At 36.1% G+C, this 72,089-nt stretch overlaps 4 protein-coding genes, 1 long non-coding RNA gene and 2 pseudogenes across 6 annotated transcripts; 5 read left to right on the top strand and 2 right to left on the bottom strand.

The window, feature by feature from the left end:
* Positions 1–4,359: 4,359 nt before the first annotated feature.
* On the top strand, positions 4,360–4,985 carry LOC148565834 (uncharacterized). The gene is made up of 2 exons (XM_088487252.1): positions 4,360–4,449; positions 4,527–4,985. Exons 1-2 carry the CDS (start codon positions 4,360–4,362, stop codon positions 4,983–4,985), a joined length of 549 nt encoding a protein of 182 aa, XP_088343378.1.
* Positions 4,986–15,372: 10,387 nt separating this feature from the next.
* Positions 15,373–24,142, top strand: LOC107643992 (alpha-dioxygenase PIOX-like). Its single transcript, XM_088488612.1, has 9 exons — positions 15,373–15,586; positions 15,788–16,054; positions 16,860–17,009; positions 20,066–20,199; positions 21,405–21,618; positions 22,668–22,813; positions 22,930–23,157; positions 23,306–23,508; positions 23,585–24,142. Exons 1-9 carry the CDS (start codon positions 15,464–15,466, stop codon positions 24,052–24,054), a joined length of 1,935 nt encoding a protein of 644 aa, XP_088344738.1. The 5' UTR covers positions 15,373–15,463; the 3' UTR covers positions 24,055–24,142.
* Positions 24,143–24,290: 148 nt separating this feature from the next.
* Positions 24,291–29,337, top strand: LOC107641012 (uncharacterized). The gene is made up of 2 exons (XM_016344520.2): positions 24,291–25,769; positions 25,858–29,337. Exons 1-2 carry the CDS (start codon positions 24,736–24,738, stop codon positions 26,957–26,959), a joined length of 2,136 nt encoding a protein of 711 aa, XP_016200006.2. The 5' UTR covers positions 24,291–24,735; the 3' UTR covers positions 26,960–29,337.
* LOC107641011 (uncharacterized) lies at positions 26,985–27,455 on the top strand. Its single transcript, XM_016344519.1, has one exon. It carries the CDS (start codon positions 26,985–26,987, stop codon positions 27,453–27,455), a length of 471 nt encoding a protein of 156 aa, XP_016200005.1.
* A 365-nt stretch (positions 29,338–29,702) lies between the features above and the next one.
* LOC110272099 (uncharacterized) lies at positions 29,703–43,690 on the top strand. Of its 2 annotated transcripts, XR_015883630.1 has the most exons (5): positions 29,703–32,298; positions 32,868–33,029; positions 33,735–33,811; positions 42,521–42,580; positions 43,214–43,690. It is a non-coding gene; the product is annotated as an uncharacterized LOC110272099 (long non-coding RNA). The 2 variants fall into 2 exon arrangements; XR_015883629.1 differs by lacking the exon at positions 29,703–32,298 and having other exon boundaries at positions 32,324–33,029.
* A 2,230-nt stretch (positions 43,691–45,920) lies between these two features.
* On the bottom strand, positions 45,921–46,358 carry LOC148565833 (cationic amino acid transporter 8, vacuolar pseudogene; annotated as a pseudogene).
* A 19,254-nt stretch (positions 46,359–65,612) lies between these two features.
* Positions 65,613–67,403, bottom strand: LOC148565832 (uncharacterized; annotated as a pseudogene).
* Between the last annotated feature and the right edge of the window lie 4,686 nt (positions 67,404–72,089).

Genomic DNA, 72,089 nt, shown 5'->3' with positions numbered 1-72,089 from the left:
TTATTTTGTTTTAATTTTATTCCAAAAGTTTTCGATTTGTATCAAATATACTCCTAACAGCTAATTTTTCAAAAAATTTAAGACCGATTCAACAATAATTTCATAGGAACAACCCTCAACACAAATAAATCAAGCATAATTTTCATGCATTATTATTAGATTGGTCTTAGATTTTTTGAAAATTTAGCCGTCAAGGGTATATTTGATGCAAATCGAAAACTTTTGGGACAAAATTGAAACAAAATAAAACTTAGGGGTATTTTTGAAACTTTTGCCAAACTTAAGGGACAAAAAGTATACTTTACCCTTTTTGTTATTATATTTTTCATCTCAAATTTTTTGAATGAAAAAAATGAGAATAAATTGGATTTTCATAATTTGTTCTAGTTTATCACCATACAAAATACAAGAACATAAAATTTTGTGTCTTTGTCCTTTATGTCTTGTTTTCAGTGTCTTGTCTTATCCTATTCTCAAAAACAAACGCATCCTATATTTCTATAATTTTAGTAGTTAATTGTTTTGATCAAAAAAATATATAAATATGTACAAATACATATAATGACTAATTTTTTAATGTTTATAGAATATTTTTTGTTCAAGATTAATAAAAAAAAATACACTCTATCATCTAAAGTAAGCAGTTAGAGTAATATTCTATCTAAATTGTTTTCAACCATTTTTGTATTGGACAAACTACTTGTTAACAATAAAATTTTATAAATTGATATCTGAATTTTTAGGATATTAGATAAATTAATTTAAAAAAAAATTAATTTAATCTTTTAATTTTTTAAATTTTAGAAAAATTAATCCTTTAATCATATTTAAAAAAAAAATAATTTATCATACTTTTAAAAATGTTACGGACTAATTTATTCTTTTATTTTATCGATGATTACTATTTTAAAGGCTGAGAATTGATTTACCAAAAATTTTTATTTGGGCTAATTTATATGACACAAAAATTATTAAAGACGACCTATTCATAGTATTATTCAATTTATATAGCTCTACTCACTCCTTGTTCGCAAAGATATCATCAGTGTAACTACGATGCTTGTACATCTGATCTTATAAACATTAGGGACCGTTATAATTTTTTTTATTATTTAATTATCAATTTAATTTTTTTCATCTATTATTTTTAGTATAATAATTCAACAATAAATTTTATTTTAAATTCTTAAACATTTTGATAATTGACTAATGGCCAAAAATAATAAATTTTGATTTACCTACTCTAGTATTCTTTCAAAACAAATACATTGAAAGTTTATATTTTTTATATTATATATATATATAAAAGGTTCAGTCCCAGTTCCGCTATACATACAAATTTTTTGAGAAAATGACAAATAGGTCTCTGACCTTTTATCTCGCGGACATTTTCATCTCTAACTATTAAAAAATACTTTTAAGTCTCCGACCTTCACACAACTTAGACGGATTAGTCCATTTGTCCAAATGTCTCCATCAGACCCAACGGAAAATGCTTGTCATGCGTACGCGTCGCCTGACAAACTTCCCTCTCACGCCTACGTGTGACACGAGTATGCTTTGTCTGAAAAACTTCCTTCTCACGCGTACGCGTCGCCATGAATTTAACAAATCCTCATTTCTTCCTGAATTCTCCATTTTGCATGCTTTTTTCCATTTCTTTCAAGTCATTCTTGCCCTCAAAACTTTAAATCACTCAAACGAACATATCAAAACATCGAATGATAGAAAATTAATTTAAATTTAGCAATTTAGGATGTGTTTGGCTTAGCGTTTGAAGCATCAAACATGTGTTTAGTTTTTTTTTTTAAGTTTCACTTTTTAGTTTGGCTATTTTTTCTTCTTCTAAACGTAAACGTGATTCTGCTCTTCAACCTAAGTTTAGCCAAAGTTAAAAAAGATAGCTTTTGCGTTTACATTTTTACGTTAGATTGAAATTTATTTTCTATCTCCCAATTTTGTACTTCATTGTTCATATGATTAATTTTATTGTTTTTTTATAATATTTTTTCTTTAGTACTCTCTCATGGATATTATTATTCTTTATTCTTATTTTTTTTGTTTATATATATTTTTTACCTATTATTTTTTTGTATAGAATAATAATAATAAAATTATAGCGTACTAAAAAAGAATATTAAGAGTAGTAAAAATATCTATATAAAAATATCATAAAAAACTTTTAAATTTATTTCCATCATTATCAAGATAAATATTTAATTTTTATTATATTTAGTACTGTTCTTGTATGGATACCTGGAGGGAGAACTCGGTCTCTGGGAGTCGACGCCGAGCTATTTAAGTTTCGGTGCCGACCTTTAAGCCTTATGATAATCCGAGCTTTACTCCAAGAGGGTGTCCAATCGCGTAGAGCTTTGAGCAAGAAACAGGGGGGAGTGTACCTGCAAAAGCACTTCGAAACTTAAGTTAGTATTAAGAATTCAATGTATCCTTAAAATAGAAGATCATACCTTTTTATAGGTGATAATGTATAAATCGGTTATGTTCCTGTTTTATTGTCTGTATTAAAGAGCAATAATAAGGGTAAATGTCAGGTTGGACGTTTCATATTTGTGAAGCAGTCCGTTAAGCTGATTTGTAACGTCACTTTTCAATAAATGAAATTGATTGTCGATTAGTAACTGTAATGCCGATTTAATGACTGTAATGCCGAACTGTAACGCTGATTTTCTGAGTAATGATGTGAATAATGCCGAGTTATGAATGGTAAAGCCGATTTATGATATTGGATTTATAATGGCCGGACCACAGCCCCTAAGGTTGACCTGGGAAAATGTTTAATGAAGCAGGTTGAGCTTTTAATGATGTATGAATTGGTTACTGAACAGTTCGGCGTGTGGTTTAACCTTGTAGCCCCCAGGTCAAGGTGCTTTATTGAACAGTTACTAAGACTATAGGCATTCATGATTAGGAAAGAGAAATAATTAAATGAAGGTATTAATGAGTTTGCGTGTTTCCAATGTGGGTTTATTGGGTTTTGACGCGACTGATTTGATGGGAAGGGAAATTTTGGGTTAAAGTGGGTGAATTTAAAGTTTTGGGAGTTCTGAAGGGTTGCATGCTTGCTGTTTTATTTTCCTCAAGTGTTATCAACCAAACAATGAGTAAAAGAGGTGAGTTACTCTTGGTTATTTTTGGTTTTTCTGCTTAACCGTTTTCTCTTCTTCTCCTTTTCTACTTTTGATTTTTCAATGGGTTATGAGAAAGAAACGAAAGGGGAGGTATATTGGTCTTATGACTGGGTGAATGATGATGTAAGGGATTGTGTCTCTTTGTTTCTGGATGTTGGTGCTGTGAATGAGATAGATAAGTTGAAGGTTGTTAGGGTTAATTCTGGGGTTCGATTGGAACTGTTACCATGTGTTGTGGATGATAGGGTTTTTCATAGAGGGGAGGGTTTTGAGCATTTCTTTATGTATAGCTATATTTTGGAGGAACTGAGGGTGAGAATCTCTTTCAGTGATTTTGAGTGTAAAGTTCTGAGGTAGTTAAACTGTGCGCCTTCACAACTTCACCCCAATGGTGGGCTTTCCTTCGGGCATTTGAGATTCTTATGGAGTTTTTGGAGAAAAATCCATCAGTGGAGCTGTTCTTCTCACTTTTTTAGGCGAAGGGTGTTTGGAAGGGTGGATGGGTAAATTTGAACAGCTCTCCAGGTTTTGCTGTGTTCAAGCTATACAAATCATCTTTTAAGAACTTTAAGGAAATGTACCTTAAGGTAAGTAGCTGCGAAGATGACTTTCCGTTTTATGTGGATGAGCATTTGGGGGAAAGATTTCCTCTTTGGTGGTGTTCAGAGCCTCAGAATATTTTAGGGCCTGAATCTATAAGTCCGAAGGATGAGTGCGTGATCGAGTTTTTGACCGAGTTTGTTGATCGACAGGAATTGATTTCTGTTTATGATCTGCTGCAATGGGAGGAAAATAAGGCTGCTGTTGTGGAATATTTGGGCAAGATTTTGAATTGTGGTTGTTGTATTATATCTGAGGTTTTTTTTATCAGGTTTTTTTTTAGTGTTTTTTAGGTGGGAAGTACCCAGGTGTATATGCCGCTTGTTTGAGGTCTCGAGTGAAGAGCAAGGGTTTGGATAAAGAGGTATCCTCGTCCAAGGCAGAGAAGGTTGGTGTTGGCGAGGTTGATCAACCGACGCGGGGGAGGAGGAAAGTTATTGCTAAGAAGAGAAAGGGTGATGTGGTGGATTTGTCCGATGTTTCTGGTGATGAGAAGGATGATGTTCCGATGGAAGAGGTTCATAGGTTTTGTGAAAACTAGAAAAAGTTGCATGGTTTTGTTGAGCGGAGTGAGGGGTCGTCGCTCTGGGGGAAAGATCATCCTTTCATGATCACTGCGGATGAGGTATGCCAGACCCCGTCTGATGTTAGTTTGGCGGAAGAGGTGGGAGATGTGGCAATTGACCAATATATGCAGGTAATTTTTGTTTTTGAGGTAAAAAGTTTTGTGTGTTTGTTTTGGGGAAAAGTAATGTGTTAATGTTTGATCTTCAGGTGGTGGGTTTGCGGCTGGCAAGTTTGGGATGGAATCATGAAAAGATTCATCGGAAGTTGATTGAAAAGAAGGAGGATCCGAGTTTGAGGGAAGAGTTGGCTATAAAAGTTGCTAAGGTTTCCGAACTTGAGGTGAAGTTATTTGAGGTTGAGAAACATTTGAAAGAGGTGAAGGAGAGCTATGCCAAAGATGTGGAAGATTTAAAGAAGAAAGAAGCTGACTTATCTTCTTTGAGCACCCGTATGATCGAGGTTACTGCCCAGATGAAGGAGTTGGAGAAGAATAAGCAAGGAGAGATTCTGGATTCCTTCCTTGAAGGTTTTGAGAGGGCTGTTCTTCAGGCGAGGTTTCTGGCTCCCGAGGTTGATTTATCGGCAATGGATCCGGGCAAAATAGTGCAGGATGGTGTCATGGTTGAAGATGATGGTGATGCGGAGCAAGGAGATGAAAATGTTTAATTTGCGTGTTGTTTGTAGACTTATTTTGCTCCTGAGTTGAGCTTTTGACTTGTTAATGTGTAGACATTTTGGTTGGCTTTTGTTATTGTAGCTTATATGTTGCTACTGTTTTCTGGCAGAGAACAAACTTGGTTGTTTCTGTTTGCGTGTTATGATAATATAATGTTATTGCTGTATGATAAGTTGGTTTTTATCTGGTTGAAACCAGATTTTAGTGGTAAAAATTTGTTGTAATGGTGAATGGCCTTTAAAAAGGTGAGTAGGTCGAGTTTGGGATGCCGATTCATAGGCATGATAATAACTGTATTGTGTTTTGGTCATTTGGCAATGATTGTGAATTGAGATCAGCTGTTTGCTATGATTTTACCATAGTGTTGTGATTCTGACTACCATCGGGTATTTGATTGACTTCTTGGCAAAATTCAGCATTATTGGGTTCCGAGATGGGTTGGTCATGCTTTGGACTCCGAGTTAAATCGGGCTTTTTAGTGAATGGTCGAATTCCGAGCTAGATCCGATATATATTTGATTGAATGATCGGATTTCGAGTTAGATCGGATTGTTGTCTGATGAAATGATCGGGTTCCGAGTTAGATCGAATTGTTGTCTGTTGAAATGACCGGATTCCGAGTTAGATCGGATCGTTGTCTGATTAAATGATCGGATTCCGAGTTAGATCGGATTGTTGTCTGATGAAATGATCGAATTTCGAATTAGATCTGATTATTGTCTGATAAAATGATCTGATTCCGAGTTAAATCGGATATTTGTCTGATTAAATGATCTGATTCTGAGTTAGATCGGAAATTTGTCTGATTAAGATACCGTTTTAAGGTCTGCAGTCGGAATGACTGATTTTGTCTGGATGATCGGATTGATAATATAGATTAGTATTATATGTTTATGCATGAAGCGAGAAATGATTTGTTAAAAGAAAATATTTATTGAAGAGCCTTTGATTTCAAAGGCCCAGGTAGGCTAGCCTCGTTAAAACCTCTCCAAGCAAAACCCTTGTGGGAAAAATCTTGGTAGTAGAAAAAAGAGTACTTGCCTGTCCCTGGTATTAGCTGTAATATAACTTTAAGAAAGATACATTCCAAGTGTTAGGGAGATCTTTACCCTCTAATGTTTGTAGTCGATAAGCTCCATTGCCGATTACTTCTGTGACTCTGTAAGGGCCCTCCCAATTAGCTGCTAGTTTGCCATGTGCTGGTGGTTTCCTAGCTTGTTCTGTTTTTCTGAGCACAAGGTCGTGGACTTGGAAAGACCTTGGTTGAAGTCTTTGGTTATATCTGCGGGCAATGTGCTGTTGCATTGCTAATTGTTTGATTGCTGCGGATGATCGGAGTTCTTCAATGAGATCAAGCTCGGTTTGCCGAGCTAGGTCTTGTGTAGTCAGGTCGGCCAATTCTGTGCGTAGTGAGGATTGAGAGATCTCCACAGGTATCATTGCGTCTGAACCGTAGACCAAGCGGAAAGGTGTTTCCTTTGTGGTTGATTGAATTGTTGTATTGTACCCCGATATGATCTCTTGGATAAGCTCGGTCCATAGACCTTTTGCATCATCCAGTTTCTTCCTTAGAGCGTGTAATATTACTTTATTTGCGGCTTCAGCTAACCTATTTATTTGTGTGTGTTCTACTGATGAGAAGTGCTGTTTGGTTTTTAAGTTCTGCAAAAAAGATGTGAATTTTTGATCGGCAAACTGGCGACCATTATCAGTGATAATGTGCCGAGGAATGCCGAATCGACAAATAATGTATTTCCAAACAAAGGAAAGTATTTGTTGTGATGTAATCTTGGCTAGAGGTTGTGCCTCTATCCATTTGGAAAAATAATCAATTGCTACCACAAGGAATTTTCCCTGTCCTGCGGCTGTGGGGAAAGGTCCGAGGATATCAATTCCCCATTGGTTGAACGGCTAACTAACCTCGGAACAGTGTAGGAGTTCGGCCGGGAGATGTGTAATCGGACTGTGTTTTTGGCAATTGTTACAGCTTTTGACTTTCGCGTGACAATCTTGTTGGATCGTCGGCCAGTATAATCCAGCTCTGAGGATTTTTGAATACAGACTTCGGGCTTCGAGGTGTGTTCCACAGATCCCTTCATGTGCCTCAGCAAGTGCAAGCTCTGCTTCTGTTCTGCAAAGACATTTAAGCAGTGGACGAGAGAATCCTCGTCTATATAGGCAATTATTATAAATTGTAAAAAAGGAGGCTTGTCGGCAGAAGTGTCGAGTATTTTCGATGTCGCCTGGCAAGATCCCTGTTTGGAGATACTGTATGTATGGAGATCTCCAGTCTGCTTCCTGTGTCATACTTAAGACATGTGTTAGTTCAATGCTTGGCTTAAGTAGTGTTGACTGATAAAGTGAGGATCCATTTGGTTGAGTGCTGGCTAGTTTAGACAGAATGTTAGCTCAGCCATTACTCTCCCTTGGTATGTGCTATATCTCGTATTTAGAAAATTTTGAAAGTAAATTGTGTACGACATCCAGGTATTTAGAGAGCAAAGGGTCCTTTACTTGGTATAGGTTGTTTACCTGTTGGACGACAAATAAGGAGTCGCAGTATACCTTAAGTTCGGTGATGTTAAGGTCGGCAGCGAGTCTAAGCCCGGCAATTAATGCTTCATACTCACTTTGATTGTTGCTTGCTTTAAATGAGAAGTTAAGGAAATGTTCGATGACGTTGCCGTGGCCATCATCAAGTATAATACATGCGCCACACTCGTGTGGGTTGGAGGACCCGTCGACGTATAAAGACCATTCGATGTAATCTTCAGTTATATTTGGTACTGAGAACTCGGCAAGAAAGTCGGCCAAAAACTGTGATTTGATGGATGCTCGGCCTTCGTACTTGATATTGAATTCCGATAGTTTCACCGACTATTTTACTAGTCGGCCAGCCAGTTCAGGCTTCTGCAGCACTTGTCGCAAAGGTTGATTTGTTCTAACATGGATTTCATGGCTCTGAAAGTATGGTCGGAGTCTTCTGGCTGAGAAGACAAGCACGAGTGCCAGCTTCTCAATGTTCGGGTATCGAAGCTCGGCATTCTGTAAGGTCTTGCTGGTGAAATAGATCGGGAACTGTTTCTTCTCCCTTTCTGCAACAAGAGCAGAGCTTATAGCCCAGTTAGTGACAGACAAATATAAGAATAGTGGCTCCCCTTGTAGGGGTGTGTGTAAAATTGGTGGTTTTGAAAGAGTTTCTTTTAAAGTTGTAAATGCTTGTTCACATTCATCAGTCCATTGGAAAGCTTTTTTTGTTTTTAAAGTTTGGAAAAAACATGAAGATTTAGAAGCTAGGCAAGGTAAGAATCTAGAAAGTGCAGCAAGTCTCCCTGTTAGTCGCTGGACTTCCTTGATGGTTTGTGGGCTTGTCATGTCTAAAATAGCTCGGCATTTCTCAGGATTTGCCTCAATACCTCGGCTAGTGAGCATGAAGCCGAGGAATTTACCACTTTGAACCCCAAATGCGCACTTTTCGGGATTTAACCGCATGTTGTATTTTCTTAGTTGTCCGAGATTTCTGTGAGGTCATCAAGGTGGTTATTGCCGATCTTTGTCTTGGCGACCATATCGTCAACGTAGACTTCAATGTTCCTGCCGAGTTATTTGGCGAAGACTTTGTCCATCAGACGCTGATATGTCGCACCTGCATTCTTAAGGCCAAATGACATGACTTTATAACAATAGTTTCCATATTTAGTAATAAAGGCTATCTTATTTTGATCGAATGGGTGCATTTGGATCTAGTTATAGCCAGAATAGGCATCCATGAAGCTGAGTTTTTCAAAACCAGAGGCATTATCAACTAAACAATCAATGGAGGGTAAAGGGTATGAATCTTTGGGGCATGCTTTGTTGAGATCGGTGAAATCAACACACATGTGCCATTTACCGTTATGTTTTTTAACCATGACGACGTTCGCCAGCCATGTTGTGAATCTGATTTCTCGGATGAAGCCCGCATTGATGAGCTTTTTGGTTTCTTCTAGGGAAGCTTGCTTTCGGTCGTGGCCGAGATTTCTCTTTTTCTGTGCTACAGGTCGGATAGATGGATCTAATGCTAACTTGTGTGATATGATGGATGGATCGATGCCTGGCATATCAGCTGGGGTCCAAGCAAACAGGTCGGCATTTTGTTGTAAGAATGCTCGGAATGAGGATTTTTCTTCTGAAGATAATGTTGAGCCGACGTATGTGAACTTATCCGTGTTTTCTGTGAGGTAGATTTTATCTAGGTCTTCTGTTGGAGTCGGCCTTTCCAGTGTTCCTGCTCTAGGATCAAGGTCGGCCAGCATGTGTTGGTTGTTCATGTTGCCGATATTGTGGACCTGGGCTTTTATGTGACGGTGAGGTCTTTTAAGACTATTGTTGTAGCACTCCCTGACCTCTCGGGCATCACTGTCAATGGTTGCAATTGTGTTGTCCTGCAAAGAGAACTTAACACAAAGATGAATTGTAGATACTATAGCGTCGAACCTATTTAAGAAAGGTCGGCCAAGTATAATATTATAGGGACTGAAGCAATTAACAACTAAGTATTGAATGTCTAAAGTTTTTGACGAAGGGAACTTACCGAGTGTGGTTTGTAACCACACAGAGCCCATAACTGGGACTTGCTCACCTGAGAATCCTACCAAGTCACCAGTGGAAGGTCGGATGATGTTATCGCTCAGTTTCATTTTCTGGAAAGTCGAGTAAAAGAGAATGTCGGCGCTGCTGCCTGGGTCGAGCAACACCTTTTTAACTAGGAGATCTCCGAGCTGTAGGGAGATTATGACGGGATCATCCAGGTTTGCTACGCTGTTGTCATGGTCGGCTGTATGGAATATTATCTGTGGAGATGTCGGCGGCGCCTGCTGTTGACTTTGATCGGCGTTGATGGAAAGGATAGCTCGGTAAGATCTTTTCCTTGCCGAACTTGTGGCTCCTCCACCTGCAAAACCTCCGGAAATACAGTTAATTGTACGTGTTGGTAGTTCAGGATGGTGATTGTTCGGTCGGTCTCTATCTCGGATATGTTGTGTAGCCGAGCTTTGGTCTCCTGGAGGAGGTGCTCGCCGCTGAATGTGGCCGCTGATGAATTTGTCCAGATGACTTTGCCGAGCTAATCGCTCCAGCAGGTCTTTGGCGATGACGCAGTCGTCAGTATTGTGTCCGTGCTTCTGGTGGAAAGAGCAGTATTTTGATCGGTTAGTGCCTTTTGAATCTGGGTAATTGCCAGCTTTTCGTGGTGGCTTGATTAACTTCGAATTCAAGATCTCCTTGATGATGTCATCGCGCTTGGTGTTGAATTTGGTGTAGGTCTCATATCGTGGGATTGGTTTGAAATTCTTCTTGCTGTCCCGTGGCTTGTCGTCGTCTTTATAGTGAGGCTTTTTCTATTTTCCGAGCTTGTCGGAGCTCTTCGATGTCAATCTGTCCTTTAGCTTTTTCACGAAATTTGGCCATAGTTTTTGGTTTGGCCACAGCAATAGTTTCCTGGAACTTTCCTGGTTTTAGTCCACTTTTTATGGCGTGTAGTTCTACCTCGGGGTGGAGGTCGGGTATGCTTATGGCTACCTTTGTGAAGCACGTCATGTAGTCCTTGAGGCTTTCGTGCTGGCCTTGCTTGATTGTGTTCAGGTAATCGGAGTCGTGGAGGTAGATGGCTGATCCAGCAAAGTGCTCCTCAAAGGGCTTTGATATGTCTCAGAATCGAGAAATGGAACCTGCAGGCAAAGAATAAAACCAATCAAGTGCAGGACCGTCTAAATAAGATGGAAAACAACGACATAAAACTTTATCAGATGCACCGTTTACTATCATTATGGAGGTGAACTTTTTGATGTATTTCTTCGGATCACCTAACCCATCATAGGGAGTTAGGGTGGTCGGCAGAGTAAATGGTCCAGGGGAGCTTTCTTGATCGTCATTTTCGATGTTTTTCTGAGTGTTCTCATTATGTTCGGGATGCTCCTCTTCCTGTCGAGCAGTGTCTGAGACATGTGTTGGCCCTGACTGCTGCTCGGCTTCTTCTGTCCGTTCTTGTTGATCATTATTTTCGGTTCGAGTGTTATTCAAGTTAGCGATTTGATTTGCCATTCTTTGGTTCTCCTCAGCCACGACTTGCCGCAACTCGGTCACCATCCGGAGCAATTCGGATGGCGAGGGTAGAGGTTGTTTAGCCATGACTTCAAAACGGGAACCTCGAGGCCGATGATATAGAGAGAGGTTTATATTTTCGGCCCCACAGTGGACGCCAATTGTTCTTGTATGGATACCTGGAGGGAGAGCTCGGTCTCTGGGAGTCGACGCCGAGCTATTTAAGTTTCGGTGCCGACCTTTAAGCCTTATTATAATCCGAGCTTTACTCCAAGAGGGTGTCCAATCACGTAGAGGTTTGAGCAAGAAACAGGGGGGGAGTGTACCTGCAAAGGCACTCCGAAACTTAAGTTAGTATTAAGAATTCAATGTATCCTTAAAATAGAAGATCATACCTTTTTATAGGTGATAATGTATAAATCGGTTATGTTCCTGTTTTATTGTCTGTATTAAAGAGCAATAATAAGGGTAAATGTCATGTTGGACGTTTCATATTTGTGAAGCAGTCCGTTAAGCTGATTTGTAACATCACTTTTCAATAAATGAAATTGATTGTCGATTAGTAACTGTAATGCCGATTTAATGACTGTAATGCCGAACTGTAACGCTGATTTTCTGAGTAATGATGTGAATAATGCCGAGTTATGAATGGTAAAGCCGATTTATGATATTGGATTTATAATGGCCGGACCAAGTACTCTCTTTTATAATTATAATTTTCGTGTACTATATTTTAGTGTAATTTTTTTATAATATAAATTATGATCTTATTAAAAAAGACAAATTAAATAAAAAATTAATCATAGGTAATAATATAATCATAAACGTTGGATTCCAAAATAATATTAAGAATAAGATTATTGAGAATACTGGAATAAGAGTACGATGTAAAAGAATATTAAATTAACATTTTGATGTACAATGCAAGGCTATGATGATGCAAAAAATAAAAAAGAAAAAGAAAAAAACCGACAAAAAATGTTACTAACAGTGACTTTTAACTTTGAGAGCAGTTTCATTATTGTAACTTTCTTTAATCATGTAGAGGCTATATCATTTTTACTTTTCTCTCATTCGATGCCTTGTTTGTTTGAGTGATTTAAAATTTTGAAGGCAAAAGAATGGCTTGAAAAAAGTGGAAAAAAAAACATGCAAAATGGAGAATTCATGAAGAAATGAAGAGTTGTTGAATTCATAACGACGCGTACACGTGGGAGGGAAGTTTGCCAAGCTACGCGTACGCATGATACACGCGTACGCGTGAGAGGGAAGTTTGCGAGGTGACGCATAAGCGCGTGACCCACGCGTACGCGTGACAAGCATTTTTCATTGGGCCTGACGGAGGCATTTGGATGGAGGGACTGATCCGTCCAAATTTTGTGAAGGTCAGCGACTTAAAAATATTTTTCAATGGTCAGAAATTTAAAAGTATTTTTCTGATTGACCTACCTCTAGTATTCTTTCAAAACAAATACATTGAAAGTTTACATTTTTTTATATTTTTAATAATAAAATTTTATATAAACAAATTTTTTTATATCAATGCCTGCCTCGTTATACATACAAATTTTTTGATAAACAAGTTCATACAAGTTAACTATAACCTAATAAAATCCACTTACATAACGCGTGTAAAATCATGTCGTTCCTCCTCCAACGTTTGTATCTTGCGTCTTCCTCCTACTTTTTTTTTTGTGTTTTTTCTCCTTTTTTTTCCGCGTTCTTTCTTCACCTTCTTCGCGTATTTCATCTTCTTCGTCGTTATTTTTATTGCTGATGTTCTTCTTCTTATCAGTATAAATACATCAAAAATTCGTAATAATACACATAAATATCTTAGTTTGACACCGTAATTTATTTGCTACAAATACACAAAAATATTTTTTTAATATTGCATTTTTTCTTCTTATTTTTTTCTTCTTTCTTTCTTTTTTTAATTGAATGAATGTAGATTCATCCTCTTCTAAATAATTTTGTAGCATTATATACTTCTTCCTTTTTGTTTGATTTTTTTACTTTTTTTCTTGTTAAGAGAGTAAAACAAGAAGAAACTTGAGAAAGTAAAACAAAAAAAAGACGAATAAGAAAAAGAATGAGATGATGATGTTGAAAAGAAAAAGAAGAAGAAGCATCAGAAGATGAGAAGGAGGAGAAAGATGGAGAGTTTTAAATTATATAGAACTTATCAGTACAAATATACTGAAATTTTTTAACAATACACAAAAATGTCTTAGTTTTACACCAAAATTTGCTGTAAATACACAAAAATATTTTCTTCATCAATGCTGCAATTTTTTTTCTTTTTTATTTTCTTATTTTTTTCTTTCTTTCAGTTGAATGAATGTAGGTTCATCCTCTTTCAAGTAATTTTGTAGCATTATGTGTTTTTTCTTCTTCTTTGTTTGATTTTTTTGTTTTTATTCTTGTTAAGAGAGTAAAATAAGAATAAAACTTTAGAAGGTAAAACAAGAAGAAAAAGATGAATAAGAAAAAAAAGGAGATGATGATAATGAAAAAAAAGAAGAAATTGCAAAAGATGAGGTGGAGGAAGATGAAGAATTTTAAATTATATAGAATTTATCAGTACAAATACACCGAAAATTCTTAACAATAATACTATACACATAAATATTTATACCGTAATTTGCTACAAATACACAAAAATATTTCTTTTAATGCTGCATTTTTTCGTCTTCTTTTTTTTTTCTTATTTCTTTTTTTAGTTGAATGAATATAGGTTCATTCTTTTTCAAGTAATTTTATAGCATTATGTATTTCTTCTTTTTTATTTGATTTTTTTATTTTTATTCTTGTTAAGAGAGTAAAATAAGAAGAAACTTTAGAAAGTAAAATAAAAAGGAAAAGATGAATAAGAAAAAAAAGTATAAGTAGACAATGAAAATTCTAAACAATGTGAACAATGAATATATCGGATGTTCAATTTAATAGGTATGCAGATAATTATGTTCATTATTTTTAATTGGATGGTTATTTCTTTTGATTCGATTTACTCATGCACAGTTAATAATGACTGGATGTTTAATTCACTAGGTGTGTAGATGCTTATCCTAATGTTAAGGTTTAGGATTAGAGGTAATTTGGGGGTGGAATATTTTTTTACTTTATTGGGTCAATTCTAGAGCCCATTGTTCATATTATTTACAAAAGTCATTGTCTACCTAGTCAAACACAAAAAGAAACAGCAAAAGATGAGGAGGAGGAAGAGGAAGAGTTTTGAATTATGCAGAACTTATCAGTACAAATATACCGAAATTTCTTAACAATACACAAAAATATCTTAGTTTTACACCAAAATTTACTGCAAATAGATAAAAATATTTTCTTTAATACTATATTTTTTTTCTTTATTTTCTTATTTCTTTCTTTCTTTTAGTTGAATGAATGTATGTTCATTATCTTCTAAGTAATTTTGTAGCATTATATGTTTCTTCTTTTTTGTTTGATTTTTTTTCTTGTTAAGAGAGTAAAACAAGAAGAAACGTAAGAAAATTCTATGATAAAAATTTGGATCAGGCAATGTTATCAATGTGACAAAAATTCCACGATAACGATAACAATAACAATCCCACTACGTTACCAACAACATTTCTGCCAACTTCTACCAACTCTTACTTATAACTGTGTTTAATGGAAGTGTCTTTGTCGATGTGTCTAATAAAAATATCTTTTTTTATGGCAGTGTTTAATAGAAGTGTCTTTATAGATGTATTTTCTGAATGTACCTCTTTATATATGTGTTTAAAATATAATAATTAATTATTGTTGGCAATAAGTTGGTAGATAATATGTTGGTACCATATATTTTTCCTAACAATAATGACGATAACGATAACGATGATACGTATAAGAAGAAGACGACGATGACTATAACGATGATAATCATAATGATAAAAAGAAGGGGAGAAAAAAGTTCAATGAGAAAAGAAAGAGGAAAAGGAGGAGATAGTGTTGGTGATGATGACAACGAAACAAAAAAACAAAAAAAAGGAGATGAAGATGAAGAAGGAGTGAAGAAAAAGAAGAAGAACGAGTGGAGGCGCATGAATATAAATGATTTGTTGTATTTATGTGATTAAATGACTTATATGTAGAGAATAATTTAAAATATATGTATAAATAATGACATAATAACCACCAACATTTTTTTTAAATTAAGAATGAAAATCACTTGATAAACGTGGACTTTTCCCAAAAGGCCCTAGCAGTTGATAAAAAAAAGAAGAAAAATTTTCTTTCCCTTGCGAATTGCGATTATAAATACGACGTATTAGCTTTCCGAGAGATATACACAGATACATATTCATTGGTTCATCAAAGTTATTAGCAGTGCTGAGTAGTGTTAGCTAGTTAGTCCAACTGTTCAAGCATGTGGTCTATTGTAATGGATCCAATTAAAGTTCTAGCCACAAGATTCCAACACCAATTCATTCATAAAGACTTTCATAAAGCAATTGCTAAGATGACAATCATTGACTCTTTTCTCTTCATAGTAACAAAAAAACCTCCCATATTATTATTATTATTATTATTATTATTATTATTATTATTATTATTATTATTATTATTATTATTATCATCGATCATGTCATTATTCCATGCTGTATTATATATATGTGTGTGTGTGTGTGTGTGTGTATTTATGTTCTCTAATATGTTTGGTTAATTATTTTTTTTTCATGGATTAACACAGATTATACACTCAATGGACAAGTTAGGGATCAAATGGCACCGGTTACCGGTTTTATTAGGGTTACTATATCTGGGGATTAGGAGGCACCTTCACGAAGAATACAACCTCTTCAACGTTGGAACAACACCAAAGGGTGTTAGGTTTAATCCTTCTGATTTTCCATTCAGAACTTCTGACGGAAAATACAATGATCCCTTCAATGAAGTTGCTGGAAGCCAAGGCTCTTTCTTTGGTAGAAATGTTCTTCCTGTTGATCAGAAAAACAAGGTCCTCATCATAAAATAAAATAAAACTTCTTAATTAGATCAAAGACTAAATTTTCACTTTGATATACATGAGACTTATCGCATCAAGAAAATATCATCCTTTTTTATGAATTATTTTTTATTTTTATTTGAAGTCTCTAATTGTGAGACAAGACGACGAATTTATCTCGCACAACTCTATTATTATTGGATGAATTTGACCTTCAACCTTTAAAAAGAATTGACATATTTAATTCTCAAATATTATTAGTGAAAATTTTATTATTCAACTAGTAACAAATTCACTTTTAACATGCTTATCCTTTTATATTTTTGTTATAAGTTATACTTTTTATTATTGAAAAGCGGAGACATAATTAAGGCTTTATTTATTTTTTAAAAAGAACTTATAAAAATGATAATATCTATATTTAATAAATATAAATTTAAGAGTTAAATTTAAAAATTAATTAATATACAAGATTATATTATATTTGTTTTAGTTTTGATCACCACAAATTAATTTTTAAACAAATTTATTTTAGATATTTTCAAAAGTATTTGTATCTTTTAAAAACTACAAATATAAATACATATTTTTTTTTATTATTTATCAAATATAAAATAAAAGGATTGTACTTTTAAAAAGTATAAGTATCTTCTTAAAAAATTTTATCGAACAAAGTCTAATTCAAAATATATTGGAAGCTGAAAATAGAAAAGAATGAAAAGTAAATTTCTACTTATTTATAGTATTGATAATCATAAGTTCATAATTAATTAACTTCAAATGTTTCATTCAATAATGATGAGTTATTTGCAAGTAGTTACTGAAGCCGGATCCAAGTGTGGTAGCAACAAAACTTCTGGCGCGTAAAACGTATAAAGACACTGGCAAACAATTCAATGTGATTGCAGCTTCTTGGATTCAGTTTATGATACATGATTGGATCGATCATCTTGAGGACACCAACCAGGTACAACAAATACCAAGAAAAAAAAATGATAATTGATAATTCATATGATTATTCAAGCATCTTGCTAATAACTGTGCTAAATACATTAGTTAAAATTATTATATGTGAAGAAAAAGTTTAGATTAAAAACATGAGTTTTGCTAACATATATTTTGAGGACAAAATTATTAATTACAAAAATTCTTACAAATCTGTTTGAACTTTGAATTTTCAATATATTTATTGTGTAATTATTAAAAGAAAAATTAACACTTTCACTAATAATAATAATAATAATAATAATAATAATAAGACTATTAAAATACATGTTAATAACAGTATATTTTATCTAAACTCATCAAATTTAAATTAAATATTAAATTAAAATTTTCAGCCAAGTCTTTATTTAAATTTTATATTTCAAGTCATGTATAAAGAAAAGAAATAAAATACAAAAATTTGTATATTACTCTCTTTCTTATTTTTTTCTTTTAGTTATATACAATTATTAAGGGAATAATTAAATTTTATAAAAATTAAATATACAAATTTGAGAAAAAAAATAAGTCTAAAATAACCTTTATTATTTAAAGCATATTTTCTTTTTTTTTCCTCATAGTTATGATTTTCAGTAATAATTTCATTAATTTTTAATAAAATACTTAAAGAGTATAATAAATATAATAAATTAATGAGTTATTGAAATTTAAAAATAATAATTAATGTAATACAAATATAAAACTAAAAAGAGGTACTTAATACGAAAAGAGAATATTTTTTTAATAAAATTTGCTAATTAAGAATATGGATTAGAGTCTCAGTTTAGAAGGTTTATATTTAAGAATTTAAACATTTTTTTCAATGTATTTATTGTATATTTAATAAAAAAATTAATTTTTTTTAATCAAAGTACCTTAATCTTAACAAATCATTTTTCAATTATTTACACCAGAGTGCAGAATTCACATTTGTTTTTCTGTTTCATCACTCTTGGCTTCTATTTTGATGAAATAACTTCAGGAGCCAATAACTTATACTCCAACTTCCTAGTAGCTTTCCATATTTTCCAAAAGATAACATTAATGTCTATCATATCATATGTTTAATTACATTTAAATGGATAAGACAAAGACACAAAATGCAAAATTGATGAAATATATGCATATCAAAATTAATGCCAACAGCAGTGTTAAATGCATCCACATGTAATCCCCATTAAAAATCAACACCCACCCCACCTACCAATCGGATTTTTTATTATAAGTTTAGTTAATATTTATCCTAAGAGTACAAATTAAAGTTATTATAAATAAAAAAATTTAAATTTTTTATTTTAGTAAATACATAACAATTGTATTAAAAATTAAATTTTGCATAATTTTTTATTAATAATTTTTAACATATATTTTTAAAACACACATCAGTTAAACTTTTTTTATATTTATAAATAAAATAAATTGTTTATTTATCATTATATGTAATTTTTGAAATATATATACCGATTTAAAATCTGAACAATATCTCAAATGTAATAGGTAGAAGATAATTAAGCATATATTACGAATATATTATGGTCCATTTTGGATAGATCCAAAAATATATATTTTTTTTAATTTACGAAAAATTATAGTATTAATCTTTAGTACAAATTTTAAAGTTAAATTATAACTTTTTAAAAAATTATTTAAATATTCATGAAGAAGTTTAAAAAAATGACTTTTTTCATAATAATTTTTTTATCACTTTTGTTTTAAAATAAATACTTTTAAAACTAAAAAACTAAAAACAAAATAATTTATTTATAAATTACTGTTAATGTTTTAGCTTTTTTTTATAAAAAAAAGCTTAATTAAACTATTTATCCAAATTAAACTTATATCTGAGATATATAAAGAATTTAAATGCATTAATTTTGAGAGCTAGTGTACCCAAAATCTATTTAATAAATTGGATATATTTTGAATATACTGCATCTGAAATATATGTTATTAACTCATTTAGGAGTTCAACATCCTTAATATGTGTCAAATTTGTTTCATGAACTGTTATTAATATATAGAGAAAATTCCACTCCCCTCTCCTGCAAGATGCTAAAATGACACTCTCCTCCCTTCTATTTTAGAAATGTATATTTTCCTCCCTTTTAACTTTTAAAAAATCTCCTCTTTAATCCATTTTAAATTTTTTGTGTTAACTAATATTAACTTTATTTATTTTTTAAGAAAAAATAAATTATTTTTTGAAAAAATATCCATTAGTAAAAATTTTATTTTTTATCATTAAATTTTGCTTACCAAAATACCCTTTTAATAAATTATTATTTTTATTGATTAAATTATATTTTTATTAAAATGATTTTAAAAAATTAATAATTAAATTATTTTTTAAAGATACCTACTTTTCAATAATTTTTTAATTATTAAATTATGTTTTTACCAAAATTTTTGTTAACAATTATTTTTATATTTTATTATTAATTTTTTTATATCAATATATATTATTTTAACATTAAATAAAAAATCTTACCACTGTCAATATATATAACAATTAATATATATTGATATTGAAAAATAATCTTACTAAAATTTTTTATTTAATATTAAAATAATATATATAGATATAAAAAAATTAATAGTAAAATATAAAAAAATTGTTAATGAAAATTTTGGTAAAATTATAATTTAATAATTAAAAAATTATTGAAGGATATTTTAGAAAAAAATTATATAATTATTAAATTTTTTAAAAATACAATTTAATCAATAAAAGAATAATTTATTAAAAGATATTTTGGTAAGTAAAATTTAATGATAAAAAATAATTTTTTATTAATGGGTATTTTTTTAAAAAATAATTTATTTTTTTTAAAAAATGGATAAAATTAACACAAAAAGTTTAAAATAGATTAAAGAGGAGGTTTTTTAAAAATTAGAAAAGAGGAGAATGTACATTTATAAAATAGAAGGAATGAGAGTGTCATTTTAACATCTCATAAGAAAGAGAAATATATATATATATATATATATATATATATACTCTTCGTGAGTTGTAAGTTGATAAATAATATTGGAATGCAGATTGAAGTGACAGCGGCAAGAGAAGTTGCAGATGAATGCCCACTTAAGTCTTTCAGGTTCTACAAAACAAAGGAAATTCCAACAGGCTTTTATGAAATCAAGACCGGAGCTAAAAACATTCGAACACCATGGTGGTAAGAAATATTTCTATGACTCTATCTATATATGCTTCACTATATGTTCGTACATAGTATGACAGACGCATATACACGCATGCATGTAAACGGAATTTTATTATATTAGCTGCATATATTCATAACAAAAAAACAATTAAATTTATTGTTGACCAATAATTTATAATACTATATAACCAATAAAATTTATTATTTTTAACCAACATTTCACCGATACTAAATTTTAATTTTTAATAGTGTAATAACAAGAATCCTAATACAAAAGGGTTGATTTAGTAAAATAAAAGAAATGATGACAATAATACTTATCTGTTGTGGTCAAAATATGCCACTAAGAATACTTTTTTTTCTAATAAGAGCTTTTTTAGGTGTCAGTGTGTTTGATAAAATTTTAATAATAAAGATAAAAATACTAAAATATAAAAATATTTTTTTAGAAATTATAATTTATATTCTTTTTAAATTTTTTTATTTAAAAAAGGATATTTTTAACATAATAAATTAACAAAACATATTTTTATGTTATTGTATCTAAACATAGTTATTAATTATTTAAAAATAGGACAAAAATGTCCAAAAAATATTATTTTTTTATAAGTAGCAAATGATGAGTATTGTATTTGACAAACAGCTTAAATATTTGATCCAAAATTTTATAAGGTAAAATATTTAAATAACTATTTAGAAAATATACAAAAAATAGATGAAAATTTGATCTCTAAATTTTTTTTTATTATTTTTTAAAAATATTATTGGTTGTTAATAAAAAAAATCACTATATATATATATATATATATATATATATATATATATATATATATATATATATATATATTAAAATCATACTTGTAAAAAATTACATCAAAATTTATCCTCTAAAATATTTTTTAAAATACATATTTAATATTTGATATTTTATTGTATTTTTCAATAATTTAAAAATTTTTTTATCGATAATAAAATTTAAAAACATTTTTATTAGCACTAAAATAATTTAGATGTATTTTTAATAGTTTACCCTAAAATAATATTTTTACATAAAATATCTAAACATAAAATTATTTTTATTTTTAAAATTTTTTTATAAAATATTCACTCAAACAAATCCTATATCTGAAAAAAAAAGGCATATAGCACGAACATATAAGTAGTATCTGTTATAAGACCTGATTAATTAATAATTTATTAAAACCAATAAATTGAAGGGATGCAAGTGTGATATATGGAAGCAATGGAGAAGTTTTGAAGAGATTGAGAACATTCAAAGATGGGAAGATAAAGATATCTGAAGAAGGTGAACTTCTCCATAATGAAAATGGAATTGCAGTCTCTGGTGATGTCCGTAATAGTTGGGTTGGTGTCTCAACTTTGCAGGCCCTTTTTGTTCATGAACACAATTCTATCTGTGATGCTCTCAAGGTATGTATATGTATTCTGTAGTAATTAACCAACATACCCTAAATTTTACAACCCATCACGTTTTATATATTTCGCCTCTATGTTATGTCTAATATACTAGGTATATATTAAAAATCAACCACCAAATCAACTACTAATATAAAATATAAATATACATTAAAATTGAGTTAAATAACATATTAGTTAATTTATATTTTTTGTGTGTGCATATAATTAATGTTCTTTTTTGGTACAGTAATATTTATCAACTAGTTAGTTAAGTTAGTTTTAAGTTGGTTAGAGATAACTAGAAGCAGTTAGTTGCCGTTAGAAATCATCAATTACAGGAAGGGACGGACATACAAGGCGAGTGGAGGCCTCGGCTCCCAACTTTTTTAAAAAAAGATTAATAGTAATTAATAAGTTATTAAGTACGATTTAATTTTTTAAAAATTTATTTAGTATTTAATCTAATATAAATAAAAGTTCAGTCTAATCTAAATATTAATAATTTTTAATATCTAAAAAGTAATTAACAATATTAAAAAAAATCTGAAAAGTTATTATTGCTAATATTTTTTAATTAAATAAAATTTTTCAAATCCAATAAAGTGGATTTTTTTTTTCTTGTGAGCATCTTTTTTGATTTATTTGGTATTAATTCTCTTGTTTCAACTACTATAACTGAGAGATCTTTTTCAACTATGAATATTGTGAAAAATAACTCAGAAACAAAATGAAAGATGAATTTCTTGCTAATTGTCTTTTAATTATATTGAAAAGAAAATTGTTGAAAAATTTGATACAGATTCTATTATCGATAAATTTTTTGATACAAAGAATCGACTACTTCTTTAATAAAAAGTATATACATATTTTTTGTACTTTAAAATATATTTTCTATCGGTATATTTTTTTAATACATTTTACATTATATAATTTTTTACATAATTTTTTAATATTATATATGTTATTAGCCCCATAATAATATTTTTAGATCTGTCCCTAGTTATGGGTAATATAATATTTTGTCTGATGTATCTGAAGTTGAATGCACAAATTAAAAACAGAAAAACTACCCAAAATTAGATGATGAAGAAATATATAGGCATGCAAGGTTGGTGACGTCAGCAGTAATTGCAAAGATTCACACCATTGATTGGACTGTAGAGCTCCTTAAAACTGACACTCTACTTGCAGGCATGAGGGCTAATTGGTATCTCTAAACACTCTCCTCTTAATTATATGTGCCTAATTAACTAACACTGTTTATTAGCAGTACATGCATATTTGATTAATTATTGAATTAATTTAAAGTATTGTGTGCTCAAGGTATGGATTATTGGGAAAGAAATTTAAGGACACGTTTGGACATGTTGGAGGAGCAATTCTAGGAGGACTTGTGGGATTGAAGAGACCAAATAATCATGGTGTTCCATATTCTTTAACTGAGGAATTTGTCAGTGTTTATAGAATGCACTCACTCTTACCTGATAACCTTCAACTCAGAGATATATCTGTCACTCCTGGCCCCAATAAATCTCCACCGTTAATCAAAGAGTATGAACATTATTATTATTATTAACTTTTTACCTTTTTCTTATTATTATTAGTAATACTGTCGTTATATCAACATTGATTGCTAAATGTTTTTCAAATCTTAAAAAAAAGTTAAGAAAATTACCTTTGCGGTTTGGTACTATTATAGGATTCCTATGAAGAATTTGATTGGACTAGAAGGAGAGAAGACTTTAACAAAGATAGGGATTACAAGTCAAATAGTATCAATGGGGCACCAAGCTTGTGGAGCACTTGAGCTTTGGAACTATCCAATGTGGCTCAGAGATCTCATACCGCAAAACTTGGACGGCTCAGAAAGGCCAGATCACGTGGACCTACCTGTTCTTGAAAGTATGATAGCTAATCCTTACCCTCTATTATTCTAACATGCCAAAAATAAAAATAAAAAAAATATGTGATGATGCAGTTTATAGGGAAAGAGAGAGGAATGTAGCAAGATACAACCAATTCAGGAGGGCATTATTGTTGATACCAATCTCGAAATGGGAAGATTTAACGGATGACAAGGAAGCAATTGAAGTACTAGAAGATGTTTATGGTGATGATGTTGAAGAGCTTGATTTGTTGGTTGGCCTAATGGCAGAGAAGAAGATTAAAGGCTTTGCTATTAGTGAAACTGCTTTCATTATATTCCTCCTCATGGCAACTAGAAGGTTAGAAGCTGATAGGTTCTTCACAAGCAACTTCAATGAAGAGACATACACTAAGAAGGGTTTGGAATGGGTCAACTCTACAGAGAGTCTTAAGGATGTTATTGACCGTCACTACCCTGAAATCACTGTCAAGTGGCTCAACTCTTCTAGTGCCTTCTCTGTTTGGGACTCTCCCCCAAACACTTCCAATCCCATCCCTCTATACCTTCGTATTCCCCATTGATCATCATTTCACCCTTCCAATTGTATTAAACTCCTTTAAATAATTCTACTTATACGGTCAGAATAAAGCAATTTTACATTGCATCTAATTATGTTACATTGTCACTCGTCGTATTGTCAGTACATCAAAATTAAGCTCATAAATAAATAGTTGTCCTACTATTAAAGAACTCATCAGTCACCAATATCAATATGATTAATTATTGTTGTTATTTGCACTCATAATATTACTAGTTATATTATTAATTCTCTATGTCCTTTTCTAATTGCTGTATATGTTATCTAGTGAACAACTGAACATGCACACACAAGTTGGTCGTTTCTCACATTTCTAGATCACAATTCTTAAGTCTCAACCATCACAAAGAGAGGACCAATCGTCCTATGTGTTAAGGTCTAATAAGAGCAGCGACAGAGAGATGCACTTAGAAATGTAACATAGAAGAGAGAGAAGATTGTTAGTTTGGGTTAACTTTTTTGAGGGATTTTTTATTTTAATAAATTAAATAAATGTAATAATTACCAAAATAAATAATTTAAAAAATATTTACCGATTTAAATTTTTCAGTCTTATCTTGTTTACAGAATAAACGAGATAAGATACGTCAGCTGTAATGTGTCTATTTCGTTTACACTATAAACGAAATGTATATATATCTTGTTTACACTGCAAACGAGATACATGAATTGTCCATCTCGTTTACAGTGTAAACGAGATATATATAAGACAACGACAACAGCTATAAAAAGATGTGTAACTCTTTGGTATTCTTCACAAATTTTTTCCATCATTTTTTGGTCTCGTATTTCTCACAAAAACAAGGAATTAATGGCCAGTAATAGTCCATACATAGTTGTACTTGTTTATCCAAATTGTCGTATGAGAAATGGCGACAATGGGGTGATATTTGAGTGTGAGAATCTGATATTGTTTCGCACTCAGTGTGTGAATACGTTGTCAGATTTGAAGAGTTTGATATTGAGCAATACAAAAGTGAGGGATATCGGAAGGGTGGCGTATAGGTTGCTGGCACTCATGGGTAACAGAGTCTTCCGGTTTCGACTATTCCAACTTCAAGGGGACGAGCATGTGCGACTGATGTTCAACATCCATGGGAGGATCATGGTGGAGCAGGTAATGGAGCTTTCTGCCGAGGTGGGACACAGTGATGGTGAGAGTTTCGTACACTCGACCTATGTACAGGACGACCGACCTCTCACACCACCGCCCATTCATGTCGCCATTCCAGTGGATGAGGCACAGGAGGGCGAGGAGGAGTCGGACAATGATTACGTGGCGGACAGTACGGACAGCGACTCGTCCGATGGTGGGGATGAGAATGAGTGTGTTCGGGAGACACCTGTCCAGACTGTGGCGCACCATGTTTTGCCTCCACCTCGCCTAATTCCGACGCTATCGGCAGTGCCAACTCACTATCACAGTCTGGATCTGGACGCCATGCATGAGAGGACTCCGTTTTCTGACACGGGTGAAGAGGATTACAACCTAGACGGAGATGTAGAGTTTCGAGTCGGCCACAGGTTTAGAACCCGAGAAACAGTGCTTCAAGGTGCGAAGAACTACAGTACTCGCAGGAGTGTGGAGTACCGGGTGATCAAATCAGACCAGTTAAAGTACCATGTACAGTGCCGTCAAGCTGAAAATGGGTGTCAATGGAGCCTCCGTGTGGCCCTTCAGCAGAACCTTGGATACTGGTAAGTTCAACTTCACTTGTACTTTTCAGTACTTCTGTATGATATATTAAGGGATATGGCTGAAGCAATACTGTTTTGTTGTGTTCAGGGAGGTTCAGAGGGTTGGTGGAGCGCACAATTGTCTAGCACCCACCATGTCTCAAGACCATCGTCAGTTAAATAGTAGTCTGATCTGCAGGATCATATTGCCGTTGATTCAGTCCAAACCCTCTGTGAGTATTCCGGTATTACAAGGTGTGGTCCAGACAAGCTATCACTTCAAACCATCCTATAAAAAGGTGTGGATGGCAAAGCAGAAGGCAATTGCACAGATATACGGGGATTGGGAAGAGTCTTACAACAAGGTGCCAAAGCTGCTTCAGGAACTCCAGAGCTGTTTTCCTGGTACCATTTGTGACCTACGCGTCAAACCGTTCTACGATGGACACCTCCTGGTACGCGACTGCAGCATGTTCGACAAGGTTTTTTGGGCTTTCTCGTCATGTGTCGAGGCCTTCAAGCATCGCAAGCCGTTTGTATCTGTAGACGACACGCATCTGTATGGCAGGTATGGTGGAGTGTTGCTTATTGCGGTGGCGCAAGATGGGAACAGCAACATCCTGCCTATTGCTTTTGCCATTGTCGAGTCCGAGAGCACCAAGTCATGGTCGTTCTTCCTTACTAATCTTAGATGCCACGTCACCCCACAAGATGGCCTGCAGGTTATCTCCGACAGATCTCAGGCCATCAAAGCCGTGCTAAGCTCCGATGATAGTGGTTGGCATCCCCCAAGAGCCTTCCATGCTTACTGCATAAGCCACATGGCTGCGAATTTCATGATTCGATTCAAGTCAACCGAGGTCAAGAGATACCTCATAAACGCAGCTTACAGTCCAAGCAAGGCTGGGTATGAGTGGTACATGGATGCCTTGAGAGGAGTTTTCCCGTCGATGGTGGACTGGGCGGGTCATTTCAGGAAGGAGATTTGGCTACAACATTGCGACAGCGGGCGGCGGTTTTGGTTACATGACCACAAATCTGTCCGAGTGCATCAATGCAGCGTTGAAGGGGACCCGGTACTTGTCGATTTCAGCCATTGTGCGCATCACATACAAAAGACTGCAGAAGTTGTTCGTGACGAAGGGCAAGGAGGCGTAGTCACAGCTGGTGGCTGGATGCTGCTTCTCCCAGAGACTCTTGGTCGCCATTGAGAAGAATAGAGAAGGCATACCGAAGATGCGTGTCACTCATTATGATAGTCGGGCCTTTGTGTTTGTTGTGGAGGAGCTAGAGTCGTTCGAGGGATGGTCGCAAGGTTCCTTCCGTGTCCGACTATCGGAAGGTACGTATGATTGTGGCTTATTCCAGTCTCTCCACTATCCGTGCCGCCACGCACTTGCCGGGTGCGCCACCGTTAGCATTGAGTGGGCCCCATATGTGCATCCAATCTACATACAGGAAGCTGTGTTCAAGGTGTACGAGATGGAGTTTCCACCTATCCCTGATGAGTTGCTGTGGGCGGAGTGGCATGGGACGATGCTGTGTTCTAACCCAGTCATGTGTTGGAAGGCGACTGGAAGGCCCGTGTCCACTAGATTCCGGAATGATATGGATGAGGTCGAGCAACATGAGAAGTGGTGTGACCTCTGTAGGCAAGTCGGTCATTCAAGAAGGGGATATCCTAATCAACCGACGGGAGATGCCTAGGTCGTACAGAACCAGGGCGGGCACAAAGCCTACATCGTAGGGTCATCGTAGACTCTCCATGCAAACTGAATTAAAGCTTTACCGACATAATTAACCACATTATATCTATGTAAAAATAAAAAATTTATTGTAAAACTACACATAACCTCAGAAAATCATAATATATTATATATCATGGCTTATCTCGTCGAACCGTAACCGGCCGATTGAAACCCTCCAATGCAAAACCCTGGCCTGATGCTGATCCCTACTCTGCTGCTGCAATCCAACCAACCTGACAGGTCCGAAGAAGATATATACAGTTCATTAAGTAACATCCCATATGAGGTCACAACAATATATAATGGAAATACATAAATAAACATTTGTTACCTCACAGCCAGTGGATACTGGTAGATTCCTTTATCTGGTGGACACTACTGAGGAAATCTCTTATAGATCAAACTCATCAACAGCGGAGTGCAACCAGTGATGTCTGTGACGCCCTGCTTTGCCGCCGAACAAAGTGACTGGTACGTCCAGGCCAGCACAGTCGAGCCCTAGGAAAGCGCCCTACACTCCCCGAAGTCCCGGAGAAGCGGTAGCAACCGTATGTGCACCAAGTTGTTGGACTTGTTTGTCATCAGATACACTCTGATAAGTAACATAATATAGCACTTGACGTGCTGTCGGAGGGGCTCCAGGTCGTCTGTCGAGGGCATCTGGCGGACACGATCCTGCAGCCACACGAGCTTCAGCGTAAAGGACTCCTTCCTCTGCGCAGCCTGCTGTGCCGCCACCGGTGGCCTGGCACCAAGCATCTGCTCTACCATAGCCCACATCTCCGTGCCGTACCACCTACCAAAGTCACAAAGGCACCCCAACGGGGTTACCATGTGCGCATAGGCCTAGGTGGTATGCCACATCCTGCAGAATGATAGTGACCTCACCCCACAGGAGATGAAACGTGTGCATCTCTGGATACCATCGCTCCACGAGTGCCAAAATAAGGGAATTGTTAAAAGTGAAGTCGCTGAGTGGCACCGTGTCGCTGAATCCGGCCTCAGCCAGCTACGAGACGATGGCGTCGGGTGGAGGAAGGATATGACTTACTCGCTGGGGCAGTAGAAGGCGAGGCCTCTGAAGAATAAAAAAATTCAACCTTATAAACTGATGATCATAAATTTATGCATAGTACTGAATTCTTACGTTTTGGTTTTTCTAGTAATTAAATCACCTTAACGTGATACACAACAAATATTTCTATCTAACTTACAGTTACTTCTACTTAAGAATATACTTCCATGTTTCTAGCCTACACATGTCTCTAAATTACATATGCCAGAAAGCCTTTCCTAATTAGAACGTTATAAATACTAACAACCTAGCACAAGAAAAACAGAGTTCCTCCTAGAGACCTATCACTAAACCATTTAACTGCGTTCTTGTCACTTCAGGACTACCCTAACAATGGCGACATACTTATATTAAACAAAAAGAACACAACTAACCTCGAAGTTGGCCGCCCCCGTGTAATGCGACGTCTCGTTCAGCCTGTTGATGTCTCAGTCGTTCCTCGCCTGGCGCGCCATCACCGTATCAATCTAAAATAGGGTAGGAAAGGGTCAAAAGAGGGGAGAAAGAGGTTGACTAAGTCAAACTGGAGCCCCACAGCCACTGTAAACGACTTCTACTTATAGGCGTGCACAGGGCTTATCTCGTTTACAGTGTAAACGAGATAAGCAGTCAGTGTAAACGAGATAGACACGGTGCAGCTGACGTGTCTTATCTCGTTTACACTGTAAACGAGATACGTTAAATGTCATCTCGTTTACACTGTAAATGAGATAAGACCAGAAAATTTAAATCGGTAAATATTTTTTTTAAATTATTTATTTTGATAATTATTACATTTATTTTATTTATTAAAATAAAAAATCTATTTTTTTAGTGATTTTTTTGTTGAAAAATAAAGTATTTTTATTCAATTTGAAACTTATTTAAATACGTCTTTTAAAAAAAATTTATTAAGAAAAGTAAATAAAGCTAATAATACATTGCTTTTAAAAAAATAAAAATAAAAGACATTTTTAATACTTAAAAATTCTCTTTAAAAAGACATTTAAATATAAAATAATTTTTATCTTTGAAAAAAATTGTTATTAAAAAGATGAAAAAAAAGATAAGTATTTTTTCAAAAATTAATCCAAACTTTTATATATATATATATATATATATATATATATATATATAATGTGATGAATTAGCTTAACTAACTCAGCTTAAAATGCTGATTTACACATTTATTAGCTTAACTAATACCTCAGCTTGCACGTCAAGTAATACTTTCCTTCAAACTAGGAGTGCAAATGATATTAATTAATCCTAATTATAGAAAATTTGATGATTAGCAAACTTAATATCCTGCCGATAGTAGTCTAAAGACTGCAGAAAGATGCAGTCGTAGAATCAATATAAAAACAGTGCAAAATGTCCGTGGATGGATGTCCAATTTCCTTGCTCTCACACACTTTCACAACTTAGTGCTAATAACACACCTTTTTACATGAGTTAGATCATTTCCAACCTTCTACACCATAACATTCAGCATAATGTAATAAAAGTATTCAAACGATAATTTAATTTAAAGGTAAATTTCTTTCTTAGGCGTTTTAAATTTCTATGGAAAGAAACATATTACTCCTAACTTGTTCTTCTGCAAGTTTGAATCTTTCAAAACACCCACATCGATTGACCTTTATGGGTCCGCAAGATATGTCGCAACAAGAACTCAACAAGTCGCAATGCATGTTCATAAAGCAGAATTGCTGAGGAATTTGAAGTTGCATGTAAGTGGTTATTATGCTGTCGACACTGGAGTCCATCGTTGTCAAACTCGGGAGTTAACTCGTACAAGTTTACGAATTCAGTTAGTGGAATCGAGTTAATTTGGACATAAATTCATTTCTAGGTAAACTCATATAGATTCACATAAACTCGGTCAAAATTGCGAGTTTGAGCGCGAATCAGCGAATTTGTGTTGGGTTCCCATTTTCGCCAAAAAGGGCGTTATTTTGGGGAAAAAAATAACAAGGGAAAGGGTATGTAAACCCTAATCCAGCTCGTCACTCACTCTTCTCTCCCTCTCCACTGTTCTTTCACTTTCACTCTCTCAATTCCGTACTTCGTCCGTTCATTGACGCTGCTCGCCTTCGTCCGGGCATTCCCAAACAGCTCGTCCGTTCTTCACCTCTGTTCTCTCGTAGACTCGCTCTGTTCTGCTTCGTGGAGCCTCTATCGTTCGCCACACTGCCGTCGTTCATCATGTTGCCAACGTTTCTCGTGCCTTTTGCTTGTCGCCGCGCTGCCACGGTGCCACCGTTTTTTCACGTGTGAACCGTCGCCAAATAGCACAACAATGCTTGGTTTTTCCACTGAGTCTGCTCCATTCAAGTATGTTTAAAAAAAATTATAGTTGTTAGTTGTTACTGAATTACTGTATTTTTTAGTTATTAGTTACTGAGTTTTGAATATTTAAATTCTGAATATATGACCTTTGTTATTTATTTTTGATAATTTCTTATCATTATTTAGGAATGGATAAGGATAACCTTACTAAATTAATTATTTGGTATTATTGATTTAGGGACAAAATGTATGAGAATGTTAGTTTAGGGACATAGTTTTTAGTTCTTAGTAATTGAAGAAGAACATGAACATGTGAATGATAATGATCTTGTTGGACATGTTGAACCTGAACTTGAACCTAAAAGAAATTATGTTTCTAATGAAGATGGTGAAGATAATGATACTGGTGTCATGGAAGATGAAGATATTGGAGGATTTCAGTTTTAGATTTAGTTTATTAGAACATTTAATTATTGTATTTTTGTTTTTTTTTTTCCGGTTGTGTTATATGAACTATGAAGCTTTCCTTGTGTGTGTTTTATGTTGAACTAGATGCATTATCATGAAGGATTTGAATGTATGTTCTAAACTACTTGTTGTAATTGTTGTACTAACACTACAAGAAAAAGGCCTATGGTCACGCTTTTTTCTTAAAGTGTGGCCAAAAATGGTCAATGGCCACACTTTTATGAGGGTGGCGATTGATTACAGATTTGGCCATGTTTTTTTTTGTTACGCTTAAAAAGCATGGCGAAAGGAGTCTATGGCCACGCTTTTATGAGGGTGGCAATTGATTCGAGATTTAGCCACGCTTTTAAAGCATGGCGATAGGATTTTGTTATAGTGGCATTTTATAAGCGTGGCCATTTCTTGTAATTTTTTTGGCACGCCTTAAAAGCATGGCCAAAAGGTTCCAAAAAATATTTTAATTTGTGAGGCAGTAACAAAACCCTTATTCTCCATTCCCTTAACCCTAATTCACGCAGTAGCAGTGCTTCCCTCTCTCCCTCGTTTTCTTCATTCAAACACTCCTCCTTCATCCTTCTCACACAAACATGCAGAACGGCAACAGCGGTGGTGGGTTCATCGTCGCTCTTATGGCGCCTTCGCGAGTCCCCACTATAGCGCTCTTCTCCTCCTCCTCCGTCCTTCTCACGCAGGAGCAGTGGTCGTTCTTCGCTGGCGCTCTCACTTTCGCTCCCAATAACACTCGTTGCTCAACCTCTCTCACAACCCTTCTGTCGGTGCTCCCTCCGCCGGTGCTCCCTGTGTCGGCACTCCTTCCGTGTCCCTCCATGGCTCAACATCCGTCACGTTGCCGTTTCCCTCTCTGAAGTCGTCGCGTCGCCGTCTCCCTCTCCCTTACTCGTTGCACCTCCATTTCCCTCTGTCAACCCTCCTCCTTGCCACCCGTCAGCACCAACTGTCAGCCATGTTCAGCGTTCGCAGCATCGTGGTAAATTATTTGGTCAAATTTTTTCTTGATCTGATTATTTGTTTTTAAATTATTTGATTTTTTGTTTTGATTTTTTTGGTTCATTTTTTCTTGGTTTAATGTTTCGTTCTTATCCAAATGTGAAAAGGTAGATGTTTTGTTTTGTTAGTTCTTCCTTATTCTAGTTGTGTTTAGTCTGCAATTTTTGGGTTTTATTTGGTTTGATATTTGTTTTGATACAAATGGAAAAATGGTATTGAGGATCATACTGTTATAAGTGTCATTAGTTCAGAAACCTGACATAGCGATATAATGATTCATTTCAATTAAATAAGCATGCATTAAAAAATAAAGATAAAGGCTACACCATGACAAAAATTAGCGCAAAATGATAGTGCAGAATGGTTTTCGTATTAAACATCATTTCTCTATTAATATTATTTGTGTTGGAAGAGAATGTTCATTGAATAATTGGCTTGTTAATATATATTTCCAGTACTTCTATTTGGTTTTCATTGATTCCTAAGGTCCCATATGTAGCTACTAATTGAAAAATTCTATTAATTATTCTCATGTATTCCTGAACATAGTGAAGTCTTTTTGGATTTTGCTCCAAGTTTTGTCTCAAAGCTGAATGAGAAAGATAGTTGCACCAGGAATCATTGCCAGCTTATTGCTATCCGAGCATACATGTTGCGATTGATGCGTAGTAGTACACATTCTGCTGGTGCGGTAGTGCTACTTTGCTGCTAGTGAGCCATTTTCTATAAATTATGTTATAAGTGTGCTACTTTGCCATTGATGCCTAACGAGTTCTTTTACTTGCATGATCTAATTGCAATCTCAAAATTGAGTTGCTTGATTCAGAGTACTAAGTTTGATGAGAAGAAAATTGAGTTGATACTTATTTAATTTTTGTCATTTTATTTATTTAACACCATGTTTTTCAATACTAATTTGAGTTGCAGGGAGTATCTTATCAATTTATAAAGTGATGACTAATTAATCATAGCGTTAGGAATCAATTTGATGGTTATCTCTAGTTTATTAACTTACTTTTTTATTGTCAAAATTTTTTTTAAGACTAAATTGTGAATGTGTTGAGATGCTAATTGTCCTTGCTATTTGATTTAAGTTTTGCATTAACGATCCTTGTTTCTGGGGGGTGGGGGTTCTTAATCCTTTTTCATTTATATCAGTTTCATTTTGTGAAAAACTAAAGTAGACAACTAATTGAGACTTGGGCTAGATGCTTTACTATGAATTCTTATCCAGTTATGTATTACAGGTTTACACACAATAGACAATACTGGTAATAGTTGAGCAAGGATTCTCTATGTTCATTTCTTTGATTCGATTCGGTTTTATTCCTTTCGCATTGGTTTGTTATGGAAATGTACATTTTTTGCCTTTCCGGAAATGATTGATTTGCTATTTTTTTGGTTGTTCAATTACAGTTAATGAAATTGAGGCGCTGCGTGAGTTGTTCAAGAAGCTGAGTAGCTCAATTATTGATGATGGACTTATTCACAAAGTACTTGCAGTAATTTTTGCATTGTCTGGATCTATTTTTCAAGTTTGTTCATGAGAATTTTCTATTTTTAGAAATTTATTTTTAACTACTTGTGTGCTCGATATTTTATTCTTAAACTAGTGCACTATTCTAATTTGTTCTTTTTAGCAAAATCCTTTAAGGACTTCAAAGCAATTTTTCCAGACTTCGAGGTAAAAGAGGCTCTAAAGTAGATGAAAAATGGCAGGGCAGTAGGACCTAATAATATTCCAATTGAGGTTTGGAATTGCCTTGGAGAAAAAGGTATCAACTGGTTAACCAAGCTTTTTAATGAGATTTTAAGGTCAAATAAGATGCCTGATGAGTGGAGAAAGAGCACCTTGGTACCTATCAACAAAAATAAGGGGGATATAGAAAGTTGCGAAAACTATAGAGGGATCAAGCTCATGAGTCATACCATGAAGTTATGGGAAAGGGTGATAGAATGGAGGTTGAGAAAAGAGACACAAGTAACAAAGAACCAATTTGAATTTATGCCAGGCAGATCAACCACTGAAGTGATATACCTATTAAGAAGGATGATGGAGAGGTATCGTAGGTGATCAGTCTACACCAAACAATTGATATCAAGGTGATCAGTCTCAATATCAAAAGCCTAGTGCTTCAATTATCCCAAATAGGCACTCACAAACAAGCATGCTATGCAACATCAAATAGATAACCTAATAGCATCAAATAAAAAGACACAGAGTATGCATTGAAGCACAATCGGTCCATCCCTCAGGCTCAAGAGGACGAACCGCTCTGATACCACTAAATGTAATACCCTAATTATCCTAAGCCTTACCTCGCATCGTAAAGCAAAGGTTAATCAAAGGTTACAACATTTCTAAAGCTTATACGTATTATATAGAAGAAGTAAGATATTCTAGAAGATCGATGAAGGAGACAGCTAAAAGAACAGGATTTGAAAAGCGCAAAATGTACACACGAAGCTACAAAACTAACGCACAAGAAATAGATATAATATAACAAAATATAAGAGTATAATAGTATAAAGATCTAGCCACAGCTCGCGGAGTTTAAGCCGGCTAGCTATATACAGACAATACAGAATTCTAAAAATTAAAACAGCTTATACAAGTTTCTCTCAAAAAATAAGCCTCTAGGAAAAAGTAAATACAAAAGTGAGAGATTAATACCAAATAATCAAAAAGACTCCAAACCAAGATAGAGAGCCTCCGCGCTGTCACCACCAAAGCAACTCACCTAGGTGGGTTGCAACCTGCATCTGAAAAATAACAACAGAATATGGTATGAGAATCAGAGGTTTTCAGTATGGTAACAGTACCCAGTGATGTAAGATATAAGACTCTGGGACGCCAGAGGTAATCCTAGAACTTCATATCCATCACAAGATTCATCTTAAAGCATAACTAAAACAATAAAGCATAACTTAAAACCATAACATCATAAAGGGGTAATCTAACTTAAAGGATTTTCTAATCTAACAGTTCTCCGCTGTCCCACTGCCTTCATCAACCTATCCTCCATGCGATCCCATCGCCACCGCCTTCAATCCCAGTAGAATACACAATTAATACAATGCAAGTAAAACACAAGTATAGGCATATATGTCAAGTAATTCAAATAGGCAATTAGGCATGTTATACAATTAGGCAAGCAATTTCAAGTCGACAAAGCAAACAAACAGTTAGAAGATGCATATGATGAATGCCTGTCCTACTGGCTGTGATATCACATTGTCGGTTCAACTACCAACTCGACACATCTCCATGGAGATGTCGCTCTTCGGAATCATAATGGGAACCCCGAGATATGGTGCTCGGAACATCGTCCAGGATTTTGTGCCTGCACACTCTAGTGATCCGAAGGATGCGAGCGGGATACTCTTGCCACAGACCTCACATCTCAATGTAAGTGGGATTAACCACCGTCCTTACGCTGCCGCCGCGACCTCGACAGGCAGAATTAACCACCGTCCCTGCCAGGCGCATAGCGTCTCATAATTCTCAGAATAAACAGTAATTCAGTGGTTTTCAAAAATCATTTCATTCTGAGCTTATTAGTTCACCACTTTCTCAATTCATTCAGAACTCATTAGTTCACCACCTTCACATTTCATTGTCAATAATCACCAATACCTTATGCCACCTTCTCACTCAACCAGAACCGCCCTCAGTACACCAGAAACCTAAGCTTTCGTTCTCTAACCTTTACCGGAAATACCAAAATAATTCCACCCAAGACCTTCTCTATGTTTTAACATCCAAAAACAAGCCAAAAAGTCTTAGATAGGTGTCACAGAAGTTTACAAGCTCGCTGGAAAGGTGAAACAGTTAAAAACAAGATTTTTATTGAAAAACAGGGCAGTGTGCGTATGCAGAGGGGTGTGCGTGGCACGCCCAGGAGGATTTTTAAGATGTGTGGGTACGCATAGAGGTGTGCGTATGCACAAGAGTAAAATTTTCCAATTCTGTTCGCTCGCACAATGCATGCGAATTCCCTCAACAGAATACACCTTCCAACGTGTGCGTCGCACAAGGCTGTGCGTGCGCACAGCTTGAAAAGCTTCGTTGGTTGTGTGTGCGCACAGAGCGTGCTAGCACTCCCAGCAGTAGCCCTATCCCCGTGTGTGCGTGCGCACAGGTTCAAAAATCCACAGGGTGTGCGTGCGCACAAGGGTGTGCGTGCGCACACAAACCAGAAATCACAAATTCTGCAGCATTCACAAAATTAAGATTTTGACACCAAACTTTGAATGATTATAACTCCCTCTACAAAAATCCATTTTCTATAAACTTTATAGCAATTTAAATTTCTCAAAGCCGTCTTTAAGTTAAAACAAGTTTCATTCAATTTTAAGCTTTGAGGCTTAAGTTATGATTCGTCAAAGTTAGCCCAAAACTCATTTTTACCAAAAATTCACAAGTTCTCAACCTTCCAATTTCCCAACCAAAACCAAACCACAATCTCATCAAACTCCAAAACACATCAGATCTCACACTTTTCATACCTCAATTCATCACTTCACCATATGCAATAATCAATCCCAATTATCAATTACATAACACTATATTCATTTCTCAACTAACACATTAATCAATTATCATTCCACCATTACCAACAATCATCATAATCAATCTAAATCTCAATCTTCAATACCATATTATCAACATCAACATTACAATTCATCAAAACAACCAAAATCATCAAATCATCATATATCATCATACAACAATTTCAACAATCAATTTTATTCAATCCTATCCTATGGGTCACTAGCCTAAGTGTCCAAAAACATTATATATTACATAGAGAAAATTGAAACCATACCTTCACCGCTTCTCAATATGCACTAAAACCCAAATTGAGTGCAATTCAAGCTTCCAACCACAATCAAGTCACCAATTCAACTCCAAATGCTCCCAATTGTCCAGAGTAATTCCAACAAGCTCCAATATTCAAACTAACATCATACATTTCAAATAAATCAAAACCTAACACTCACAATTAATCAATTTAAAAGGGTTCTTGAGAAACTTTACCTTATTTACTAAAATTTGGGATAGAACCCAACATTTTCTCACTAATGATTAGCACCTAAACAACCAAAACATAAATTTCACTCAAAACCAACACCCACCAAATTCGAAATTTTTTGGGCAGCAGGAAGGGAGCAAAAATTAGAAATCTTACCTACACAAGTGGAATATAATTAACAGGCTCGGCAAAAGCTTCGCGTAGCTGCCAACGGTACGCGAATCGGAGCACTGTAGCTCGAGATATGGCGGATTGAAGTAAGATGTGAATAGTACTTCTTCTCTCTTCTCCCCCTCTTCCCTTCAGCTGGTGTGTGTGTGTGAGTTTAGTGGTGAATGAGCTGAATGTAGCTCATTTAAGTATATTTATATGTTGGGCTTGAGCCCAACTTGGGCCCAGTCCAATCTGTTAGCGTTTTTAATCCGTTTGGCCAAACTTTGGGCCAAACCGTTAAAATTAATGCCCGGTTTTAATTTTTAATATTTTCCTGAGGTTTTCTACTGTTTTTAATTATTCTCACACAGTACCGGACAAATTTAAATCGGTTCAACCGGTTCAGCTGTCGGTTCGCGGTTTTACTCAGTTTTTCGCAGAAAATTACATTTTCCAACTCAGAAAAATCTACTGAGTCCAAAAATCATATTTAAATTTTCTAATTCTCATTCTAATTTTCGGATCCTATTTTGGGCAATATTAATTATTTAATTAAACGATTAATTAGTCGCGGTTCTTATATTTTCCCCACCAAATAAGAAATTTTGTCCTCAAAATTTAGTGATTACCTGAGAATAGCTCGGGGTAATCCTTCCGCATCTCAGACTCTAATTCCCAAGTATGTTCTTCAACTCCTGCTCTCTTCCAAGCAACTTGAACCAACGAAACTTCCTTTCCTCGCAATTTCTTCACACTAGTGTCATCAATACGCATCGAGGTTACATGGAACGTCAAGTTCTCCCTCAACTTGACCGACTCGGACTCTAACACATGAGCCGCATCCGATGTGTACTTACGGAGTTGTGACACGTGAAATACATCATGCAAGTTAGACAAGTGAGGTGGCAAAGCTACTTGATATGCCACCGGCACGAATTGCCTCAGAATCTCAAACGGTCCAATAAACCTCGGATTCAACTTCTTTGATTTAATTGCTCTTCTGATCCCAATTGTCAGAGTAACCCTCAGAAATACATGTTCTTCCACTTCAAATTTCAACAGTTTCCTTTTCTGATCTGCAGAACTTTTCTGTCGGCTCTGCGCAGTTAAAATCCTTGCTCGAATCTTCTTGATCTTCTCAGTAGTCTCTGCTACCGAGTCAGGACCCAATGCTCGCATAAAAGCTATTGTTGTAAGAAAACTCCACCAATGGCATGTAACGGTCCCAACTTTTGGGTTGATCCAAAACACACGCCCTTAGCATATCTTCCAACGTCAGAATAGTCCATTCTGACTGTCCATCTGTTTATGGATGATATGCCGTACTGAGACATAGTCTCGTACCGAAAGTTCTTTGGAAAGCTCCCTAAAACCTTGATGTGAATCGGGGATCACGGTCTGATACTATGCTTGATATCATACTGTGCAACCTTACAATCTCCTTGATGTACAACCTCGCCAACTCCTCCATTGAATAGTTCACTCAGATAGGTAGAAAATGAGTGGATTTGGTTAAGTGATCCACGATCACCCAAACCACATCAAATCTTGATCTAGTCCTCGATAAACCGATCATAAAGTCCATTGCAATTCCTTCCCACTTCCACTGAGAAATTTCAAGTGGCTGTAACATTTTTGACAGTTTCTAATGCTTTATCTTCACCTTCTGGCACGTCAAACACTTCGATACAACTAGTGTGAAGACTCAAAGTGGTGTGATAGAAAAATTTCCTATTGGTATGGGATTATACCAGTGATCATTCTTAAGTCCATACCTTTTCATATTAGTCTTGGAAGTACTCACAGAGCACATCTAAGAGCCTGTGCTAGGGTGCCTGCTTTTTGCCGATGATATCATCCTTATGAGAGAGTCAAGGGAAGACCTAAATAAGAAGTTGGACTTATGGAGAGAAGCTCTAGAAGTGTATGGTCTGTGCATAAGCCGTAGCAAGACGGAATATATGGAATGTAAGTTCAGTCTGAGAAGGAAAAGCCCTAATATAGATGTGAAGATTGGAGAAAACATCCTACGAAAAGTTAAAAGTTTTAAGTATCTTGGGTGCATCATACAAGATAATGGAGAGATTGAACAGGATGTAAATCATAGGATCCAAGCAGGTTGGTCAAAATGGCGGAGTGCATCTGGTTTTATACGCGACAAAAAAGTGCCTTTAAAACTTAAAAGTAAATTCTATCGCACCGCTATAAGACCGACTATGCTTTATGGTACGGAGTGTTGGGCGGCCAAAGGAGAGAACGAACACAAGCTAAGTGTGGCGAGATGAAGATGTTGAGATGGATGAGTGGTCATACGCGATTGGATAAAATAAGAAACGAAGATATAAGGGAGAGAGTCGGAGTAGCACCCATTGTGGAAAAGATGGTTGAATCGCATCTCAGGTGGTTTGGACATGTGAGAAGAAGACCGATAGAATACCTAGTCAGGATGGTGGATGAGATGGAAGATGGACAAGGGGCGACAGACAGAGGAAGACCTAAGAAGACCATTGGTATGCGAAATTGTTACTCAGGTTGTGAATTATTGTTCGAAATTGATTCCCTGGCGATGGCACCAAAAACGGATGCACAGAACCATGGTCTAAACATATCTTCACAACTTCGCATAACTAACCAGTAAGTGCACTGGGTCGTCCAAGTAATAAACCTTACGTGAATAAGGGTCGATCCCACGGAGATTGTTGGTATGAAACAAGCTATGGTCACCTTGTAAATCTCAGTCAGGAGGATATAAAATAGTTATGGAGTTTTCGAAATTAATACTAAAATAAGGATAGAAATACTTATGTAAATCATTGGTGAGAATTTCAGATAAGCGTATGGAGATGCATTCATTCCTCTGAACCTCTGCTTTTCTGCTGTCTTCATCCAATCAGTCTTACTCCTTTCTATGACTGGCTTTGTGTAAGGATGTCACCGGTGCTAATGGCTACTTTCAATCCTCTCGGGAAAATGGTCCAAATGCTCTGTCACAGCACGGCTAATCGTCTGGAGGCATCACCCTTATCTTTGGTTGCATCCTATTCCTCTCTGTGAAAATGGTCCGATGCGCTGTCACTGCAAGGCTAATCATCTTAGAGGTTCTCGATCATACTGGAATAGAATTTACTATCCTTTTGCGTCTGTCACTACGCCCAGCACTCGCGAGTTTGGAGTTCGTCACAGTCATTCAATCCCAGAGTCCTACTCGAAATACCACGGACAAGGTTTAGACTTTCCGGACTCTCATGAATGCCGCCATCAATCTAGCTTATACCACGAAGATTCTGATTAAGAGATCTAAGAGATACTCATTCAATCTAATGTAGAACGGAAGTGGTTGTCAAGCATGCGTTCATAGGGAATGATGATGATTGTCACGTTCATCACATTCAGGTTGAAGTGCGAATGAATATCTTAGAAGTGAAATAAGATGAATTGAATAGAAAACAGTAGTACTTTGCATTAGTCTTTGAGGAACAGCAGAGCTCCACACCTTAATCTATGAAGTGCAGAAACTCTACCGTTGAAAATACATAAGTAATGAAGGTCCAGGCATGGCCGAATGGCCAACCTCCAAACGTGATCAATAGATCAAAAGATAATCCAAAGATGTCTAATACAATTGTAAAAGGTCCTATTTATAATAAACTAGCTACTAGGGTTTACAGAAGTAAGTAATTGATGCATAAATCCACTTTCGGGGCCCACTTGGTGTGTGCTTGGGCTGAGCTTGAAGTCTACACGTGGAGAGGTCATTCTTGCAGTTGAACGCCAGCTTTTGTGCCAGTTTGGGCGTTGAACTCCACTTTGCAACTTGTTTCTGGCGCTGGACGCCAGAATTGGGCAGAGAGCTGGCGTTGAACGCCAGTTTGCATTGTCTAAACTTGGGCAAAGTATGGACTATTATATATTTCTGGAAAGCCCTGGATGTCTACTTTCCAACGCAATTAAAAGGGTGCCATTTTGAGTTCTGTAGCTCCAGAAAATCCATTTTGAGTGCAGGGAGGTCAGAATCCAACAGCATCAGCAGTCCTTCTTCAACCTCTGAATCTGATGTTTGCTCAAGTCCCTCAATTTCAGCCAGAAAATACCTGAAATCACAGAAAAACACACAAACTCATAGTAAAGTCCAGAAATGTGAATTTAACATAAAAACTAATGAAAACATCCCTAAAAGTAACTAGATTCTACTAAAAACATACTAAAAACAATGCCAACAAGCGTATAAATTATCCGCTCATCAACCATCCATGAGGTGGTCAAACGAGATCTACATATAAACGGTCTCTCTGTAGACATGATACATGACAGAGCACAATGACATCGTTTGATTCATGTAGCCGACCCACCTAGTGGGACAAGGCTTTGTTGTTGTTGTTGTTGTTGTTGTTTTTGTTGTAATGCAATTTTTCCCTCTTTATTAAATTTAAGGACTACTGTGCATGATGTTTACAAATTAAAACACAAAAATGAAGGTTACTTTAATCCATTGATGTCAAGAATTAGTTTGAATTTTCACACCTTTGTATCAAGTTGTTGCCAGTGAGGTTTATCACGATAGAAAATCTTATAGGTTCTTTATAAGTTCTTTTTAAGCCCGCTGTACCTTGGGCTTAGTGGGATGTTCGAAGCAAACTTTTGTGTTTTGATATGAAAAATAATACACTTCTTGTGAATTTAGCATACTAATAAGTACAATAACTGAAATTTAAAGATTAAATTTTATTTATAGAATAACTTCAAGAAATAATTTGCTAATTTACTTAAAACATGTATCTATATTTAAACATGAAGTTGTATTGATTGTGTGTACAGTATGATAAGCTTCAATGAAAATATTTGACAATAGCAACTTTGTCTGGCATGCCTTGTTGCTGCCAACATTGTGCATTGTCTGGTAGTTTCTTAGTTTTTGTTGAAATATCTTTGTTGACTATTACACTTTTTGTTTCGACAATGTTGAATTTGTGGTTAGATTGCATCTAATAATACTTCTCTTTTTGTTATTTGAAGGAAGAGCTGCAATTGGCACTATTGAAGACCCTAGTTGGCGAGAATCTTTTCTTTGATAGGGTAATTCATCTCTAATGTCGTTTTCATTTCTCTTTATCTCTCCCAATCCCCTTTTCTTAAATATGGTTTCTTGTTCTTAGTCTTATCCCTATTTGTTGTATTAAAAGGAAGGAAAATTTAAGTTGCACGAAAAACATCTTTCAAGGAATCAGATTTTTCACAAGTATTTCATTAAATAAAAATGGTGAATGTATTTTTCCACCATATGATAATGTTTTATGGTTCACACAACTCACTTCTATATCACTTCCGAACTGATACTTTTTGACCATTGTAACCCTTGAACTAAAACGATAAGTTGAAATCCTTTCGCCACTTTGTATATGAGAAAAACTCTTTGAAAGATGTGTTTTCTTTTTCTTTTTTGAGTTTTTATATTTGACTTGTCTAATCTGGGCCTTTTGATTTATGACCTTTCCTAGGTGTTTGATCTCTTTGATGAAAAAAGAAATGGTGTTATAGAATTTGAGAAATTTATGCATGTTCTTAGTATCTTTCATCCATATGCTTCTTTAGAAAAAAAAAATTAATTGTAAGACTTCAGTTAGCATTTTAAGACGTACTCTTCATAGCACCGATTCTAATTCCATTTTTATTTATGGAAAGTTGATCCCTTTTGTTGTTTGCTTGCAGCTGCTTTTAGATTGTATGACCTGAGACAAACTGGATATATCGAGCAGGAAGAAGTGAATATCTTGGCATGTCCAAGTTATGAAATTGTTATTGGCCTAAATTTGTTTGTGTTAGCATAGGATAATTGTACGTTGATTTGTTGCATTGATTTTTGACTGCTACATGTGATAAATGGTGTTTTAGATTGAAATACTTGGGAGTTGGGAGGACTGCAAACTTTGATGAGCTGATGGCTGCTACGGCTACCAAAGGTGGCAAAAATGGAGACGTCGAAGAAAACAATACATGAGAGTTATGGAAATTACTCGTGAATCGAGTGACAACATTTTGTACTATTTAAAGAATTTTATTTTTGTTGTTAGTTGGTAGAGGACAAGCATAGAATTCATTATATATAATGTGACTTGCAATTTTATATATTATTTCTATGCTTTTATGCTCTGATTGAGAAGAATGTTGAGAAATCAGATTTTTTAACTTGAGATTTATTTTGTATTTGAGTATTAATGTATAAAACAATTATAGAAAAAATTATATATGTCACTAATTACTGTTTGATTTGTCTTATAAAAAAATTGCATAATATATTTATAAGTTTGGTAATAAAAAAGGACTAAAAATTTATATTGTGCAGTGATAAGAGTGAACTACCAACCTGTCCCCTGTCTATTTTGCAGAATGACAAAGCAACCCCTGACGAATAAAGCAATCCACTTCGGTCCCTGTTCTGTACTTCCGTGACACAAGGCGGTCCTTGTGGGTGAATCTCTGGTAACTACGAACACAAAACGCTGAGTTGTCACAGTGAATGTGTGTTAGCTTGCTGATGTAGATGAATGCTGCAGACGTAGACACCTCAAATAGTCAGGGGGTTAATTGTCCAATTCACGTTAACCAAAATGACTTTCCTCTTCCGTCTTTGTTCAATTGTTATGCTAGAATGAAGGAACTACCACCACCGCCCACCTCCGCTATCCCCAACCAACATCCGCCATCCTCAGCCATAGTTGCCACCATGTCAAAGCCTATATAAGACCAATACACAACCGCAACAGCATTGAACACTCCCTTCATCCCCATAGGGAAGAATGGCGTCAGGTTTCAGGCTTTACCGTGAACAAATCCAACTACGATGATGAACACAATAACAAGCATAGTGGCAATGGAGCTGAGTGATGGGTGGAAAAATGCCGGTTAAGAAATTTTAACAAAAGCAGCGTTGTGAGTACAGTCCTAACCGACAAAATTCCCACTATCAATTTAAAAGATGTCACAATTAAGAATAAATAACTGGGAGTAGAATTCCCAGGTCGTTTCCCAAAGAGTTGACACAACAGTGGAAATTATTGATCAAGAATTTTCTGAGAAACTTTTGAAGTTTGAGAACGAAGAAATAAATAACTGAAAATCGAAGCAATGAATGATAGCAAGAGGTGTTATGTATTTGAATTAAAAAGGCCTTGGCTAAGAGAAGATTAATTGGAGTTTCTATCCTTGTTGACTTTCCTAAGTACAATAGTAAAAGGTTGTTACTTCCACTCAGTTATCCTCTTACAGTTGCGAAGGAAGGTTATATGGGTAACACTAACTCTAGTTCACAAGTCCTAATCCCTTCCTAGGGAAGGATTAGAGTTAGTAAAAAGTGAGTTAGCCAGCAATCTCCAATTACAAATTAATACTTGAGTATTCCAACTCAAGGGGTTCCAATTAATCAACTCCCAAGCCAAGTTGAGAGCTTTAAATCATAACATGAATGCCATTTTCCCACAACATGGAATAAGAATAAATAGGAGACATGGTAATTAAAATAAATTAATAAAAATAAATTTAAAGCTGATAATTAATTGAAGGAAATCAAACAAGAAATGGAATTAAAAATAAAAATAGTTCATTGCATTAATAAATTCAAAATTAACAATATCCATATATGACCACAAGCAATTAAATGGAAAACAAAAAGAGTAGAATAATAGAAAGGCAAACTATAATGATGAAGACTTCAATCGAAGGTAGTAGCAACTCTTTCAATATCCACTCCAAAGCACAAAACTAAGAATACTAAGAACCCTAGGAGAAGAAGTGTTTTTTCTCTAAAATTCAAAACTAAAAATTAAAACTAACTGAAAGTGAATCTCCCTTGAGTCTCAGCTTGCCCCCTACCTCTAGTATGTGTTTTTGGGCCGAAAACTGGGTCCAAAATTAGCCCAAAATCACCCCCTGCGAGTTCTGATCAGTGCAGCACGTGACGCAAATCATGCGTACGTGTCAGTCACACGTACGCGTCGCTGGCCTTCTGCGCTTGTCACGCATACGCGTCGCTTATGATGCGCCAATTCACGCACACGCGTCAGGCATGCGTGCGCGTCGATCCTCGCTACTCAGCTCCTTAGTTTCTTGTGTTCCTTCTAGTTTTGCATGCTTCCTTTCCATCCTCTAAGTCATTCATGCCCTATACAGCCTGAAAAAACTTAACACACAAATCACGACATCAAATGGTATAGAGGGGAATTAAAAATTGACAATTTAAAGGCTTCAGAAGCAAGTTTTCAATCATGGAACAAAACTAGGACGTATTTGTAAAACCATGCAGTTTGTATGAATCAGTGTCCGAAGAACTGATAAAATCCACTCAATTTAGCACAAGATAAACCATAAAATAGTGGTTTATCATTGAGCCAATTCAAGATTGAGGTATTCCTAGTGCTGCTCATTGCAACACCATTGGCGATAAAAAAATGACAACAGCAATTGGATCCAGCATGTTGTACCCTTTTTGGAAGGAATTCACCCAGATCCGGAAGAAATCCAGATTGTTCTTGATCATACTGGCAAAATAAGAGGACCACGAACGGCCGAGGCCGGCAGCGCCTACAATAGCCTCGAGGAGGATGTTTCCGGCGGCAAGGAAGGCAATGAAGTCACCAAGATCGATACGAAGGAAGGAGAAAGAGCCGCCGGCAACGGGGACATCGACTGCAAACTCGTTGTAGCAGAGGGTGGAGAGGAGGGCAGAGAAGCCAGAGATGACGTAAGCAAGAATGATGGTGGGACTGGCGTCGGTGCGGGGCTCCTGGCCAATAATTGCGAAGATTTCGGAGCCGAAAGTGAGCCAGGTGAGGTCCCAGGCGGTGAGGCAGTGGCGCATGGGATTCTGGCTAGCGTGAGAGAGGCCGTTGAGCTCATTGTTGTCAGAGGAGCGGCTGAGGAGGCGATCCCTTAGATGGGGGCACGCGGAGGCAAAGTCGGCCCGGTAGGTGGTGAAGCTCTAGAATGAGGGTTCCGAAAAGAAGTCTTGCTTACTCCACCACCAGTAGCTCCAGGTGTGGTTGTTGGGGATGGCAAAGGTGGGCGGTGGTGGCGGTTCCTCCATTCCGGCATAGCAGTTGAGCGAAGATGGAAGAGGGAGGTCGTTTTGGTTGACGTGGATGGGAACAATTAACCCCATGACCATTTGAGGTGGATGGGGACAATTAACCCCCTGACCCTTTGAGGTGTCCACGTCTACAGCATTCATCCACATCATCAAGCTAACACACACTCACCGTGACAGCTCAACGTTTTTCGTTCGTAGTTACTGGAGATTCACCCACAGGGACCGCCTTGTGTCACAGAAGTATGGGACAGGGACTGAAGTGGATTGCTTTATTCGTCAGGGGTTGCTTTATCATTTTGCGAAATGGACAGGGGACGGGTTGGTAGTTCACTCCAGTGATGAAGGTAAAGTCAGAAAAAGAAATTTTTTTTTTAATTTGATAAGGCTATTGTCATGCTTTAAAAGCGTGACCGTATATCTCGCTATCGCCATGCTTTAAAGCATGGCCGTCTTGCTATCATCACGTTTTGAAAGCGTGACCGTATCTCTCACTATTGCCACGCTTTTAAAGCATGGCAGTCTGTAAAAGCGTGGCAAAAAATAAAGCGTGGCGATAGGTCACCAAAATTTTTCTTGTAGTGTAATGTACTATTTTAATTTATTATGTATTTTGATATTAAAATTGTTAAGTTTGAATGCCTATATTGTTAGGAAATTATTTAATTTTCTAATTTGTTTGTGGGCAATATATTAATTATAATCACAAGTTGTACTATTTCAAATTAAATGACTTATATAACGGTGATCTCATTTATTGTTATAAATGTTAAATTGAATAAGTCATAATTACTTTTGATTTGGAATTAATCAATTAAATGAGAATAAAACTAGATATTATCTTTTGGGCTTTAGATACTATTTTTATTCGGTTTTAGGGTTTAATGGGTGCCATACTCAAATATAAATATTGACTTCAGGATTTCGGTCCTCAACATACCAAAACTGCCTCAACAACTCTTTTTCCATCAGAGGAGTTGCTATTCAGCTGTCCTATTAGGGATATAGAAACTTTTGGTTGAGAAAGACTGAGACAACTCTTCCATTAATTTCTAATTTCTAATTTCTATATGTAAAGGTACGCTTCCGCACTATGATATATATTTTTTTCGTGATTCAATATAGATGATCTGGATTATAAAGCAATTTATTCCAACATATATTTGAGTAAGTATGTAAGGACCAGAATCTTTGAAAAGTCTTATTATGATCAAGTCTTAAATCCTACAATTATTTATAGCCTTGATTTCAGAGATTATTTTATTAAAGATAATTAAGGCAAGTTTTGATTTATTGGATTTGAGATAAGTTATGATTATTATCCAATTTTATAATTATTGGATTATTTTCTATATTTAAAGTATAAGGTTGATAGTTATGAAATAATAAGGATTTTATATGAATTGGATCAGATAAATAATATTTTAAATATTATTATTACTGCTATTTTGGAAAATGAAGAAATTAAGTATACTATTTCTAATTTTTAGATTTGGGCATTTTATTGAAAATAATTTGTGAAATTGGTGAGCAAATAGTATTTTCTATATATAATTAGTGTTGGATTTAATTTGGGTTTCAATTACTATATTATTCCCAATTTTAAGTGAAATTACCAATTTACCCCTAACCCTAAAACCCTAACCCAGTGACCCGGTTCCTTTCTCACCCAACCCAGCAGCAGCAACACAAATGTTTCTTTTTTTTTCCCTCAAACCCACACGCAGCAACAGTAGCAGATCGGAGGAGTGGGGAAGAGAGGAGGGGCGACGATGGCTGGGGCCTCACTGCCGCCGCCGTCCAGCTCAACGCCGCCGCACCCTACCTGTTTTCCTTCCTCCCCTCATTCACGCGACACATAGCAGCAACAGCTGCCAAACGAAGCAAAGAAAGAAAGAGGGAACGGAGTGCGGCAGGGAGAAGGAGAGGAGACGCGTCGGAGCCGCGGGGCCTCACCGCCACCGTCGCGTTGTGCCGCCGCATTCCACACCTTGCCGCCACTGTTGTACACCGAAGGGAGAAAGAGAAAGAGACACGGAGTCAGCGTCGCGCAGAGAAGGAGTCGCTGCCAGCTCCATCGTCCTCACTGCCTTGCCACCGTCGAGCTCGCAACCTTGGAGGGAGCACAGCGCCGCCGTGAGTCCTGACCAGAAGAGAGCGAGAGACCAAGAGAGGAATATGGAGTCGGCGACGCACAGGGAGGCACTCGCCGCTGCCGTCGCGCGCCGTCGCCTGTCTGGGTTGCTCTGCCGCCGTGAATCTCCTCGCTGTTGGGGTCTCACCGTCGCCGTCCCTGTTGTGGCTGGTGTCGTCACTGAAGACCCACCATTGCTGGAGAAAGGAAGAGAGTCAGAGGAGGAGAGCCACGCCGGAGAAGAACTGCCGCGGAGCTGTCCCTGCCGCTGCGCCCAGTAGCTGTCGGGAGCCTTGTCGCCGTTCATGGGGTGTGTCGGTAAGCTCATGCCGTCGGAAAACCTCGCTGCCATCACCGGAAAAGCCACTGCCGGTAAGGGCCTTGTCATTAGCCTCTGTCCTTTTGAATTCCGAGAATATTATGGTCACTGCATGTTGGTTTCAGTTGTCGTGATCGGAATTCGTTGCCGCTGCCGCTTGAGGTGGCTGTTGGGGCTACCGCCCAACCGGTTCAGAGGTCGTTGCTGTTCGGTTCGGCCATTCTTTCTTAGTTTCAGTAAGTATTCCGGTTTCGAGAGCTCTGCGTTAGTGTTCTGTTCTGTGTAATAAAGTAATCGTAATGTTAATGGTTTTAGGAGCTAGAATCCGGTTCGCTTGTGCCGTTTGGGGCTGTTTCTGCTTTTGAGAGAGCGGGCAGAGCCGAGATTTTGATTGCCGATGATTTCGGGTCGAGATAAAAGGAGTTGGTTAACGAGTTGGGTTGTGGTTCCAATGTTGTGAGGTAGGGGCGCTTTCCAAAAACTATAGTTTATTATTGGAATTATTACATATGGGTACTGATGTGAGATATTGTGTATTTGGTGATTGTATCTGCCTTATGTATTATTTGATTGACTCGAATGATTATGGATGTTGGTTTGGCCGAATTGTTGTGTGGCTTGTGAAATGTAATGTTTGAAATTGATTCTTTAAAGATTTGAAATGAGTTTAATCCGTTGAGGATTGGTTTGAATTGAGTCAATTATTTTGATGATGTGGAAGATAGAATACTCTTGAAATTCAGCCTGTGTTGCTTTAATTGATTTGGTTTTGATAAATGATTTATTGCTGAACCGATTCTTTAAAGCTTTGGAAATGAGTTAAATCGGTTGATATTGAGTTGATTTTTGAAATGGCTTCCTTGAGATATGCCACTGAGGCGACTGTTGGATTTAGCTTGCTTTTGAATTGATTTCTGGTTTTGAGCTGTTGAAAAGGAATGAGAAACGGTTTAGTTGGGACCCGAACCGGGTGGCAAAAGTCCAAGTTTTAGGGGAGGTGCTACCGAAATTTCTATAGAACCCGAGTCCTTATTTGAAATGTTAATTGGGGAATTTTGAGTTTAATGCCTTTCCTATCTATTTTGAGGATTGTGAAATTATGGCTTCTTTATTACCTTTACTTAGAACAATTAAGAAAGCAATGAAGTTATGCTTTGAAAGAATTATTGAAAAGAGAATCATGATTTATCCTTATTTTCCAAGAAGAACAGTATGTCTTTGGGTACAAGTCATTTGAAAGAGAATTTTGCTTTGAGACTGTTTTAAAAGGTAAAACGGGTTTATGTTTTTCTCTATTAAACACAAAGATTGTCCTTTGGGAGAGTTTTCGTGATTTTAAAAGGAATTGGATTTCGATTGATGAGCCTCATTATTTTGACGTTTTAAATAAGGTTCAAAGTATCTTTTGAACTCTAGTTTAACACAACAAAAATGATTCTCTTATCAGTTTGAAACGCTTCAGATTTAATTATGGAATTGAAGCCGGTTTTGTTTAAGTAAAGGAAATGGTTTTGAAAGAAGTAAAGGTTACGTGACTCGGTTTGGCTTAGATCCTATTTTCTTACTCAAATCAGAAAGCCAATGTTTTAATGATTTTAAATGATTTTGGCGAAATGAGATATGTTATTCTCCCCTAAAGATTTGGGACTCTGCCGAGAAACTTTGTTATAAAATTCCATTGTTGAATGGATGATTTTGAGTGTTTCCAAAAAGAATCTTTAACTTGCCATGGTTATGGAAGTTTAGAAAGAGGATGCCGAGAGTGGCATTGTTTTCAAAGGGGAATTTACCTTGAGTAAAAGTGGCTTATGAGCCTAAGATGATTTGAGAAATGAGATCTTTAAAGCCAAGGCTGAAAAGAGTTGAAACTCAATTTCAAAGTGAAATGAATTGAGAAAATAATTTATGGCTTAAATGCCGACTTTATGAATTTAATGATGTTGAATGGTGGAAGTGCTGTTTTGTTGTGAGCCGGAATGGCTGTGTATGATTATACATATTGGTTGGTTTTGGATTGAACCGTGAGCCGGAATGGCTGTGTATGATATGAATATTGGCTGGTTCTGGACTGAACCGTGAGCCGGATGGCTGAGATGGATGTTGATCCATGGATGAGATTGAATGCATGTTTATGCTGAATCATTGATAAATGTGAATGTTGCACTTCCACTATCTGAGATACGAGTTTCCCTGGGTAGTAGCAGTGGCTAGCCACCACGTGCTCCAGGTCGAGACTTGATACTCTGTTGACCCTATGTCGTAAGTGTGGCCGGGCACTGTGAAAGGCCCGGATGAGCTCGCCCCCATAAATATTCACCAGTGATGGTGATGGATAAATATTCACCAGTAAGGGTGATGGATATGGATCATGATTATGATCAAGTTTATGATGAGTATAACTCGAGTTGGGGATGCACGACAGAGGGACAGTCCAATGGTTAGCTACCAGGACTTGTCGGGTTGGCTTTATAACCGACAGATGATATCATCAGCCACTAGGGACAGGCATGCATCATATGCATTTGTGTGACATTGGTTGGGTGTGCATATTATACTTGGTTTGCCTATGTGATTAATTGCTAACTGTTCTACTTGTAATAACTGTTTGTTTGTGCTTGAACTTCCTTCCTGTGTTTGCATCTGGGACTCTGTTGGATTGTGGTGATTGGTTGTTGGTTGGATTGTTTGGGCCTAGGGCCGTGGTTGAATTGAGATGGACCGATGGTTGGTTTCGGTATTGTGGTTATGGTTTGGAAATGCGTGAAAGGCTAATTTGGTTCAGCATAGATAAACCTTCTGAAATGCTTTTGAATATTGTTTAAATGAACAGTTTCTTCTTTCAGAAAAAGGATTTCAGATTTCTCTTTTATTGTAAACGGTTGTTTTTGAAAAGAGGCATAAGATGGTTATTAATCACTGGTACGGGTTATCTTCACGTATCCTATTACAGTAATTCCCAAAAACCCTCTACTGAGAACCCTTTCGAGGATGATGTTCTCACCCCCCTACATTTTTCCCCTTTCAGGATATGGGCGCAGAAGTTACGAAGAGTTTATTTAGTTATTGATATGTTCTGTACTGATATAGATTATTTATTGTACCCTCGCCTTTATCTTGATATATTCTGTGAGAGGGATAGGGATTGTATTGGATAATGCTTATAATATTATCTATGTATATAAGTGTATATATGTATGTACCCTTTATGAGTTTTTGTAAGTTGTATGGTATTTATGGATGTACGTTATCGAACGAAAGTATCTTTGGGAGCGGTATTGCGGTTTAAAGTTTTAAACAGGCTCATATTTTAGTATTAAATAGTATAAGTGTCGTCGTAATGTCCGAGCTATCAGAGTCGCGCAGCCGGAAGTGTGAGCTCTGGTAGTTAGGGTGTTACATTATGGTATCAGAGCAGTTCTTCCTGTAGAGCCTGAGGAATGGACTGACTATGCTTCAGTTGCATACTCTGAGCGTTTGTCATGTATTAGGTCTTGTCGAATGACGAGAATTAGAGTTTTATGCACATGACAGTCTATTGATTAACGCTGTTAGTCTTGCATTGCATAATTCCTGATATTAAGTTCGGCCGGCTTAATACTAGCGAAATATGTATATGAAAGCGCTGATGGGTTATCATAGATGAAATCCTAGTTTTGAGTAAAGCGAATCGCGGGTTTTGGAAAAGTTGGAAACTACTTCTCGAGGCTATTCAGTTGTGTGTCTTGAATTCTGTTCGAGTTGACATGTTCTTTCATATCCTAATTTGAAGTTCTTATTTGCTAGACCTTTTGAAGAGTAATTTGATGTCTTCACTCTATTCCTCTATCCATATGTATTCTTGTTTGACCTTAAGTGCATATGCTGGTTTAAGATCTTTGTTGCATCTATCTTCCTCTGTTTGAGTTCTTCTTGATTCAAGTATTCTTTGATATAGCCTTGAACCTGTCTTAATGTGCTGTGACTTTTAACTCCGGATTCTGAGTCCATTCTTTGAGAAATTGTTGATTCAGTTTTTCTCTTACTTGACAGTGATCACAGCCAATTTTGAGATTTTATAAATTGCTGTTGATTAGATATATGCTTTTCTATATATGAGACTTTGAAATTATTTATACAGTTTAACAACTATTTCTTTCTAATACTTTGCCTGTACTTTTACTGGTTTATGTAATTGTACTTATTTTAAAAGTAAATTTTGACCTTCTAGTAATTTTACTATAGTTCTAATGGACATCTTTATTTGATTGTGTATTTGGATATTTTCTGAAATACTGGAAAGAAAGAATTTTTCGCTTTCATTCCGGTTGAGTTTCATTTGATAAGCTTTACTTAACTTATTTTGAATTGAGTTTGGTTTAGCATACTACATAGTTTATGCCATTGTTGTTCTTTTGAAAATGTTGGATTCATAGCTTTCTTCTTATGAACGGACTGGTTCCTTCTTAAGCTTTTCACCTCTATGAATGTCATACGTGATTATGTTTTTAACTAATCTTTTACATCTTGTGAACATTACCATTGATCTTGGTTTGTCCCCTCTTGTGAATCTCATCCTTATGTGGGTCAGTTTGATTCGTTTCAGGATAGTACATTGTTTATTCTCCCATTATCTCTACAAGAGTTTTTAGTTAAAGATTTATCATTGAAAAATTACAAATGATTGAGTTGTCTTTTCTATGACTTTTGTATTCTTTTGGATCAATTTAAAACTTGTTTGATATTTCATGCTTAGTGGATCTTGTTTGAACTACTCTAATTTAAGATCCTTTCTTGCAAGGCTTGACTCCTTTTTAGTACATCTTAAACTTCTTGAATGTTCTTCTGAGATGGGGATTTCAAGAACACTTTTGGAGTATTGTTTTGGACTTTTTAAAGAAGTTTTGAATTCTCTTGTAAGAAGTTTTAAACGGAATTTATTTTCTGTTTCTTGATTTAGATTGAAACCATTGTTCAATATTGATGAAGTTAATTTAAAAATCGGCATGCGCTATTTTAAATGAGGTTTTGGAAAGTTTCCTTATTTAGTGGAAACTAGTTTGTTTGTAACGCACCACTTATTTCCTTACCAGATTGTAAGCAAATTTTTATCTCGGAGTTTCTTTTCTAAAAAGAGTTTAACTTCCTCTTTCGTACTTGCTATAAATGTTATACATGCTTGTTTGAATATGAAATTTTGAGAATTTTGAACAAGCATCTGATTATTTCCGAGTTTTTATGAACTGCTTTTGGTTAAGTTGTGCATTTAATTATCTTTCTAAAATATTTGAGGAAATATTTTAGCTCTTAGCCAAAGTTGTGTGCATTTGTTTTTGGAACTCTACAAAATCTACTTCAACATGGAATTGTATTGAAGTAAAGCCACATTTATGCTTTTGTTACTCTCTTGAAGGACATTTGTTGCTTAACTTTTCTTTTAGACTGCGAGGTGATTTTCCTGCAAGTTTTCGATTCTTTTAAGAACAATGTATTCAGAAGTATTTTTAATCATGCCCTTGAGTTTTGTGAGCTTTGCCTTGGGTTTGAGATATTCTCTTTTGTAAACCTCATACTTCATCGACTCAGTTTGAGTTTGTTTCAAGCTGATGCGCTGGTTATCTTCTTGTTGATCCTATTGAACTTCTTTGATCTAAGGGTTATCTTTGAAGTTGTCAATTGAATTATGTCTAGCAAACTTTATTGCTTGAACATCCATGTTTATCTAGGATTGGATATATTCTTTCAAATCTATGACTATTGTCTTTGACATCCGTCTCTCCTTTCTAAGATCTCATATTCTTCTGAGTAGACTCGAGAATTGTTTTGGTATCACGTGCGACTTGTAGACGTAGTAACGCGATACGTTAGTTCTTTAAGATGTGATGTGTATACGGAAGTTGAAGCGGTAGGTGTGCAACGTATGAGTTGTGGGCATTTTGTTCCTTGCGAACGGGTTTGTGATTGTCAGGCTTGTGATCAAATTTGGGGTTTGTAAGGTGCTTGATGGAATTGGAAAGTTGAAACCTTGAGGTTGATATAAGATTAGTGTGCGGATATTGAGCACATCGTTTTAACTCCATCCTGTTTTCTAGCCTTTGATGCCTTGCCCTACTCCCATGTTATCTTTTGCATTGAGCCTATCTTGTAACGTTTGCCTGGCAGTTACACTCCTACCTTTGCATCCTTATGCTTATGATAATCAAAGTATTTGAAAATCGTATATATGATTATATTTTGAGATATTTTTGCTTCTTCTTTAAATGTGTTCAAGGGTGAACTGTTATGGAATTTCTTCCATTTTGTATCAATTTTCGAGGGCGAAAATTTTTATAAGGTGGGTAGAATGTAAGGCCCAGAATCTTTGAAAAGTCTTATTATGATCAAGTCTTAAATCCTACAATTATTTATAGCCTTGATTTCAGAGATTATTTTATTAAAGATAATTAAGGCAAGTTTTGATTTATTGGATTTGAGATAAGTTATGATTATTATCCAATTTTATAATTATTGGATTATTTTCTATATTTAAAGTATAAGGTTGATAGTTATGAAATAATAAGGATTTTATATGAATTGGATCAGATAAATAATATTTTAAATATTATTATTACTGCTATTTTGGAAAATGAAGAAATTAAGTATACTATTTCTAATTTTTAGATTTGGGCATTTTATTGAAAATAATTTGTGAAATTGGTGAGCAAATAGTATTTTCTATATATAATTAGTGTTGGATTTAATTTGGGTTTCAATTACTATATTATTCCCAATTTTAAGTGAAATTACCAATTTACCCCTAACCCAAAAACCCTAACCCAGTGACCCGGTTCCTTTCTCACCCAACCCAGCAGCAGCAACACAAATGTTTCTTTTTTTTTCCCTCAAACCCACACGCAGCAACAGTAGCAGATCGGAGGAGTGGGGAAGAGAGGAGGGGCGATGATGGCTGGGGCCTCACTGCCGCCGCCGTCCAGCTCAACACCGCCGCACCCTACCTGTTTTCCTTCCTCCCCTCATTCACGCGACACATAGCAGCAACAGCTGCCAAACGAAGCAAAGAAAGAAAGAGGGAACGGAGTGCGGCAGGGAGAAGGAGAGGAGACGCGTCGGAGCCGCGGGGCCTCACCGCCACCGTCGCGTTGTGCCGCCGCATTCCACGCCTTGCCGCCACTGTTGTACACCGAAGGGAGAAAGAGAAAGAGACACGGAGTCAGCGTCGCGCAGAGAAGGAGTCGCTGCCAGCTCCATCGTCCTCACTGCCTTGCCACCGTCGAGCTCGCAACCTTGGAGGGAGCACAGCGCCGCCGTGAGTCCTGACCAGAAGAGAGCGAGAGACCAAGAGAGGAATATGGAGTCGGCGACGCACAGGGAGGCACTCGCCGCTGCCGTCGCGCGCCGTCGCCCGTCTGGGTTGCTCTGCCGCCGTGAATCTCCTCGCTGTTGGGGTCTCACCGTCGCCGTCCCTGTTGTGGCTGGTGTCGTCACTGAAGACCCACCATTGCTGGAGAAAGGAAGAGAGTCAGAGGAGGAGAGCCACACCGGAGAAGAACTGCCGCGGAGCTGTCCCTGCCGCTGCGCCCAGTAGCTGTCGGGAGCCTTGTCGCCGTTCATGGGGTGTGTCGGTAAGCTCATGCCGTCGGAAAACCTCGCTGCCATCACCGGAAAAGCCACTGCCGGTAAGGGCCTTGTCATTAGCCTCTGTCCTTTTGAATTCCGAGAATATTATGGTCACTGCATGTTGGTTTCAGTTGTCGTGATCGGAATTCGTTGCCGCTGCCGCTTGAGGTGGCTGTTGGGGCTACCGCCCAACCGGTTCAGAGGTCGTTGCTGTTCGGTTCGGCCGTTCTTTCTTAGTTTCAGTAAGTATTCCGGTTTCGAGAGCTCTGCGTTAGTGTTCTGTTCTGTGTAATAAAGTAATCGTAATGTTAATGGTTTTAGGAGCTAGAATCCGGTTCGCTTGTGCCGTTTGGGGCTGTTTCTGCTTTTGAGAGAGCGGGCAGAGCCGAGATTTTGATTGCCGATGATTTCGGGTCGAGATAAAAGGAGTTGGTTAACGAGTTGGGTTGTGGTTCCAATGTTGTGAGGTAGGGGCGCTTTCCAAAAACTATAGTTTATTATTGGAATTATTACATATGGGTACTGATGTGAGATATTGTGTATTTGGTGATTGTATCTGCCTTATGTATTATTTGATTGACTCGAATGATTATGGATGTTGGTTTGGCCGAATTGTTGTGTGGCTTGTGAAATGTAATGTTTGAAATTGATTCTTTAAAGATTTGAAATGAGTTTAATCCGTTGAGGATTGGTTTGAATTGAGTCAATTATTTTGATGATGTGGAAGATAGAATACTCTTGAAATTCAGCCTGTGTTGCTTTAATTGATTTGGTTTTGATAAATGATTTATTGCTGAACCGATTCTTTAAAGCTTTGGAAATGAGTTAAATCGGTTGATATTGAGTTGATTTTTGAAATGGCTTCCTTGAGATATGCCACTGAGGCGACTGTTGGATTTAGCTTGCTTTTGAATTGATTTCTGGTTTTGAGCTGTTGAAAAGGAATGAGAAACGGTTTAGTTGGGACCCGAACCGGGTGGCAAAAGTCCAAGTTTTAGGGGAGGTGCTACCGAAATTTCTATAGAACCCGAGTCCTTATTTGAAATGTTAATTGGGGAATTTTGAGTTTAATGCCTTTCCTATCTATTTTGAGGATTGTGAAATTATGGCTTCTTTATTACCTTTACTTAGAACAATTAAGAAAGCAATGAAGTTATGCTTTGAAAGAATTATTGAAAAGAGAATCATGATTTATCCTTATTTTCCAAGAAGAACAGTATGTCTTTGGGTACAAGTCATTTGAAAGAGAATTTTGCTTTGAGGCTGTTTTAAAAGGTAAAACGGGTTTATGTTTTTCTCTATTAAACACAAAGATTGTCCTTTGGGAGAGTTTTCGTGATTTTAAAAGGAATTGGATTTCGATTGATGAGCCTCATTATTTTGACGTTTTAAATAAGGTTCAAAGTATCTTTTGAACTCTAGTTTAACACAACAAAAATGATTCTCTTATCAGTTTGAAACGCTTCAGATTTAATTATGGAATTGAAGCCGGTTTTGTTTAAGTAAAGGAAATGGTTTTGAAAGAAGTAAAGGTTACGTGACTCGGTTTGGCTTAGATCCTATTTTCTTACTCAAATCAGAAAGCCAATGTTTTAATGATTTTAAATGATTTTGGCGAAATGAGATATGTTATTCTCCCCTAAAGATTTGGGACTCTGCCGAGAAACTTTGTTATAAAATCCCATTGTTGAATGGATGATTTTGAGTGTTTCCAAAAAGAATCTTTAACTTGCCATGGTTATGGAAGTTTGGAAAGAGGATGCCGAGAGTGGCATTGTTTTCAAAGGGGAATTTACCTTGAGTAAAAGTGGCTTATGAGCCTAAGATGATTTGAGAAATGAGATCTTTAAAGCCAAGGCTGAAAAGAGTTGAAACTCGATTTCAAAGTGAAATGAATTGAGAAAATAATTTATGGCTTAAATGCCGACTTTATGAATTTAATGATGTTGAATGGTGGAAGTGCTGTTTTGTTGTGAGCCGGAATGGCTGTGTATGATTATACATATTGGTTGGTTTTGGATTGAACCGTGAGCCGGAATGGCTGTGTATGATATGAATATTGGCTGGTTCTGGACTGAACCGTGAGCCGGATGGCTGAGATGGATGTTGATCCATGGATGAGATTGAATGCATGTTTATGCTGAATCATTGATAAATGTGAATGTTGCACTTCCACTATCTGAGATACGAGTTTCCCTGGGTAGTAGCAGTGGCTAGCCACCACGTGCTCCAGGTCGAGACTTGATACTCTGTTGACCCTATGTCGTAAGTGTGGCCGGGCACTGTGAAAGGCCCGGATGAGCTCGCCCCCATAAATATTCACCAGTGATGGTGATGGATAAATATTCACCAGTAAGGGTGATGGATATGGATCATGATTATGATCAAGTTTATGATGAGTATAACTCGAGTTGGGGATGCACGACAGAGGGACAGTCCAATGGTTAGCTACCAGGACTTGTCGGGTTGGCTTTATAACCGACAGATGATATCATCAGCCACTAGGGACAGGCATGCATCATATGCATTTGTGTGACATTGGTTGGGTGTGCATATTATACTTGGTTTGCCTATGTGATTAATTGCTAACTGTTCTACTTGTAATAACTGTTTGTTTGTGCTTGAACTTCCTTCCTGTGTTTGCATCTGGGACTCTGTTGGATTGTGGTGATTGGTTGTTGGTTGGATTGTTTGGGCCTAGGGCCGTGGTTGAATTGAGATGGACCGATGGTTGGTTTCGGTATTGTGGTTATGGTTTGGAAATGCGTGAAAGGCTAATTTGGTTCAGCATAGATAAACCTTCTGAAATGCTTTTGAATATTGTTTAAATGAACAGTTTCTTCTTTCAGAAAAAGGATTTCAGATTTCTCTTTTATTGTAAACGGTTGTTTTTGAAAAGAGGCATAAGATGGTTATTAATCACTGGTACGGGTTATCTTCACGTATCCTATTACAGTAATTCCCAAAAACCCTCTACTGAGAACCCTTTCGAGGATGATGTTCTCACCCCCCTACATTTTTCCCCTTTCAGGATATGGGCGCAGAAGTTACGAAGAGTTTATTTAGTTATTGATATGTTCTGTACTGATATAGATTATTTATTGTACCCTCGCCTTTATCTTGATATATTCTGTGAGAGGGATAGGGATTGTATTGGATAATGCTTATAATATTATCTATGTATATAAGTGTATATATGTATGTACCCTTTATGAGTTTTTGTAAGTTGTATGGTATTTATGGATGTACGTTATCGAACGAAAGTATCTTTGGGAGCGGTATTGCGGTTTAAAGTTTTAAACAGGCTCATATTTTAGTATTAAATAGTATAAGTGTCGTCGTAATGTCCGAGCTATCAGAGTCGCGCAGCCGGAAGTGTGAGCTCTGGTAGTTAGGGTGTTACAAAGTATATATATATATATATATATATATATATATATATATATATATATATATATATATATATATATATATATATATTATATATATATATATATATATATAATCATAACATGTAAATGATGGAAGAATTTTTAACTTGGCAAGTGCACCAAATCGTATCAAGTAATATCACGAGAGTGGGTTATTGTTCTCACGAAGATTAAAAGACTAAGCAAAAATGATTAATTGATTATTCTAATTAGACAAATTAAAATAGAGGAATGAGGAATCAAACGTATAAACAAAGAATTAAAGTAAATAGCAAATGAGTGAATGAAAACAATGATGATGATAGTGTTAAGGTTTTAGAGATGTTCAGTCCTTAGGAAAACAATCTTTGTGTTTATTTATTTGAGGCATATAGAGATCAATTCACGATAAAATCATTTGTAATTGAATTTCAATTCTTTGACAATCCAATTTCTCCTTAATTAACTAATCATCAATTTCATGGTCAACCAATTAAGAAAATGAGGTTAAGCACAATTCTGATTTAGATTCAAATAAGATTCAAAAGTAGTTCTTAGGTTGAATTATATTTCACGTATTCAACTAGTGCTAGACAATCAAAACTTACAAGAAAGAATAATTTTCAAAAATTTTCTAATCCGAATTATATGTCACTTATTCGAACTAGAGCAATTAAAAATTATAAAGTGTCGCACACTCTTTGAAATATTATTCCTAGTTAAATCAAAAAGTCATGAGAAAGAGTTTTCAAGCTAATTCCATTTTCCAAAGCAATATTAGAATCTAAAACGGAGTTAGAATAATTTCCAACAATTCTAAATCTTTAGGAATGAAGAACAAAAACTCAATCATGAAATAGATCAAACCATAAACCTCAAATAGAATAAAATATTTAGATTAGTAATCCATAAAAGAAATAAACAGAGCTCCTAACCTTAATAGATGAGATTAGTTGCTCATGGTGAAACTCAAAAACAAGGAATTGTAAAGTATGGTGTAAAAACGGTGGTGTAAGATGTGTTGTCTGTGGAATAATTCTTTGGACTTATTTAAGACCTAAACAAAAACCTAAAATTCAAATTCAAACTAAATCAAATATTATCAAATCTAATTAAATCAAATCTTTTTCTAATCAACCTAACACTAAGAGTGATCTTCTCCTTGTGATTAAAATTCAAAGCTTGATGTGTTATTTCATTGATATCATAGACTTGCAACTTAATCTTGGGCTTAAGTGAAGTAGTTTGGCATTTGGATGATTTGCATGGCTTGCCAATGTGTTTTGAAAGTCACTTGAAGTTAGCCCAAAGTTGGAACCATCGGTGTGTAGCTTGACGTGTATGGTGTGCCACTTTGAGTGAAGTTGGAGGTCATGGAAGTCCCTAAAAAATGGCCCAGTGTGCCACGCTTGGCACGCCCTTGAAAGAGGTGAACACAGAGTATGAGTGGGCGTGCATGGCGTGGGACGTCCTCGACGATGTTGGAAACTGGCATGCCTGGTGTGTGTTCAACATGGGACACATTCGAAGAGTGCATAGAGCTGGCTTGAGGCACGTGAATGGCATGCCATGCCTTCGCATGTTGCATGGGAATGGGCATGAGTAGGGGGTGGCAAACGGGCCTAAACCCGTCGGGCCGGCCCATGTAACTCGTCAAAAAAGGTGGTCCGGATTGAAAAACTGAGACAGCCACGCATTAAAACCCCGCCTAACCCGCTCCACCTAAATCGTGGGCTTTAGCGGGCTTCCCAAGCAGGCTCAGTGTTTTTTTGGCTAAGAGAATTTTTTGTAATTTTTTTGCCCCAAAACCCAACATCTCCAACCTGACCCAACCCAATAAAATCCTACCCATCCTAAATCCCTAATTGACTCTCCCTTCCAGCCTTACTCCCTCGAACTTACTCACTCCCACTCACAACACACTTCACTAAGCCTCTCTCATAGTCACACTCACTCCAGCCGCCACTCCCAACCCTGCTGCATCCGGCGCCGTTGCTGTTGCCATCGCCGTGCTGTTAGCCCGTTGCTCTTCTCTCACGCTTATGCTCACGCAATCCAGTCACGCTAACATTCGCAGTCTCGCACATTCGTACCCGGCAGTCCAGCACCATAGTTGCGGCGCTCCTCGTCACAAGCTGCTCCCAACGCCGCTTGTTGGTTCTCCTAGGTCCTAGCCACCACCGCTGTTCCGTCTAGCCATCGTCGTCGTTGCCCATCAGTCCTAGGCTCCTGGCCATCGACGCTGCTCTTCTGTCCTCTCTGGGTCTGTCGTCTGGCCATCATTGCTGCTCCTCGCCTCCTCTGTCCTGGTCTTCACCACCGGTATTCTGGATTTCTGGTATGTGGGTTTTTTGGTTAACATTTTGAAGTTTTTATCTTGAGTAAAGTATCATTTATGTCCCCAACGTTTGGGGTAAGTCTCAAACCTATCCCTAACATTTTAAACATCCTATTTGTGTCCCAAACGTTTCTAAATCGAATCAATGTTGTCCTACTGTCTAAATTACTAACATTTGGTTAACGGCGTTGCATACGTGGAGGTTATTGTACACGGTGGCAGGGCATTTTTATGTGACCGTTATTGAATTAAAAATAAAAGAAAAAAGAAACAGATAAACAGCAAAGAATGGTCCTCTTGGAAACCCTAATTCTGCAAATCTTCTCTCCTCTTTGATGCTGCACCTTCTGCGAAGCTCGACTTCTCTGGTTGAAAAAGGATGGAGGCTGATGCATGCCAATCTGAAGCGACACACGGCAGCAAGCAGGCGACACGAAATAGAAACCAGGCACGTTGAAGGAGGACAACTTGCTACTGTGGGGAACGGCCTGTGCTCGCCACCTCATCGACGGCAGAAAATCCCGGGCGGAGGTTCTGGGGTTGCGTTAACTTTGGGGTGAGTTTTAGCCATGCGTTTCTTGTTGTTGAGTTATATGTTTTGACAATCTGTGGGTGTGACTCGGTTGTGTCATATTTGGTATAGATTGGAGAAGAATGCGGCTATTTTGTATGGGCAGAACCAGAGGAAGAGCCCCCACAAGTTTCAAGGTTAAGGATGAAGGTTAGAAATTTGAAGAGCAAAATGGAGAAGGTTGAGTTCAGGTTCATGGTTGCAGTGGGAGTTGCTTTAGTTTGATGGACAGTTGCCCTAATATTGGTTTGTGAGAAAACAAGCAGCACCAAATTTGGGAGACTTTTACTACAATGATGTTGAGATAGTGAGATTTAGGAGAATATCATTAGATCCCAACTTGTGCTCTGTATTTTTGCCTAGAAATAGCACTGATGTTGACATGGTTGGTTTTTTGTTGAACTGAATGAAATTGTAATGAAATGATGTTTTGATGATTTAAGTTTGGCAAAATGCTATGTTGTGCTTGTGTAAAAAAGTGCAGTGATATATTGTGCAGCTGCAATGTTATATTATGCATTCTGTTTAAAGTGTTATATTTTGCATTGTTATATTTTGCAGCTGAAATAAAGTGTTACATTTTTCATTCTGCTTAAATGAAGCAAGTCATGATCATGATAACAATCTGAACTGTAATATATTACTTAATCACTAACCATTAAGATTGTCATTAGCAACAAGCACAATAGGTTCACAGCAAAATAACAAAACAGGAGCTACACTATTTGCTCCACAACAACTGTATGAGATAATTAGCAACAAGCACAATAGGTTCACAGCAAAATAACAAAATAGGAGCTACACTATTTGCTCCACAACAACTGTATGAGATAACAAAAGGGAGTCTTTAAACTAGTTTTGACAAATTATAATGATACTAAAGAGAAAACATGAAACTGCACACATCATCATCATCACATCTTCTTCCATGCTTTTGGAGGTGTCCTAGCCATAAACTTCAGTTGGGATATGCTGACGTGCTTGGATGGGGTTGGCAGCACTCTGAGATTGTTGTGCTTGGCAGCATCCTTGAGTTGTTGTCCAGAATTATTGTTTGACGGAGTCATCTTAGCCTTCTTTGACCTAGCCCGAGATTGCTGGGAACTGATATCATTGGAAGGTGATTTTCTCTTTGGCCTTGATGTGTTCGTCTTCTTAGCTTCAGCTTGTGATTGCCTAGAAGCCTGGCTGGAGATAGTACTAGACACAGTGCTTGAGATAGTGCTAGAAATGACTCTTGTAGCTCTTCTTGTAGACCGAGCAACTTTGTTTGCCTAGTTAACAACCATAATACGACATTATAATCTTTGAATGCAATCAGGCAAAATGAAGCCAAAACCAGAAAAAACAACTATTGTACTTACCGAAGTAGTGGAAGATACTTTCCGCTTCTTTGGACAGGTCCGTTTGTTGTGGCCTCTAGCAAAACAATAGGAGCACTTCTGAGTCTGCCCATCGCGAGACACTCCTCCCCTAGTTGAATTCTCATCTGCAGTTTTATTCCGTTTCAGTTTAGGCCTTCCAATGGGTTTTCTGTAGACTGGTGCAAAACGTCATCAAACTGTGTCTTCACCCACAGGTTGGGGCCATTTACTGGATACACCACATGTTGGTAGCAGTTAGAGTAAGTTTCCTTCTTGTAACAGTTTACAACAAAGTTGTCCACATTGAAGCACATCTTCCTAATGCAGGTCATGGCATGGGCACAGGGGATTCCGAACAACTGAAACTTCCTGCACGAACACTCGTGATTCTTCAAGTCAACCACGAACTTCTCTTTGCCTCCACGGATGCTAGTTACCTCATATTTGTCACGACCAGCATAGGTGCTCACCCACTTACCACTTGCATCAGCTTGTTTTTCAACCTTAGCCCTGATACGGGGCAACACATCTCTTTGGTATTCAATTATCCGATCCGTATTATCAGCCCAACGCCTCATTATGTATACTCTGATATCTTCAAGCATACTGACTATAGGCTTCTCCCGGGCATCCACATCACAGAGTTAAATACTTCACACCTGTTGTTAACCAAGGTATCACACTTAGACCAAGTCCTAAACTTATGCCGGCACCAATATTTGGTTAGAATCTCCATAAGGTGGTTGTAGGCTCCATTATCAACCTTTTGGATTTCAGCCATGTTTCTCTCCCACTCTTGTAAATAAGTGGCTTTTGCAGCATTTCACATCATCAGTTTTAGTTGCAGCCCTGGGAATCTCTTCCTGAAATTGCTATAAAGATGTCTAACACAGAATCTATGATCCACTCCAGGAATGAGCTCATCGAAGGTTGGAACTAAGCCCTAAATCCATAGTAAATCAGTTTTACTTGAAGTTGTAATTAAATCAGCATGATATGTGATAATGACAATTAACCAAGTACATACAGTTCAATTAATCACAGAATCTATTATCAGCATGATATATGATAATGACAATTAACCAAGTACATACATTTCAATTAATCACAGAATCTATTATCAGCATGATATGTGATAATGACAATTACAATTAATCAGTTTTTACTTGAAGTAGTATGGACATGCACAATTCATACTACAAGTCATACATTTCAATCACTAGGTTCACTATAGGCAACAACTCTAACACTAAACTAGGATCAATAACGTAGCTATCAGCAAGTCTAACACTAAAACTGATTATATGAATGAAGTGAGTAGAGAAATAAGTACCTTTTGTTGGTCAGACATGAAGGTGCATCTCATTAGCTTGTCACTACCAAAGTCATCACACAGATTCGTGAGAAACCAAGTCCATGTGTCCTTAGTCTCTGCTTCAACCACTGCGTAGGCTATCGGCAGTATCTGGTCGTTCGGGTCCCAGCCAATAGCCGTGAGAAGTTGACCTCCATATGGTGTCTTGATGAAGCACCCATCAAGGCAAATTATTGGTCTGCAAACCATAAAACTCTTCTTGCACTCATCAAGGCACACATAGAGTCTTTGGAACTTTGGCCTTAAATCCACACCCGGTTTTGGTCTCTTAGAAGCAAACTCAGGTGGTCTCTCCACTTGCAACTTAACTGTAGAACCCGGGTTAGACCTCAGCAATTCATGACAATAGTCATACAGTCTCCGATACTGCTCTATGTACGTTCCTTGTAACTCATCAAGTGCAAACTGCTTAACCCGGGCAGCTTTAGACTTAGTTAGCTCTACATTCCACTTGCTGTATGCTTTCTTCATTAGCGTGGAGAGCTTTATTTTTGGATTCTCAGCGATCTTTTTTAGAAACACCTTGCCCAACCATTTTGTATGCATAATTCCAATTTTCAACTCTCTAGAACAGCTATGCTTGTTATGGCAGCTGGTTAATTGCCATGTTTGCTCATTCTTAATCTTCCCACAGTATGCAAACCAGTTACAACCCTCCACACAAGTGACCTTCACTCTCCAAAGATCAACCTTATCAAACCTTAAACCCCTCTCAGTGTGTACAGCATAGGCAGTGGCACGATCCTTGAACTCTTCTCTTGAGACATAAAGAGTTCCAACCTCCCACTTGTACTCACTCGTGTCCTTTAGCTGCTTGTGCAATGGATACTTCTTTGCAACACTATTTCCATTCTCATCATCATCAGTAATAGGCATATCTAGGAAATCTTCAGAATCATATCCTTCTTCCTCATCACCTAAACCTGCAACAACCTTCTCCTTACCTTTGGCACTCCCACTAGCTTTTGCTGCATCTGTTTAGGTTTCAGTTGATGCAGCCTCGAATCTATCCCCTACCCTGATGTTGACATCTACTAAGCCCTCTGCCCCTTCCTTATCATCATCACTATCACCAAACACAACTTCGGCAGCACTATCTTCTGAACCATCACCATTTCTGGAATCAGAACTCCATGAATCACAACTATCATCTTCACCACCCTTGGGTTCATAGTCCTCGTCCTCACTACCATCACTACCCTCTCCTTCCTCATCTGATTCATCTTTGTTACCCACAATTTCTTCCTCCACATTTGGGCCAAAATTTTTCTCCACCTGTCCAACTGTTTGGGCCTCACTTGTAACCATTGGGCCCTGCCCATCAGATCCACCACCCTTCACTTGCATGTTACTTTCAATACTCCCTAACAAGTGTACATCTTCAACCACCTCATGGATATCACTTGTTTTGTGAACTACAAACAGCTCCACCATATCCTCCCTAACCCCAATGTTAGCCATATTCATTGCATCTTTATCAGTTCGCAGCATCCTTAAGCCTTCTTCTGTATTCTGATCCTGTGATTTGTACCACATTGCAGCAATATCTTTCTTCAAATACCCTTGTCTGCTCACTATGTCATAAACCTCAATCAGGCTCCATTCATCTTCATTGCAGTAGTCTATGACAGTTATCTCCCCACCCAAATACTTCAATTGCCCTCGTTGAAGTCCAAAGCTACCATGGTGGTAAACTTTGACACTAAAATAACTCATCCTAACCAACAGACCCTGTTACAACAGGCAAACATAACGAAACAACATCAATCGCAGGCACACATTCAATCACCAGAAAACATAAATTCATGCCCTAACTAACATAAGCAACAAACATTTTGCTGAGAATACAAAAAACCAACTAAACCCTAAAAATGCACGCAATCTCATACATTGCCGGCCATCTTTTCTTCATGGAACTACTCAATAAAACCCCAAAAAACAAATTTTTTTCAAGTACATACCTCGTCGCACGATCAAACTCTGTCACCACAACAAAGGTGTAAGCTTTCATGCAAAACTCCCAAAAACGATCCGCCAACTACCTTGCAGCACCTCCCTACGGTCAGCCTCGACGAAGAGAAAAAACGTGTGTGGTAACCAGAACTGGAATCAAAAACGTTGGGTAGAGGTGCTGTGATTCTTCGACGTTTCGTATTTGCTATAGTGAACGGTATATTGGGCGCGAAGAGGTAGACGTGTGTATCTCAACCTTTGGGCTTACTCACTTAATGTCCACGTGTGTAACGCCGTTAACCAAATGTTAGTAATTTGGATGGTAGGACAACATTGATTCGATTTAGAAATGTTTGGGACACAAATAGGACGTTTAAAATGTTAGGGATAGGTTTGAGACTTACCCCAAACGTTGGGGACATAAATGATACTTTACTCTTTTATCTTTTTACAAAATAGTGTGCATGACTAAATTAAATATTAGGATAAGTTTCATTTGTATCATATCAGAGATTTAGATAAGTTAAGGTGTTTGCTTTGATTAAATTTTACTATTTTGACAAATCTAAAATCTAATGGAGATTTTTTTATTATTTGTTGTGTTTTGTTTTGTTTTGTTTGATAATGGTTTTGACTAAATCAGAATGCATAATACTTGTTTTAACTATGAGTAATCTTGTTATGTAATGTTTAATAATGGTTTTTTTATTGTTTTATTTTGCTTTTATTTAAGAAAATATAAATTTTGAAACCATGAGTAATCTTATTACTACTGAAGCTGGTTCTGAGGTTGCTCAGGTCGAGGTTGATGAACCTAGTTCGAAAAGAGCTAGACCAGCAACATCTGATGTTTGGAATTTTTTCAAAAAACTCGGTCCAGATAAGGATGGAGTAGAACATTCTGAGTATAAAGGATGCAATAAGGTGTTTAAAGCTGAAGGTAAGCGATATGGCACATCTACTCTAAAACAACATCTTGATAGTTGTACTCAAATTAAGTATGAAGATATTGGTCAGACTATAGCGAAATTTCAAAATAAAATGGGTTCACTTAAGATTGATTCAAGAGTCACTAGGGATATGTTTGCTTCTTATATAGTTGCTGGAGATAAGCCATTCAATATGGTTGATGATAGGATATTTAGAAATTGGGTGAAATATATGAGTCCAACTTTGAAACTTCCTACTAGGAATATAGTTAAGTCTGATATAGTGAAAGTTTACAAGAGAGAAGCTGCGAAATTTAAAAAAATTTTAATTTCCATTCCAAATAGAATTTACTTAACATTTGGTCTTTGGACATCCATGAACAATGGGGGCTTTATTTGTTTGACTGCACATTTTGTTGATGAGAACTAAAAATTACAGAATAAAATTCTCAATTTTTATCATATGCCTCATCCTCACACGGGATTTGAGTTGTCTTCTAAAATTTTTACGCTTTTGAATGAGCGAAAAATTGACAAAAAGATTTTTTTTTCCATTACTTTGGATAATGCTTCTTCTAATGATACTTGTGTTGATGATCACTTGAAAAGTACTTTGGATGTGCATGATTCGTTGTTATGTGGAGGTGAATTCTTTTATATTCGTTGCTCTGCTCATATTTTAAATCTTATTGTTCAAGATAGAATGAAAATAGCTGGTGATGCAGTGCATAAGATTAGAGATTATATTAAGTATCTGAGAAAATCTAAAAGTCAGAAAGTTAAATTTAAAGAATGTTTTACTGATATTGAGGGATTTGAGTATACAAATGCATTATGTTTAGATGTTCCTACTAGATAGAATTTACTTTATGCAATGCTTGTAAGTGCTATTCCATATAAGAAAGCTTTTGAAATGTATAAAGTGAAAGAAGTTGAATTTAGGGATATTTGTCCTTCATCAGATGAGTGAAAAAGAACTAAAAAGATATGTGATTTCTTGTTACCATTTTATGAAATTACTAAGTTGATGTGTGAAATTTCTTACCTAACATCTAACTTGTATTTTTACAAGTTTAGCAAATTCAGCTTATTTTGATGAATAGTCTGAAGAATGATGAAGTGCTTATAAGGACTATAGGAGAACAAACGATTATCAAGTTCAAGAAATATTGGGATGAATATAGTATTGTTCTTGTATTTTTGGGACAATTCTTGATCCTAGATTTAAACTCAATATTTTGGCTCATTGCTATAATAAGATTGATCCTATTAGTATGCTAAAGATAAGGTAGAGCATGTGAAGAGTACTTCTACAAGCTTTTTGAGGTTTATGACTATAATTCCTCTACAATTGTAGAAAGTACTTCTCAAGCTCCAAGTATGGTTTCTCAAGCGACATCTTTTGCAATAGGAACTCAACTTATTAAAATTGTTGGTGTAAGTATTTATTTTTTTTTATATTTACTCTACTTGGTTATATGTATTTTTTATTGTTCATTTTTTTTATTCATATATTATTTGCGATTCAAAGGATTTGATGTCCTATAATTAAGAAGCTAAAGTAAAAAGTGGAAAGAAGTAACTTGATGTTTATTTGAGTGAGGCAACATTGTTTGCAATGATGCAATCATAGATATTTTGCAATAGTAGAAAGACAACCATCATCGTGTTCCAACACTATCATTAATGACACGAGATTTGTTGAGCATTCCTATTACTACTGTGGCTTCAAAATCTGTATTTAGCATAGATTCTCATGTTTTGAATAAGTATAGAAGCCGTTTATTGCCAGATAATGTTAAAACCGTAATTTGCACTCGAAATTGGATACATGGATATGTTAATTATGGTATAATTATATTTATAATATAACTATTCGAATGATTTTGTTCATTATTATGTATTATCTTTCTAATACATTTATTTACTTTTTTCTAGAGCAAGATTTAGATGAGAAAGATATTGCAAAAGGAGAAGGTTATTTTTCAGGAGTTGGTTCCAATGATGTTATTGATCTATAAGAGAATGAAGATGAGAATTGAAGATGTTCTAATTTAGTGTTTCAGATTATGTTTTATATTTGATTGATTATGTTCTAAACTTGTAGATTTTTAATTATATGTTTTGAAAAATATTTATTTTACTTTGGACAATGTTGGTTTTATTATTTTGTTTCAAAAAATTTGGTTTATGATTATGTTTATTACATATTTATAATTATAAAGACTCTAATATTTGTGAATTTAAAAATTATAATTTTTTTATGTTTTTAGAAATTATAAATTTATTAAGATGGTTGTGAAATTATATATATAATTTAATACTTAATAATAATAATAATAATAATAATAATAATAATAATAATAAAAAAAATTTGACGGGTTTGACCCGCCAACCCACCGTAAGGCGGGCGGAGTGAGGTTTCAAAGAAATAATAAAAAAAAATCGTTAACTTTATTCAAAAAAATAATTAAAAAAACAACTAAAAATACTTATGCATCAGTATACTTAAACTCACGAATTTGATAACCTTAATTTACTGGAGTCGTCCAGTTTGAACCGATTCACCAGCTTTTTTCATTTGTTCTTGGCAATGCGGTTGAAATCCTAATCAACACAGGGTTCATTGTTGTTTTCTTTTCCCTTAAGTTTTAGCTTAGTATACTGTTTTATGTTAGATTGTTCATGTGGATGATTTTGGGTTCAATACTTCTATTGAATTGACACTATATATAAATGGAATATATCAATATAATGTATCCTCCCATATGGACACAGAGTTAACACTCAAATTGAAGATTATCCATTTTTTAAATTGATTTTTAAAAGATTAAATTAGTGATATTAGTCACAAATAATAATATATTATATTAAGTGTAACGTAATATGATGATCATAATATAACATAACATATTAATATTATGTATCACAAGATAATTAGTTAACATATTATGTCAGTGATACTTGACATGTCATATATAATTTGACATGTCATAAATTTATGTAGAGTCAAATTAGTCCTAAACATATATATGTAAATCATTTTTATTTCTAAAATTTAAAAAATTGATCAAATTAATTTTTATATAAGTCTCTTTTATCTTTTTCATAATATTACATTTTTAATATTTCTTAATCTTACTAATTTGAATATCATTTTTTACACTAAATAAAATTTTTTTCACATAAAATAATAGAAATAATTAAATTATTACAAATTTATTTTCTTATTTGTATTTTTAAAATTGACATTTTTAATTTTATTTTTTTAGTGAAATTTTTTTATTTAAATAATTGTATCAAACTATTATTAATTATATACTAAAAGATTTAATTTTTTGGATCTCAATAAATAAATATAGTAGTTATTTTAAAATTTTAATCTTTTTTTAATTTATACGATAGAACTCAATGATCGAAAAACCGATTTGGATTATTCGTTGAACCTTAATATCGTAATCTAGTTTTTTTAAATATTATTACTATTTAGTTAGCGTCATTTTTTTCTATCTTCTTTCGA

Source organism: Arachis ipaensis, chromosome B5, assembly GCF_059453495.1.
Source record: "Arachis ipaensis isolate K30076 ecotype BB chromosome B5, ASM5945349v1, whole genome shotgun sequence".
Lineage (NCBI taxonomy): Eukaryota > Viridiplantae > Streptophyta > Magnoliopsida > Fabales > Fabaceae > Arachis > Arachis ipaensis.
The sequence above is the reverse complement of the archived record's forward strand: the minus strand, read 5'-3'. Positions and strand labels throughout refer to the sequence as shown.

Excerpts from the sequence above, each read along its gene's own strand:
- LOC148565834 (XM_088487252.1), top strand. The coding sequence starts at position 4,360 with ATGATCACTGCGGATGAGGTATGCCAGACCCCGTCTGATGTTAGTTTG. Across the intron at positions 4,450-4,526 it reads CAATTGACCAATATATGCAG|GTGGTGGGTTTGCGGCTGGC; the intron begins GTAATTTTTGTT and ends TTTGATCTTCAG.
- LOC107643992 (XM_088488612.1), top strand. The coding sequence starts at position 15,464 with ATGTGGTCTATTGTAATGGATCCAATTAAAGTTCTAGCCACAAGATTC. Across the intron at positions 16,055-16,859 it reads CTGTTGATCAGAAAAACAAG|TTACTGAAGCCGGATCCAAG; the intron begins GTCCTCATCATA and ends ATTTGCAAGTAG. Across the intron at positions 23,158-23,305 it reads TCTCCACCGTTAATCAAAGA|GATTCCTATGAAGAATTTGA; the intron begins GTATGAACATTA and ends GTACTATTATAG.
- LOC107641012 (XM_016344520.2), top strand. The coding sequence starts at position 24,736 with ATGAATTGTCCATCTCGTTTACAGTGTAAACGAGATATATATAAGACA. Across the intron at positions 25,770-25,857 it reads CAGCAGAACCTTGGATACTG|GGAGGTTCAGAGGGTTGGTG; the intron begins GTAAGTTCAACT and ends TGTTGTGTTCAG.
- LOC107641011 (XM_016344519.1), top strand. The coding sequence starts at position 26,985 with ATGCGTGTCACTCATTATGATAGTCGGGCCTTTGTGTTTGTTGTGGAG.